The sequence below is a fragment of the Staurois parvus genome, unplaced genomic scaffold (genome assembly GCF_062004578.1).
Source record: "Staurois parvus isolate SC_StPar_1 unplaced genomic scaffold, SC_StPar_1.0 ptg000025l, whole genome shotgun sequence".
NCBI classification, from domain to species: domain Eukaryota; kingdom Metazoa; phylum Chordata; class Amphibia; order Anura; family Ranidae; genus Staurois; species Staurois parvus.
Genome location: NW_028317821.1, coordinates 4,853,345 through 4,925,433, shown reverse-complemented (window position 1 = coordinate 4,925,433; position 72,089 = coordinate 4,853,345). Strand labels below are relative to the sequence as shown.

General features: G+C 43.4%; 1 protein-coding gene across 2 annotated transcripts; it reads right to left on the bottom strand.

Annotated features, from left to right (window-relative positions):
• Positions 1-32,235: 32,235 nt before the first annotated feature.
• On the bottom strand, positions 32,236-71,717 carry LOC149471197 (C-terminal-binding protein 2). Of its 2 annotated transcripts, none has more exons than XM_089694052.1 (10): positions 71,640-71,717; positions 57,629-57,695; positions 51,401-51,555; positions 45,489-45,633; positions 45,190-45,396; positions 44,823-45,037; positions 43,390-43,520; positions 43,166-43,293; positions 42,937-43,051; positions 32,236-40,283 (listed from the first exon to the last, which is right to left on the bottom strand). In XM_089694052.1, the coding sequence occupies exons 2-10, from the start codon at positions 57,675-57,677 to the stop codon at positions 40,121-40,123; spliced, it is 1,308 nt and encodes a 435-aa protein (XP_089550178.1). In that variant the 5' UTR covers positions 57,678-57,695; positions 71,640-71,717; the 3' UTR covers positions 32,236-40,120. The 2 variants fall into 2 exon arrangements, with proteins under 2 accessions (XP_089550178.1, XP_089550173.1); XM_089694047.1 differs by having other exon boundaries at positions 57,629-57,698; positions 71,640-71,703.
• Positions 71,718-72,089: the final 372 nt, after the last annotated feature.

The following is a 72,089-nucleotide window of genomic DNA, read 5'->3' as shown; positions in this document are numbered from 1 at the left end:
CAGCCAGACTCATCCACCTTACTAACCGCTCCGTATCCGCCACCCCTCCCTGCCAATCCCTCCACTGGCTTCCGATTGCCCAACGGATGAATTTCAAAATGCTAACACTGACATACAAAGCTATCCATAATACTGCCCCAAACTACATCACCGATCTGGTATCCAAATACCACCCAAAACGTACTCTCTGCTCCTCACAAGACCTCTTACTCTTTAGTTCCCTGGTCTCCTCCTCCCATGCTCATCTCCAGGACTTCTCCAGAGCTTCCCCCATCCTCTGGAACTCACTACCCCAATCCATCAGACTATCACCTACTCTCCACTCCTATAGGCGCACCCTGAAAACCCACCTCTTCAGGGAAGCCTACCCCGCCCTCAGCTAATTGCCGATCTCCTCCACTCTTCCTACCACTCCATCCCCCACAGCTATTACTCCTGTACCACTATCCCCTCCCTCCTAGATTGTAAGCTGCAAGGAGCAGGGCCCTCGAACCCCTCGTGTATCACATTGTATTGTTATTGTACTGTCTCATGTATTGTCTCCCATTGTAATGTACAGCGCTGAGCAAACTGTTGGCGCTATATAAATACTGTATAATAATAATGCCACCAAACTGTTCAGCGGTCACATATTTCCCAGGTCTTTCCCATCCTCAGAGAAAGATCTGAGGAAGGGGTTTCTAGTACTCCGCTGATGTATGCCCTACAGCAGCAGAAGACATCTGGGCACTAATCAGTGCTGTTCCAGTCACAGGACAGAGGGTAGCGTTCAGGAGTACGTGGCGTACAGAGGGCAGAGTTAAAGCCAAGTTTCAGTCAGTTTTGCGATTATTAAAAGTCAGCAGCTACAAAAACTGTAGCTACTGACTTTTAATAAGCACACACTCACCTGTTCCAGGGTCCAGCAAAGTGCTCACCCGTGCCGTCCCTTTCTGCCTCTTCTCTACTCGGTGCCAGCATCACAACTGTGGGCACCAGGCTGTGACAGCTTGCGGCTTCACAGCAGGGTGCCCACTGCGCATGCGCAAGTCACGCTGCGCATTCTGATAGGTTCAGCAGTCTTCTGGGACCTGTGAAGGACTGTGGGAGGAAGGAGGGGGCCAAACTTCTGGCTCGCTTTGCCACAGCAAAGCAAAAGATGCCAAATATGGCAGTGGAGGGAGGAGGCAAACAAGCGGAACTTCCACTTTTGAGTGTAACTCCGCTTTAAGGAGTATGCATCTCACATGCTACTTTATAAGCAAAAATTACTCTCCCCCTCCCCACCTCAGAAGTACAGAGCTCTGTTTCCACCCACAGAGAGGCGCAGCTACAACTTACATTGTGGAAAGAATAGAGAGTGCAGGCTACTGCCGCATGACTAGAGCATCTAAGCACATCCCTCGCCTCTCTCCTCTGCTCCCATAGAGATGTACAGTGTAGGGCAGGTTCTGTGCAAGTCACTGGAGCACAGGGCCAGCCAGAGGTGGCTCATTGCAGGTCACAGCAATGGAACCAGCAATGGCAAAAGGGATTTAGCAGCAGTGGATGCAGCACTGCTGCCAAAATAGTACATATTACTACATGTGAGATGTGTATGACAGAGCAAAGTGGGGCCCCACACACACTTCCTGAGGAAGTCACGTGAACGTGACACAGAGCGTAGATGCGACGTGGTGCCGCACTTCCGGCGGAGTGTCATCTTGGTACACCAGGTTGTACAGAGTACACCCATACTTAGTGGTGTGACAGCCTGCTTTGATCTACCTAAATGTGAGTGCATAACTTGGCGTTTTTATATGTTTTTTGTCCTTTCATGGCCTTAATGTGGTACTCATTTATTGGCCTGCACTGCATTTATCCATGTATGGAAGAGTGGTATGTCACGGAAGCAAGTTACCAGTGAGGGTCTGTGGAACCAGAGGAGCCTGTGTGGCCTGGAGAGTTGTTTCCTGTGTAGGATCCAGGGTGTTCCAAAAGGCGTGTTGACCCGTTTGGGTCGCATTCAGGAGGTAAGGGGGCATGCCTGCTTTTTAAGGATATCTAATCACCATCTGCACTAGCACTGAAGCACTTTTCTGAAGATAAAAGCACCTCTTTGCATTTATTGCAATGTTTGCAATCTTCTGCATCCTTTTTGGACTCTTATGTATTTGTTTTATGTGTATTTATGATTATTCATGATAGTGTATTTTGTTTGGGCATTTAGCACCAGTCACTTTATTTGTTATATATCCCGCATTTGGGATTGGTCGTTGTCACTTTATGAGGGTCACTGAGTAGGACCAGTTTATTATATGCACTTTGTGTTATCACTGTGAAAGACACTTATCATTAGATCTTGAAGGATCGATCACTCATATATGTTTATCTGATTTATTTATTTTTCATTATTTGTTAATTTGTGTGATTTGTACATTTGTGTGATTTGTACACCATTTTTTTATTAATTACCCACACACACTTGCACCCATTATGATACACCACTGGTGCATGGGGTGATTAAGGTGTGCCTGGGCACACTCGGCACACACCTATGGTGTAGTTGGAGTTTTAAGTTGACTGACAATAGTTTTTTTTTTTTTGCTCACACTGTACAGATATCTGGAGGAGGTTCTGCCAATCGCAGGCCCTTTAGCTTGTGTCTATAGTGTGTATATGCTGGGACTAACGAGGAGGTGAAGCCTTCATAAATCACCGTCTTATATCCTGCCCCATAGTGTTTAGGAATATGAGAAGAGAGGGGGCTGTCATTTTTAACACCATGTATACGCCCACATGTGTGACTCTATAGTAATGTGGGCTGCACAGATAAGGAAAAAAAGGGGGACATGAACAGTTTAGAAGGGAACTGAAAATGGAGCATGCTCAGTATATGTGGCAACAGCTGGTCTACATAATTTCAGGCTGTAGTGGGGACACAGACAAGTAAGGAGGGATAGGGAACCAGTTTTTTTTTTGCAATCTACAGAAAAGGAATGCTCTAATGGCAAAGTGAGTATGAACATGATGTAATATAGCTGGTCATTAATGGTGTTAGCAGTAAAAAAGCCCCTATACACTCTTTGATAAGTGGTTAATTTTCCTGAAATAGAATCGGCTCTGCCTCTGGACATGCTGATTCTGGCAAAAAAGATAATGCCTTGTGCCTTAAAAAGGTGCTCAACTCATAGCGCAACACTCTCCTTATAGAAACAAATTTTACTAGATAATCTCAGCATAAAAATGAACACTAAAATAAGATCCAATACAATCAAACGCCATCAAAGGCTATAGAGCAGGTAGCCCCAAAACCATACAAAAAGTTTAATGAAAACTGCAATATATACTCACAAAAGCAATGATAATGAAAGCATGTAATGAAAGAGAAGGAAGTCCACTCAAACAGAGCACAGTCCAGGGATGGATAAAAGGATTATATCCCACAGCGTCCGGATCGCTGCGTAACTGGCTGACAGATGCAAGGCTGCGCTGTGGATCAGCTGCTACCGCTCCCACCCAACTTTCTCATTGCTGCAGACCACACTCCATGGATGGTGGTCCCCTCACAAAAACAGAGTCACAGGATAAATTTTGAGGAACATTCCCTTCTTCAGTTGACCCCCCTGGGTTACCTGGTCGCCAGCAATAACCAGCCACAAGCTCCACAAATGAAGTGGGGGCCGCAAAACTTTCTGCTGACATGCTTAGAAGAAATAAAAGTGGAACTGGAACAATACATCTGAACTAAATGTCAGGCAAAAAAATAATCCAAGCTCGCTGGAAGTGTGTGACACAAGACTATAAATGAAAAATTAAACATAGTGAAAGGACATAAAATACTAAGTATTACAAAGTAATAAGTTCAAAAGAACTGTAAAAAACCTTAAGGACGGAGGGGAAAAAAACGGAATAAATCAATCAATCAGCAAATAAACCCAATTAACATAAACATACACAAGATAAACAATGAGGAAGAGATAAATATAGGGCAGTGGTCTCCAAACTGTGGCCCGAGGGCTAGATATGGCCCTTTGCTTGCTTTTACCTAGCCCTTGGGGCACTATTTCACCAATTGACACCAAAGATGGGGCACAATTTCTCCCTCCTGAGAACATCAATGGGGCACTATTCTTCTCACTCATACCAACAACATGGCACTATTCCTCCCATTAACACAAATGATGAGGCATTTTCTATTCCCATTGACCAAAGTTCGGCCCCCCTGAAGCCTGAAGGACAGCCAATTGGCCCTTTGCTTAGAATGTTTGGAGACCCCTGATATAGGGAAAGGGAAATCAAACCATTAAAAAAAAAAAGATTTTACTAAAAAGCCCTTTTCCTGGTAATAATTTACAATTATAAAATTGTCAGAACCCAATCAAGACATGCATCAATCAGGAAAGATGAAAAACAATAAAGCTAAAATCAGAAAACATGATAATAATGTAAAAATGAAAATCATTAAAAAAAACAAAACAAAAGAATATGTATTAAAATGAAACCGACCATATGCAGAAGATAAACCGTTATGCCAGACTATACAAAAAGCCGCATAACAAAAAAACAAACATAAAAAAATGCTAAATAAAAAATATTAAATGAATGAAAAGCTAACCAAAACAGAAAAAAAATACAGCCAAGGTATGTGTAATCTATACCATGACGGATGAACCTCTTAACACATAAATATAGACTCATATTTATATATACACTATATTGCCAACAGTATTGGGACAGCCCTGCAAATCATTGGATCCATTTATTTATTTATTCCAATCACCTCCATGGCCACAGGTGTATAAAATTAAGCACCAAGACATGCAGACTGCTTCTACACCAGGGGTGGGCAAACTTTTTGACTTGAGGGCCGCAATGGGTTCATATATTGGACCCGGGGGCCGGACTAGCTGCTGGCCGGCCCAGCCACTACCATGCCATCCATAGTAAGTATAGTAATATTCCCCCATAGTAAGCATAGTAATTAATCCCCCATATAGTAATTCATCTCCCATAGTAATTCATCCCCCATATAGTAATTCATCCCCCATAGTAATTCATCCCCCATATAGTAATTCATCCCCCCTATAGTAATTCATCCCCCATAGTAATTCATCCCCCATAGTAGTTCATCCCCCATAGTAATTCATCCCCCATATAGTAATTCATCCCCCATATAGTAATTCATCCCCCCTATAGTAATTCATTCCCCATATTGTGTCAATTCACTTACCTTTGCTCCGCGCGTTCCTCTCGCCGTGTTCCCGCGCCGTTCCGGTCTTCAGGGCGGACTGTGAGAGGAGAGGAGTTCGTCACGCTGCCCCGCCTACATCCTGACAGCCAATGTTTGCCACGCTCCGCGGGCCGGATTAAAAGGTCCGCCGGGCCGTAGTTTGCCCATTGCTGTTCTACACACATTTCTGAAAGAGTTGCTCTCAGAAGCTCAGTGAATTCAAGCATGGTACCGTGATAGGTTGCCACCTGTGCAATAAGTCCATCTGTGAAATTTCCTTGCTATGAAATATTCTACAGTCAAGTGTTAGTGATATTAAAACAAAGTGGAAGCAACTGGGAACAACAGCAACTCAGCCACAAAGTGATAGGCCATGCAAAATGACAGAGCAGGGTCAGCACATGCTGAAGCACACAGTGCACAGATGTCACCAATTGTCTGCAGAGTCAATAGCTAAACACCTCCAGACTTCATATGGCCTTCAGATTAGCACAGAAACAGTGTGTAGAGAGCTTGATGGAATGGGTTTCCATGGCCGAGCAGCTTCATCCAAGCCTTACATTACCAAGTGCAATGCAAAGTGTCAAATGCAGTGGTGTAAATCAGGCCACCACTGGACTCTAGAGCAGTGGAGACATGTTCTCTGGAGTGACGAATCACGATCCCCTGTCTGGCAATCCGATGGATGTGTCTGGGTTTGGTGGTTGCCAGGAGAACGGTGCTTGCCTGACTGCATTGTACCAAGTGTGAAGCTTGGTGGAGGAGGGATTATGGTGTGGGATGTGTTTCAGGGGTTGGGCTTGGCCCCTTAGTTCCAGTGAAGGGGACTCTTAAGGCATCAGCATTCCAAGACATTTTGGATAATTTCATGTTCCCAACTTTGTGAGAACTGTTTGGGGATGACCCCTTCCTATTCCAACACGACTGCACACCAGCACACAAAGCAAGGTCCATAAAGACATGGATGAGTGAGTTTGTGCAGGCCAGTCCAGTTCCTCCACCCCAGAGTCCTGACCTCAACCAATAGAACACCTTTGGGATGAATTAGAGCGGAGACTGTGAGTCAGGCCTTCTCAACCAATATCAGTGACTGACCTCACAAATGCGCTTCTGGAAGAATGGTCAAACATTCCCATAGACACACTCTTAAACTTTGTGGACAGCCTTCCCAGAAGAGTTGAAGCTGTTATAGCTGCAAAGGATGGGCCAACTCAATATTGAACCCTACAGACTAAGACTGGGATGCCATTAAAGTTCATGTGAGTGTAAAGGCAGGTGTCCCAATACTTTTGGCAATATAATGTGTGTGTGTGTACTAAAAGGAGTTGAGCAGAGCAATATGGCAAGACTGGACAATGTCAAAAACAGAAATATATACAAAATAACAACGAAAGTCAAAATAAACAAACATAAAAGTTGTAATGATGATTGATATTAATGATAGATAAGAATCAGAATAAAAATGAAACTCATAATAACAATGACTGAATGATAATAATAATACAAAAAAAATCAACAACACAGGAAAATAAACAAAAAATAAGTGATTAAATAATTATAAAGAACCAGTAAACTAACAAAGAAAACTGAGATGAAAAATCACTGGGGGCCTTGGAAGAGGGCGCCCCTAGGGTGCTAGTGGGCCCAGCATAATAAACTGTGGCTGAATACTGACAACAGGCCACCAAATACAATGTAAAGAGAACAAGCACCCACCAGAATAACAAAAGGAAACACAAGGGTACCAGAAGGAAACTGGAAAAGGAATAGGCCCTGAATGATTGAAATATGGTGGAAACATTTAACTCTTCATTCTGGCCTCTGGTTGAAAAGGAATCAAATCTAAAGATCCAGAAGGTCTCCCTGGAACAAAGTCGTTTGAACGTCTGACCTTCAGGTAATTCCTGGGAGACCAACTTGATGGCTATCAGCTTTAGGTCCCTTGGGTTCTTGTAATGATATGTTTTAAAGTGTCTGAAGACACTATACTTGGGAGGACCTTTCTCGATACTGCTGCTATGCTCCTCAAAGTGTGTCCTCAGAGTCCTAATTGTCCTACATACATAATGTAGGCCACATGGACATGTAATATGATAAATGACAAAAGAAGGGGATCATGTGAGAAATTAATTGCTGGAGAAGGATCTGCCAGCCTGATCAATGAAAGAGGATTGACCATGAGTGATGTAGAAACAGGTAAGGCAATCTCGTTGCCAGATGCCTTTTAGGGCCAGAAAGGTGGGAATAGAGCCCACCACCTTTGGTTTAAAAGGAGGCAACCTGCTAGGTGCAATCAAACATTTTATATTTTGTGCCTTCCTGTAGACCGCCTTTGGTCGAGATTCTGTCGGTAAGCAGTGGATCACACCGCAAGATTCCCCAATGCTTGGCAAATGTATGACATATTGATTGAAATTTCACATTGAACATGATGGAAAAAATAGGACTCACAGGACTGGCTGGCTCAGACCTAAAGGACCAAAGGAGAATTCTTCTCAGTATCAGACACACAGGAAGAGTACTTCAAACAGTATTTCACAAAAGCCTCATTCACAGAATACCGCTTTCTGAAGGAATTTCTGAAAAAGGACCTGACTCTGAACAGTACTCCTCTTCCTTAGTGCAATTCCTACAGAACCGGCTGAAATGGATGTTGTGTTTCCAAACTGGATGGCGGCAGCTTCTCTGGTGTACTTAAAAATTGCCAGTCGTAAGTTTAAAATGGATCCAACAGCACATTTTTCCAGAGTTGTCATGGTACAAATGTACATCTAAAAAGGTGAGGACCTCTTTGTTGATGACCGAGGTGAAGGAAATGCCATGGGAATTCGCATTGCAATAGGAGATGAAATCCTGTATCTTGAACTCAGGGCCCTGCCATATAAGGATAATATTGTCAATGTATCATCCATAAAGGACAGCATTACACAAACTGATTATTGGCTCAAATATAGAGATCCTCCCAATATCCCATGTATATGTTGGCATAGCTAGGGGCAAAGCTTGCCTCCATAGCTGTGCCAACTTTCTGTAGCTAAAACTGATCCATAAATCGTAAGTAATTGTGGCTCAAAAGGAACTCAACTACCTTCACAATGAGGCTTGTCTGTGGTTCAGCTGGTCCTGCTTGGTCAAAAAGTATTGCTATACCTGTAGCCCCACCTGTTGGGGATGGATGTATACTGGGAGGACACATCCAACTAAACCCAAACATAGTCCTACTACCAGGTGTAGTTCTCCAAAATCTTTAAAATATCTTCAGTGTCTTTAATATAGGCAAGCAAACTGGTAGCGATAGGTTGCAAGAAATATTCAACATAGTTTGAAAGCCCACTGGTGAGGCTATCAATGGCAGCAACGATAGGTCGTCCTGGTGGAGCGACAATGCTATTGTGTACTTTCGGCAAGTAATAGAAGTACAGGGTGTAAATCTCCCAATACAGAAAAGCTCCTGCTCCTTCCTGATCAAAAGCTGGAGGGCTCTGTGTGCATGTTAAGTGTTGCACAATGTGCTAGTATGTGGTGCATACTAGCACATTATGGATTAGACCTGCGGGGGTCCCACTTTTTTTATTGGACAGCTTACTACCACTTTAAAGCAACCCTGTTACTAGATTTAAAAAAAAAGTATATCCTGTAAAGGAAATGACTTGTGCTTACCTGTCCTGGCCTCAGTCTTTGTTGTAAAGCTACAGTGGTTGAAAAATGTTGGATGGCTGATCCCCCACTGAAGAGGCGATGATCGCATATGTCTAGATCATGACTTTATGATTAGTATACAGTATGAGTATAGAAATGTAATAATGTTCTGTCACTTTGCCTAGACAGATAATGTCCTCAATGGAGTGGTAGGTAGATTGATGTGGTCATGTTGTTCTTTGGAAGCCAAATAATACCTTCTACAGTCAATAATAGAAATATCATTACCAGTTTACATGTTTTCTTACATAATATTAAATTGTGACTACAAAAGAAATCTATAATAAATACACAATACTACAGTACATTAGACATGGTGGAACAGATGTCACAGGCATTATACCAATTTTATCACAGTGGGTTTACATTTAGGCCCCTTTCACACCTACAGTATCTCACAGAAGTGAGTACACCCCTCACATTTTTGTAAATTTTTTATTCTATCTTTTCATGTGACAACACTGAAGAAATTACACTTTACTACAATGTGACGTAGTGAGTGTACAGCTTGTATAACAGTGTAAATTTGCTGTCCCCTCAAAATAACTCTACACACAGCCATTAATGTCTAAACCGCTGGCAACAAAAGTGAGTACACCCCTAAGTGAAAATGTCCAAACTGGGCCCAAAGTGTCAATATTTTGTGTGCCCGCCATTATTTTCCAGCACTGCCTTAATCCTCTTAGGCATGGAGTTCACCAGAGCTTCATAGGTTGCCACTGGAGTCCTCTTCCACTCCTCCATGACGACATCACGGATCTGGTGGATGTTAGAGACCTTGTGTTCCTCCACCTTCCATTTGAGGATGCCCACAGATGCTCAATAGGGTTTTGGTCAGTCTATCACCTTTGCCCTCAGCTTCTTTAGCAAGGCAGTGGTCGTCTTGGAGTTGTGTTTGGGGTCGTTATGTTGGAATACTGCCCTGCGGCCCAGTCTCCGAAGGGAGGGGGTCATGTTCTGCTTCAGTATGTCACAGTACATGTTGGCATTGATGGTTCCCACAATGAACTGTAGCTTCCCAGTGCCGGCAGCACTCATGCAGCCCCAGACCATGACACTGCCACCACCATACTTGACTGTAGGCAAGACACTTAAGGAGGAGTCTGCGTACTGACATCACGCCGCCGCGTCCGCATGATGGTCCGGTGGCCATCTTTGTGAGTGGTTTTATCTTGTTTGCATGCTCCACGTGGATGCTTTTCATACTGCAATAAAAATACTACACTATTAGCAGTTTCTGTTTCTGGGCTCTTTTGTGAGCTGGTTCCTTCAGGATTTTGCCATTACTCATATCGAGGATTGATTGCTGTGCTGGAGGCATCTCCTATACTGGTCTATCATAGCTTCCGTTTGTCTGTGCCTGACGAGAAAATAGCCTGACCTGTATGTGGAGGAATTTGCTATCTTTGCTGTATATGCGCATTTTACATGCGCTTCTGGTGAGTGCATTGTAAAGAAGTCACTTTCACGGATTCACTTATCACTGGAAGTCACGATCTTCATTTGGACTCATTTTGCGTTGTTTAATATTGAACTTTGAATTTGTTCCCATTCATCACATTTGTTTCACTACAGTCACTATTTTTGACACTATTGCACTGCTACACTATAATTATATATTATTAATTTATGTCACTTTAGCGCCGATCAGTGCACTTCACTGAGATTGCATTATCTGTTGCCGTATATTCACTTTCAAGTCACCTTTATTTGCATCTATTATATTTATTAATTTACACGTTCAGCTTATAATTGTTTTTCCATTTCATTTGCGTCATATTTATTCTCATTAGCGCTGCACCTTTTCTATACACTTGTCTTTGTACTCCTCACCTGGTTGCAGCCACACACGCTGGACACCATCTGAACCAAAAAAGTTTATCTTGATCTCATCAGCCCACAGGACATGGTTCCAGTAATCCATGTCCTTAGTCTGCTTGTCTTCAGCAAACTGTTTGCGGTATTTCTTGTGCATCATCTTTAGAAAAAGCTTCCTTCTGGGACGACAGCTATGCAGACCAATTTGATGCAGTGTGCGGCATATGTTCTGAGCATTGACAGGCTGACCCCCCACCCCTTCAACCTCTGCAGCAATGCTGGCAGCACTCATATGTCTATTTCCCAAAGACAACCTCTGGATATGATGCTGAGCACGGGCACTCAACTTCTTTGGTCGACCATGGTGAGGCCTGTTGTGAGTGGAACCTGTTCTGTTAAACCACTGTATGGTCTTGGCCACCATGTTGCAGCTCAGTTTCAGGGTCTTGGCAATCTTCTTATAGCCTAGGCCATCTTTATGTAGAGCAACAAATCTTTTTTTGGATCCTCAGAGTGTTCTTTGCCATGAGGTGCCATGTTGAACTTCCAGTGACCAGTATGAGAGAGTGAGAGCGATAACACCAAATTTAACACACCTGTTCCCCGTTCACACTTGAGACCATGCAACACTAAGTCACATGACACTGGGGAGGGAAAATGGCTAATTGTCCCAATTTGGACATTTTCACTTAGGGGTGTACTCACTTTTGTTGCCAGCGGTTTAGACATTAATGGCTGTGTGTTGTTATTTTGAGGGGACAGCAAATTTACACTGTTATACAAGCTGTACACTCACTACGTCACATTGTAGTAAAGTGTAATTTCTTCAGTGTTGTCACATAAAAAGATAGAATAAAATATTTACAAAAATGTGAGGGGTGTACTCACTTCTGTGAGATACTGTATGTGGCAAGCTAACCTGTAGTAAAATCCACATGTGAGGCGGATTGCAGTGTCATTTATTCCAAACAACACTCAACACATGGGTAGAGTAGGTTGCTGACATACCAGCAATGGCAGTCAATTCAAATTGATGGTCTGTGATAATGCTACTCAAGATAATGCCCCACACAGTACACAGTAAGGGCCCTTTCACACTGATGCACTTTTGTGCAGCTTAAGGGCCCTTTCACATGGATGCACTTTTTATGCATTCTCTTTGACTTACAATGGAAAGTGTCTTTTTGGTGTGCTTTTTTAATAACTGCACCAAAGATGCAGCATGCACAACTTTTCAAAGCCCAGTGCACCTGCAGTGTGAACAGTTACATTAGATGTAATGGGGGGGGGATAGTTTTCATGTGATTTTGTTGCCCTGAAAAAGCACAGCAAAAGAGCACCAGTGTGAAAGGGGCCTCAAGAAATGAAAAAACCATGAAGACTGGCATTGTCCTTTCATTCTGAAAATGCTTTAATACTTTGAGTCACCAAACCAGTAAGGATATTGATCAAGAATTCTGACTTTCCTAGGTCTTTATCTATAAGCACACTTGTTCCTCGGCAGTGATTCAAAGTATTGAAGCAATGGCAGCCCCCACACTTCTACTGCAATTTAAAGTATGCCTAAACCCAAACCCTTAAACCAAATTTGTTGTGCATATTCCTATCTCAAAAATACAATTTTTAAATAATTTTTTTTATTTGAGGTAAATCCTACCAGCAAGGTTTATCCAAAGCCACTTCTCTTTCTTAAGAGTAACAATGCTTACTTAATCCAGTTGCAGTGATGTCACCCTTTCTTGCATGCTCCCGAGTTGAGCTAGAAGCAGATTTACCAATGCAAAGTGTACTAACTATACTTTGGTCACCACAGTAAACCTGTGATGTTCAGCTACCACAGGATCATGTATATTTCCACAGGAGATTCGGAAAAATGTCTCCAGGATGTGTACATCACAGGGAGAGAACACATGAACATCTGAAGGCGGAAAAAACATACACACACGCAGTACCTTGAAAAAGTATTCATAGCCCTTGAAATTGTCCACATTTTGTAATTTTACAACCAAAACCGTAAATGTATTTTGTTGGGATTTTATGTGATAGACTAACACAAAGTGGCACATAATTGTGAAGTGGAAGGAAAATGATTAATGGTTTTCAACATTATTTTACAAATAAATATGTGAAAAGTGTGGTGTGCATTTGTATTCAGCCCCCCTGAATAATACTTTGTAGAACCACCTTTTGCTGCAATTAGACAGGGAGGTAACCAAGCACTCAATGGACACTCTGAAAGAGCTCCAGCGTTTCTCTGTGAAGACAGGAGAACCTTCCAGAACAACCATCCCTGCAGCACTCCACCAATCAAGCCTGCATGGTAGAGTGGCGAGACGAAAGCCACTCCTCAGTAAAAGGCAAATGGAAGCCTGCCTGGAGTTTGCCAAAAGGCACCTGAGGGACTTTCAAGCCATGAGAAACAAAACTCTCTGGTCTGAAGAAACAAAGATTGAACTCTTTGGCCTGAATGCCAAGCATCATGTCTGGAGAAAACCAGGCACTGCTCACCACCTGGCCAATACCATCCCTACAGTGAAGCATGGTGGTGGCAGCATCATGCTGTGGGGATGTGTTTCAGTGGCAGGAACTGGGAGACTAGTCAGGATAGAAGGAAAGATGAATGCAGCAATGTACAGAGACATCCTTGGTGAAAACCTGTTCCAGAGCGCCCTGGACCTTAGACTGGGGCGACGGTTCATCTTTCAACAGGACAACGACCCTAAGCACACAGCCCACACAACAAAGGAGTGGCTACGGGCCAACTCTGTGAGTGTCCTGGAGTGGTCCAGACTTGAACCCGAACATCTCAGGAAAGATCTGAAACCGGCTGTGCACTGACGCTCCCCATCCAACCTGATGGAGCTTGAGAGGTACTGCAAAGAAGAATGGGAGAAATTGCCTAAAAATAAGTGTGCCAAGCTTGCAGCATCATACTCAAAATGACTTGAGGCTGTAATTGGTGCTAAAGGTGCTTCAACAAAGTATTGAGCAAAGGCTGGGAATACTTACGTACATGTGGTTTTCCTCTGTTTTTTTTATTTTTAACAAATTGCAAAGATTTCAAAACAAACTTCTTTCACAATGTCATTATGGGGTATTGTTTGTAGAATGTTGAGGGAAAAAAATTAATTTAATCCATTTTGGAATAAGGCTGTAACATAACAAAATGTGGGAAAAGATAAGCGCTGTGAATACTTTCTGGATGCACCGTACGCTTTGTCCTGCTCCCGGAGCAAAACTGAGTGGGCCAAACACTGCTCACCTAGCCATTCACAGGATACTTTATATTTTCTCAATACAAGGCTTCTCTTATTGACTGAGGTGTAGAGATGAGCGAAGAAATGAAAAATTCGATTCGACTGATTCGGCGAATTCGTGGACAATATTCGATTCGAGTCGAATAAATTCGCTGTGAATTTAACTTAAAAAAGGGTGTTTCTAGGCTTCAGAGAGACTTAATATTAGTGCAGAACACTGTACCTTTAATTTAAATGCCCTTGGAGTCTGCTGGGGAAGAGAAATAATACTGTCAGTCAGTATGACATGCAGATGAGTGCCGTCGATCTTAGAATCACCGCACACTTCACTCATTTGGGCAGTCACGGGGCCAAAACCAGAGTGTGGAGCCACAGTGTGGCGGTGGAGGCAGCAGCAATGGGAGGCCATACAGCACCCTATGACAAAAATGGAAACCACCAGCAGTGTGAGGAGACCTGAAAGTGGCACATGGCAGAGTGTGGCGATAGAGACAGCAGCAATGGGAGGCCGTACAGGGACCCATGACACACTCTGGACCTGGCAGCAGCATGAGGAGGCGGTACAGGGGCCCATGACAGATTACGGGCCTGGCAGCAGCATGAGGAGTCGGTACAGGGGCCCATGGCAGATTACGGGCCTGGCAGCAGCAATGGGAGGCCGTACAGGGACCCATGACACACTCTGGACCTGGCAGCAGCATGGGGAGGCGGTACAGGGGCCCATGACAGATTACGGGCCTGGCAGCAGCATGAGGAGTCGGTACGGGGGCCCATGACACACTCTGGACCTGGCAGCAGCATGAGGAGGCGGTACAGGGGCGCATGACAGATTACGAGCCTGGCAGCAGCAACTTGGACAGGAGGACGTTCAGCTTCTGCACCGTCGGGTGCGTGCTCGCAAACTGTTGTCTCTTGGAAACGGATTCCAAGAAAGACTGCTGACGGAATCCGTGAAGAGGAGTAGCAGGAGAAGGAGCATCTGAACGAGCGGAATATGCCAACAAGCGACAACAGTGGCCCATGACAGATTACGGGCCTGGCAGCAGCATGAGGAGTCGGTACGGGGGCCCATGGCAGATTACGGGCCTGGCAGCAGCTATGGGAGGCCCGTAATCTGCCAGCACCCTATGACAAAAAATGGAACCCACCAGCAGTGTGAGGAGACCTGAAAGTGGCACATGGCAGAGTGTGGCGATGGAGACAGCAGCAATGGGAGGCCGTACAGGGACCCATGAGAGACTCTGGACCTGGCAGCAGCATGAGGAGGCGGTATAGGGGCCCATGGCAGATTAGGGGCCTGGCAGCAGCTATGGGAGGCCCGTAATCTGCCAGCACCCTATGACAAAAAATGGAACACACCAGCAGTGTGAGGAGACCTGAAAGTGGCACATGGCAGAGTGTGGCGATGGAGGCAGCAGCAATGGGAGGCCGTACAGGGACCCATGAGAGACTCTGGACTTGGCAGCAGCATGAGGAGGCGGTATAGGGGCCCATGGCAGATTAGGGGCCTGGCAGCAGCTATGGGAGGCCCGTAATCTGCCAGCACCCTATGACAAAAAATGGAACACACCAGCAGTGTGAGGAGACCTGAAAGTGGCACATGTTTGGGGCATGATTCATGGCGGATTTAGTCAGTTGTGTCAGGAACTGGTGGTTTGAAATCCAGACTAATCCACGCCTGATTCATTTTCACAAACGTCAGTCTCTCCACACTTTGGGTGGACAGTCGTGTCCTCCGCGGAGTTGCAATACCTCCTGCCGCACTAAACACGCGCTCCGATGCCACGCTACTGGCCGGGCATGACAGCCTTTCAAGGGCAAATTCAGCTAGTTGGGGCCAAAGGTCAAGTTTCGTTGCCCAGTAGTCAAGGGGATTGTCTACCTCGGTTGGCAGGGTGCTGTCCAAGTAGGCCTAAGCCTGTTGTTTGAGGTCCTGCTCCAGGTCCACCTGATGCTGCTGCTGCTGCTGCGGCTGGTTAGTAGTTTCCTCACTGCGCTGGTGAAGAAAGCTACTCATCATCGACTGCAGACTGAGGCAGCCGCTGCTGGTGGAGCTGCCACTGCTCCTACCACCCCACCCCTCCCCTGCTGCCATGGCAGCGGAACACGAGCGCACAGGGCCCACAGTGTCTGAGGATGGACGTTGGCGCAGACAGGCAGAGACCAGCTGACTACATAGGTGTTTTTTATAGTACGTTATTTTGGCCTCCCTCTCAGCAGGTGTGAAAAAGGCCACCATTTTTGAACGGTAGCGAGGGTCCAACAAGGTGGACAGCCAAAAGTCATCCCTCTGTCTGATGGTTATTATTCGGCTGTCGCTACGCAAGCAACCGAGCATGCTATGGGCCATTTGTGCCAAGGAATGCGAGGGACTCCCTGCCTCCATCTCCACAGCATACTGCCACGGTGCGTCTAGGTCCTCTGTCTCCTCTTCCTCCTCCTCTACCAGATGCTCCTGCTCCTCCACTCCTGTCCGCTGAGTGGAAAAACCACCCATTTCACTCAATAATTCCTGAGCACCAATGTCCTCCTCTACCTCCTCCTCTTCTTCCAGTCCTGCCCCCACAGGGGCCATGTGGCGTTGAGATCTGTGCGCCACGTCTACCGCACCCTGACCAGCCATTGTTAACAGCATTTGTTCCAGGACGTGCAACAGAGGAATGACGTCGTTCATCCCATAGTCCTGCCGACTCACGAATAGCGTGGCCTCCTCAAAGGGCCTGAGCAAGCGCAGGTGTCACGCATGAGCTGCCAATGGCTGACATCTAAGTTACACAGGGAGTACCTTTATCTGCTTTTAACATCAGGAAATCTGTGATGGCCTTTTGCTGTTCGTAAAGGCGGTCTAACATATGTAGGGTTGAATTCCACCTTGTTGCAACGTCACAGCATGAGGAGTCGGTATAGGGGCCCATGGCAGATTAGGGGCCTGGCAGCAGTTATGGGAGGCCCATAATCTGCCAGCACCCTATGACAAAAAATGGAACACACCAGCAGTGTGAGGAGACCTGAAAGTGGCACATGGCAGAGTGTGGCGATGGAGACAGCAGCAATGGGAGGCCGTACAGGGACCCATGAGAGACTCTGGACCTGGCAGCAGCATGAGGAGGCGGTATATAGGGGCCTACGGCAGATTAGGGGCCTGGCAGCAGCTATAGGAGGCCCGTAATCTGCCAGCACCCTATGTCAAAAAATTCAACACACCAGCAGTGTGTGAGGAGACCTGAAAGTGGCACATGGCAGAGTGTGGCGATGGAGACAGCAGCAATGGGAGGCCGTACAGGGACCCATGACAGACTCTGGACTTGGCAGCAGCATGAGGAGGCGGTATATAGGGGCTTATGGCAGATTAGGGGCCTGGCAGCAGCTATAGGAGGCCCGTAATCTGCCAGCACCCTATGTCAAAAAATTCAACACACCAGCAGTGTGAGGAGACCTGAAAGTGGCACATGGCAGAGTGTGGCGATGGAGACAGCAGCAATGGGAGGCCGTACAGGGACCCATGACAGACTCTGAACTTGGCAGCAGCATGAGGAGGCGGTATATAGGGGCCCATGGCAGATTAGGGGCCTGGCAGCAGCTATAGGAGGCCCGTAATCTGCCAGCACCCTATGTCAAAAAATTTAACACACCAGCAGTGTGAAGAGACCTGAAAGTGGCACATGGCAGCAGAGTGTGGCGATGGAGACAGCAGCAATGGGAGGCCGTACAGGGACCCATGAGAGACTCTAGACTTGGCAGCAGCATGAGGAGGCGGTATATAGGGGCCCATGGCAGATTAGGGGCCTGGCAGCAGCTATGTGAGGCCCGTAATCTGCCTGCACCCTATGTCAAAAAATTAAACACACCAGCAGTGTGAAGAGACCTGAAAGTGGCACATGGCATGAGAGACTCTGGACCTGGCAGCAGCAGGAGGAGGCGGTATAGGGGCCCATGGCTGATTAGGGGCCTGGCAGCAGCTATGTGAGGCCCGTTATCTTGCAGCACCCTATGTCAAAAAATTTAACACACCAGCAGTGTGAAGAGACCTGAAAGTGGCACATGGCAGCAGAGTGTGGCGATGGAGACAGCAGCAATGGGAGGCCGTACAGGGACCATGACAGACTCTGGACTTGGCAGCAGCATGAGGAGGCGGTATATAGGGGCCCATGGCAGATTAGGGGCCTGGCAGCAGCTATGTGAGGCCCGTTATCTTGCAGCACCCTATGTCAAAAAATTTAACACACCAGCAGTGTGAAGAGACCTGAAAGTGGCACATGGCAGCAGAGTGTGGCGATGGAGACAGCAGCAATGGGAGGCCGTACAGGGACCCATGAGAGACTCTGGACCTGGCAGCAGCAGGAGGAGGTGGTATATAGGGGCCCATGGCAGATTAGGGGCCTGGCAGCAGCTATGTGAGGCCCGTAATCTGCCTGCACCCTATGTCAAAAAATTTAACACACCAGCAGTGTGAAGAGACCTGAAAGTGGCACATGGCAGCAGAGTGTGGCGATGGAGACAGCAGCAATGGGAGGCCGTACAGGGACCCATGAGAGACTCTGGACCTGGCAGCAGCAGGAGGAGGCGGTATATAGGGGCCCATGGCAGATTAGGGGCCTGGCAGCAGCTATGTGAGGCCCGTAATCTGCCTGCACCCTATGTCAAAAAATTTAACACACCAGCAGTGTGAAGAGACCTGAAAGTGGCACATGGCAGCAGAGTGTGGCGATGGAGACAGCAGCAATGGGAGGCCGTACAGGGACCATGACAGACTCTGGACTTGGCAGCAGCATGAGGAGGCGGTATATAGGGGCCCATGGCAGATTAGGGGCCTGGCAGCAGCTATGTGAGGCCCGTTATCTTGCAGCACCCTATGTCAAAAAATTTAACACACCAGCAGTGTGAAGAGACCTGAAAGTGGCACATGGCAGCAGAGTGTGGCGATGGAGACAGCAGCAATGGGAGGCCGTACAGGGACCCATGAGAGACTCTGGACCTGGCAGCAGCAGGAGGAGGTGGTATATAGGGGCCCATGGCAGATTAGGGGCCTGGCAGCAGCTATGTGAGGCCCGTAATCTGCCTGCACCCTATGTCAAAAAATTTAACACACCAGCAGTGTGAAGAGACCTGAAAGTGGCACATGGCAGCAGAGTGTGGCGATGGAGACAGCAGCAATGGGAGGCCGTACAGGGACCCATGAGAGACTCTGGACCTGGCAGCAGCAGGAGGAGGCGGTATATAGGGGCCCATGGCAGATTAGGGGCCTGGCAGCAGCTATGTGAGGCCCGTAATCTGCCTGCACCCTATGTCAAAAAATTTAACACACCAGCAGTGTGAAGAGACCTGAAAGTGGCACATGGCAGCAGAGTGTGGCGATGGAGACAGCAGCAATGGGAGGCCGTACAGGGACCATGACAGACTCTGGACTTGGCAGCAGCATGAGGAGGCGGTATATAGGGGCCCATGGCAGATTAGGGGCCTGGCAGCAGCTATGTGAGGCCCGTAATCTGCCTGCACCCTATGTCAAAAAATTTAACACACCAGCAGTGTGAAGAGACCTGAAAGTGGCACATGGCAGCAGAGTGTGGCGATGGAGACAGCAGCAATGGGAGGCCGTACAGGGACCATGACAGACTCTGGACTTGGCAGCAGCATGAGGAGGCGGTATATAGGGGCCCATGGCAGATTAGGGGCCTGGCAGCAGCTATGTGAGGCCCGTTATCTTGCAGCACCCTATGTCAAAAAATTTAACACACCAGCAGTGTGAAGAGACCTGAAAGTGGCACATGGCAGCAGAGTGTGGCGATGGAGACAGCAGCAATGGGAGGCCGTACAGGGACCCATGAGAGACTCTAGACTTGGCAGCAGCATGAGGAGGCGGTATATAGGGGCCCATGGCAGATTAGGGGCCTGGCAGCAGCTATGTGAGGCCCGTAATCTGCCTGCACCCTATGTCAAAAAATTTAACACACCAGCAGTGTGAAGAGACCTGAAAGTGGCACATGGCAGCAGAGTGTGGCGATGGAGACAGCAGCAATGGGAGGCCGTACAGGGACCCATGAGAGACTCTAGACTTGGCAGCAGCATGAGGAGGCGGTATATAGGGGCCCATGGCAGATTAGGGGCCTGGCAGCAGCTATGTGAGGCCCGTAATCTGCCTGCACCCTATGTCAAAAAATTTAACACACCAGCAGTGTGAAGAGACCTGAAAGTGGCACATGGCAGCAGAGTGTGGCGATGGAGACAGCAGCAATGGGAGGCCGTACAGGGACCATGACAGACTCTGGACTTGGCAGCAGCATGAGGAGGCGGTATATAGGGGCCCATGGCAGATTAGGGGCCTGGCAGCAGCTATGTGAGGCCCGTTATCTTGCAGCACCCTATGTCAAAAAATTTAACACACCAGCAGTGTGAAGAGACCTGAAAGTGGCACATGGCAGCAGAGTGTGGCGATGGAGACAGCAGCAATGGGAGGCCGTACAGGGACCATGACAGACTCTGGACTTGGCAGCAGCATGAGGAGGCGGTATATAGGGGCCCATGGCAGATTAGGGGCCTGGCAGCAGCTATGTGAGGCCCGTTATCTTGCAGCACCCTATGTCAAAAAATTTAACACACCAGCAGTGTGAAGAGACCTGAAAGTGGCACATGGCAGCAGAGTGTGGCGATGGAGACAGCAGCAATGGGAGGCCGTACAGGGACCATGACAGACTCTGGACTTGGCAGCAGCATGAGGAGGCGGTATATAGGGGCCCATGGCAGATTAGGGGCCTGGCAGCAGCTATGTGAGGCCCGTTATCTTGCAGCACCCTATGTCAAAAAATTTAACACACCAGCAGTGTGAAGAGACCTGAAAGTGGCACATGGCAGCAGAGTGTGGCGATGGAGACAGCAGCAATGGGAGGCCGTACAGGGACCCATGAGAGACTCTAGACTTGGCAGCAGCATGAGGAGGCGGTATATAGGGGCCCATGGCAGATTAGGGGCCTGGCAGCAGCTATGTGAGGCCCGTAATCTGCCTGCACCCTATGTCAAAAAATTTAACACACCAGCAGTGTGAAGAGACCTGAAAGTGGCACATGGCAGCAGAGTGTGGCGATGGAGACAGCAGCAATGGGAGGCCGTACAGGGACCATGACAGACTCTGGACTTGGCAGCAGCATGAGGAGGCGGTATATAGGGGCCCATGGCAGATTAGGGGCCTGGCAGCAGCTATGTGAGGCCCGTTATCTTGCAGCACCCTATGTCAAAAAATTTAACACACCAGCAGTGTGAAGAGACCTGAAAGTGGCACATGGCAGCAGAGTGTGGCGATGGAGACAGCAGCAATGGGAGGCCGTACAGGGACCATGACAGACTCTGGACTTGGCAGCAGCATGAGGAGGCGGTATATAGGGGCCCATGGCAGATTAGGGGCCTGGCAGCAGCTATGTGAGGCCCGTAATCTGCCTGCACCCTATGTCAAAAAATTTAACACACCAGCAGTGTGAAGAGACCTGAAAGTGGCACATGGCAGCAGAGTGTGGCGATGGAGACAGCAGCAATGGGAGGCCGTACAGGGACCCATGAGAGACTCTAGACTTGGCAGCAGCATGAGGAGGCGGTATATAGGGGCCCATGGCAGATTAGGGGCCTGGCAGCAGCTATGTGAGGCCCGTAATCTGCCTGCACCCTATGTCAAAAAATTTAACACACCAGCAGTGTGAAGAGACCTGAAAGTGGCACATGGCAGCAGAGTGTGGCGATGGAGACAGCAGCAATGGGAGGCCGTACAGGGACCCATGAGAGACTCTGGACCTGGCAGCAGCAGGAGGAGGCGGTATATAGGGGCCTATGGCAGATTAGGGGCCTGGCAGCAGCTATAGGAGGCCCGTAATCTGCCAGCACCCTATGTCAAAAAATTCAACACACCAGCAGTGTGAGGAGACCTGAAAGTGGCACATGTTTGAGGCATGATTCATGGCGGATTTAGTCAGTTGTGTCAGGAACTGGTGGTTTGAAATCCAGACTAATCCACGCCTGATTCATTTTCACAAACGTGAGTCTCTCCACACTTTGGGTGGACAGTCGTGTCCTCCGCGGAGTTACAATACCTCCTGCCGCACTAAACACGCGCTCCGATGCCACGCTACTGGCCGGGCATGACAGCCTTTCAAGGGCAAATTCAGCTAGTTGGGGCCAAAGGTCAAGTTTCGTTGCCCAGTAGTCAAGGGGATTGTCTACCTCGGTTGGCAGGGTGCTGTCCAAGTAGGCCCAAGCCTGTTGTTTGAGCTCCTGCTCCAGGTCCACCTGATGCTGCTGCTGCTGCTGCGGCTGGTTAGTAGTTTCCTCACTGCGCTGGTGAAGAAAGCTACTCATCATCGACTGCAGACTGAGGCAGCCGCTGCTGGTGGAGCTGCCACTGCTCCTACCACCCCACCCCTCCCCTGCTGCCATGCCAGCGGAACGCGAGCGCACAGGGCCCACAGTGTCTGAGGATGGACGTTGGCGCACAAAGGCAGAGACCAACTGACTACATAGGTGGTTTTTATAGTACGTAATTTTGGCCTCCCTCTCAGCAGGTGTGAAAAAGGCCACCATTTTGGACCGGTAGCGAGGGTCCAACAAGGTGGACAGCCAAAAGTCATCCCTCTGTCTGATGGTTATTATTCGGCTGTCGCTACGCAAGCAACCGAGCATGCTATGGGCCATTTGTGCCAAGGAATGCGAGGGACTCCCTGCCTCCATCTCCACAGCATACTGCCACGGTGCGTCTGGGTCCTCTGTCTCCTCCTCCTCCTCCTCTACCAGATGCTCCTGCTCCTCCACTCCTGTCCGCTGAGTGGAAAAACCACCCATTTCACTCAATAATTCCTGAGCACAAATGTCCTCCTCTACCTCCTCCTCTTCTTCCTGTCCTGCCCCCACAGGGGTCATGTGGCGTTGAGATCTGTGCGCCACGTCTACCGCACCCTGACCAGCCATTGTTAACAGCATTTGTTCCAGGACGTGCAACAGAGGAATGACGTCGTTCATCCCATAGTCCTGCCGACTCACGAATAGCGTGGCCTCCTCAAAGGGCCTGAGCAAGCGGCAGGTGTCACGCATGAGCTGCCAATGGCTGACATCTAAGTTACACAGGGGAGTACCTTTATCCGCTTGTAACATCAGGAAATCGGTGATGGCCTTTCGCTGCTCGTAAAGGCGGTCTAACATGTGTAGGGTTGAATTCCACCTTGTTGCAACGTCGCAGATCAGGCGATGCTGTGGAATTCCGTTCTGCCGCTGCAGCTCAATGAGGGTGTTCTTTGCGGTGTAGGAATGGCTGAAATGCATGCACAGTTTACGTGACATTTTAAGGATGTCTTGCAGTGGGATGGTGGATTTTAGGAACCGCTTGACAACCAGATTGAACACGTGAGCCATGCATGGCGCATGGCACAACCTTCCTTGACGCAGAGCAGACACCATGTTCTTTCCGTTGTCAGTCAACATGGTTCCGATTTTTAGTTTGCGCGGAGACAGCCATCTGTCGATTTCTCTGTTCATTACACTCAGCAGTTCCTCCCCTGTGTGACTACGTTCGCCAAGGCATACCAGGTGCAGCACAGCGTGACACCGTTGCGCCCTGCACATGTGATATGCCGGTCGGGTAATGGGACTTGGCACGGGGGTGGCGGCTGAGGACACGGCGGAAAAAGAGGTGGTAGAGGCGGACATGCTTGCTGGACCAAGGACGTGCAAACGTGGAGGCAAAAGCGTCGTGACCTGTCCAAGTTGCTGGTGCGGCTGTGCCGGCACCACGTTCACCCAGTGGGCCGTAAATGACATGTACTGTCCCTGACCGTAGTTACAGCTCCACACGTCGGCGCTGCCGTGCACTTTGGCAGAGACCGACATGCTCAAAGACTGGCCCACCATCTCTTCTACATGTGAATGCAGGGCTGGCACTGCCTTTTGGGCAAAGAAATGACGGCTTGGCACTCTCCACCGCGGCGCGGCACAAGCCATCATTTCTCGGAAAGGTGCTGAGTCCACCAGTTGGAAAGGGAGGGACTGCAGCACCAGCAACTTGGACAGGAGGACGTTCAGCTTTTGCACCGTCGGGTGCGTGCTCGCAAACTGTTGTCTCTTGGATACGGATTCCAAGAAAGACTGTTGACGGAATCCGAGAAGAGGAGTAGCAGGAGAAGGAGCATCTGAACGAGCGGAAGATGCCAATGAGCGACAACTCCCCTCAGCAGAGGTGTTGGAGCCTTGACTGGCTGATAGAGGGCGATTGACGACGTCGGGTGACGGAGCAAGTAACGGAGCGGGTGATGGAGCGGGGGCTGGGGCAGGCAGAACCGCCGTATGTTTATCACGGTTTTCCCAGGCCACCGAATGGTGACGCTGCATATGCTGACGCAACGCTGTAGTCCCAACATGGGCCCCCTGGCCACGCTTGCATTTCTGGCCACATAGTCGACATACGGCTACGTTTACTTCCTCGGGCGGCTTGAGGAAAAATTGCCACACCACCGAGTAGGAAACTTTGCCCCCGCTACTCTTCACTGGCTGACTGCTACTTCCTCCGTGCGCACCGGCACCACTACTGGCCGTGGTGGTAGGCTGCAGTGGAGCTGGTGCTCTACTCCGTGGACGTTTGGCTCCACTGACACTGATGCGACCCTGCTGCTGTCTCCTGGGCAACCCACCGACTGTTTTGCTCGCTGCCAAGCTGCCACCCTCTTCTCCTGATGATGCGGAAGAAATTGCCTGATGACGACGAGGCTGCCAAGTGCGATCAACCTCCTCATCATCAAGTAGGGTCTCCGCCTCACTACTAGCCCCCTCGGCTGCGTCTGGGTCAGGAGACAGACCTGTCTCTAGACCGGCTACCGAGCCACTCTCCTCGCCAGTACTTGTTCGCTTGGCTGCTGAAAAGGCCGATGTCTCCCCCCGTTCCTGACCGCCCTCTGTTAGCTCTTCCTCACTGTACAGTGGGGCTGAGCCCACAGCATGCGATACTTCGCTTGGTGAGGGAACAGCAAAGGACAGGGGCAGGTAGAGGACACGTGATTTCAGTGGGCTTGGTCCCGGGCCATGCCAACTAACGGTTGTGTCTGACGTACCCACCGACCGTTGGCTGTAGGTGTCAGAGGTGACCTGGGAAGAGGAAGACGACCGAGCCAACCAATCAATGACGGCAGGGTTGTCGGTGGAGACACGACCGCTGGATGACACCGGGAGCACTGGCCTCTGGCTGCGAATACTGCTGCCTCGACCCCTTCCTCTGCTGCCACGTCTGCTCGCTCCTAAAACATTGCCTCCTCTGCCACTCCTCTGCATGTTGTCTGACATACTATTTAATTCAACGATTAGGTGTCCCTGAGTAACAATTCTCTGGCACTCAGTAACAATTCTGTCTGTCCCTGAGTATGAATTCTGTGGCCCTGAGTAACAATTGTGTGTCTGTGCAAGTAACAATTCTGTGTCTGTGCAAGTAACAATTTTGTGTCTGTGAGAGTAACAATTCTCTGGCACTCAGTAACAATTCTGTCTGTCCCTGAGTAACAATTCTCTGGCACTCAGTAACAATTCTGTCTGTCCCTGAGTAACAATTCTGTCTGTCCCTGAGTATGAATTCTGTGGCCCTGAGTAAGAATTCTCTGGCACTCAGTAACAATTCTGTCTGTCCCTGAGTATGAATTCTGTGGCCCTGAGTAACAATTGTGTGTCTGTGCAAGTAACAATTCTGTGTCTGTGCAAGTAACAATTTTGTGTCTGTGAGAGTAACAATTCTCTGGCACTCAGTAACAATTCTGTCTGTCCCTGAGTAACAATTCTCTGGCACTCAGTAACAATTCTGTCTGTCCCTGAGTATGAATTCTGTGGCCCTGAGTAACAATTCTGTCTCTGTGCGAGTAACAATTCTGTGTCTGTGCAAGTAACAATTTTGTGTCTGTGAGAGTAACAATTCTCTGGCACTCAGTAACAATTCTGTCTGTCCCTGAGTAACAATTCTCTGGCACTCAGTAACAATTCTGTCTGTCCCTGAGTAACAATTCTCTGGCACTCAGTAACAATTCTGTCTGTCCCTGATTAACAATTCTCTGGCACTCAGTAACAATTGTGTGTCTGTGCAAGTAACAATTCTGTGTCTGTGCAAGTAACAATTTTGTGTCTGTGAGAGTAACAATTCTCTGGCACTCAGTAACAATTCTGTCTGTCCCTGAGTAACAATTCTCTGGCACTCAGTAACAATTCTGTCTGTCCCTGAGTATGAATTCTGTGGCCCTGAGTAACAATTCTGTCTCTGTGCGAGTAACAATTCTGTGTCTGTGCAAGTAACAATTTTGTGTCTGTGAGAGTAACAATTCTCTGGCACTCAGTAACAATTCTGTCTGTCCCTGAGTAACAATTCTATGGCACTCAGTAACAATTCTGTCTTCCCTGAGTAACAATTCTCTGGCACTCAGTAACAATTCTGTCTGTCCCTGAGTATGAATTCTGTGGCCCTGAGTAACAATTCTGTCTCTGTGCGAGTAACAATTCTGTGTCTGTGCAAGTAACAATTTTGTGTCTGTGAGAGTAACAATTCTCTGGCACTCAGTAACAATTCTGTCTGTCCCTGAGTAACAATTCTCTGGCACTCAGTAACAATTCTGTCTGTCCCTGAGTATGAATTCTGTGGCCCTGAGTAACAATTGTGTGTCTGTGCAAGTAACAATTCTGTGTCTGTGCAAGTAACAATTTTGTGTCTGTGAGAGTAACAATTCTCTGGCACTCAGTAACAATTCTGTCTGTCCCTGAGTAACAATTCTCTGGCACTCAGTAACAATTCTGTCTGTCCCTGAGTATGAATTCTGTGGCCCTGAGTAACAATTCTGTCTCTGTGCGAGTAACAATTCTGTGTCTGTGCAAGTAACAATTTTGTGTCTGTGAGAGTAACAATTCTCTGGCACTCAGTAACAATTCTGTCTGTCCCTGAGTAACAATTCTCTGGCACTCAGTAACAATTCTGTCTGTCCCTGAGTAACAATTCTCTGGCACTCAGTAACAATTCTGTCTGTCCCTGAGTATGAATTCTGTGGCCCTGAGTAACAATTGTGTGTCTGTGCAAGTAACAATTCTGTGTCTGTGCAAGTAACAATTTTGTGTCTGTGAGAGTAACAATTCTCTGGCACTCAGTAACAATTCTGTCTGTCCCTGAGTAACAATTCTCTGGCACTCAGTAACAATTCTGTCTGTCCCTGAGTATGAATTCTGTGGCCCTGAGTAACAATTCTGTCTCTGTGCGAGTAACAATTCTGTGTCTGTGCAAGTAACAATTTTGTGTCTGTGAGAGTAACAATTCTCTGGCACTCAGTAACAATTCTGTCTGTCCCTGAGTAACAATTCTCTGGCACTCAGTAACAATTCTGTCTGTCCCTGAGTAACAATTCTCTGGCACTCAGTAACAATTCTGTCTGTCCCTGAGTAACAATTCTCTGGCACTCAGTAACAATTGTGTGTCTGTGCAAGTAACAATTCTGTGTCTGTGCAAGTAACAATTTTGTGTCTGTGAGAGTAACAATTCTCTGGCACTCAGTAACAATTCTGTCTGTCCCTGAGTAACAATTCTCTGGCACTCAGTAACAATTCTGTCTGTCCCTGAGTATGAATTCTGTGGCCCTGAGTAACAATTCTGTCTCTGTGCGAGTAACAATTCTGTGTCTGTGCAAGTAACAATTTTGTGTCTGTGAGAGTAACAATTCTCTGGCACTCAGTAACAATTCTGTCTGTCCCTGAGTAACAATTCTCTGGCACTCAGTAACAATTCTGTCTGTCCCTGAGTAACAATTCTCTGGCACTCAGTAACAATTCTGTCTGTCCCTGAGTAACAATTCTCTGGCACTCAGTAACAATTGTGTGTCTGTGCAAGTAACAATTCTGTGTCTGTGCAAGTAACAATTTTGTGTCTGTGAGAGTAACAATTCTCTGGCACTCAGTAACAATTCTGTCTGTCCCTGAGTAACAATTCTCTGGCACTCAGTAACAATTCTGTCTGTCCCTGAGTATGAATTCTGTGGCCCTGAGTAACAATTCTGTCTCTGTGCGAGTAACAATTCTGTGTCTGTGCAAGTAACAATTTTGTGTCTGTGAGAGTAACAATTCTCTGGCACTCAGTAACAATTCTGTCTGTCCCTGAGTAACAATTCTATGGCACTCAGTAACAATTCTGTCTTCCCTGAGTAACAATTCTCTGGCACTCAGTAACAATTCTGTCTGTCCCTGAGTATGAATTCTGTGGCCCTGAGTAACAATTCTGTCTCTGTGCGAGTAACAATTCTGTGTCTGTGCAAGTAACAATTTTGTGTCTGTGAGAGTAACAATTCTCTGGCACTCAGTAACAATTCTGTCTGTCCCTGAGTAACAATTCTCTGGCACTCAGTAACAATTCTGTCTGTCCCTGAGTATGAATTCTGTGGCCCTGAGTAACAATTGTGTGTCTGTGCAAGTAACAATTCTGTGTCTGTGCAAGTAACAATTTTGTGTCTGTGAGAGTAACAATTCTCTGGCACTCAGTAACAATTCTGTCTGTCCCTGAGTAACAATTCTCTGGCACTCAGTAACAATTCTGTCTGTCCCTGAGTAACAATTCTGTCTGTCCCTGAGTATGAATTCTGTGGCCCTGAGTAAGAATTCTCTGGCACTCAGTAACAATTCTGTCTGTCCCTGAGTATGAATTCTGTGGCCCTGAGTAACAATTGTGTGTCTGTGCAAGTAACAATTCTGTGTCTGTGCAAGTAACAATTTTGTGTCTGTGAGAGTAACAATTCTCTGGCACTCAGTAACAATTCTGTCTGTCCCTGAGTAACAATTCTCTGGCACTCAGTAACAATTCTGTCTGTCCCTGAGTAACAATTCTCTGGCACTCAGTAACAATTCTGTCTGTCCCTGAGTAACAATTCTGTCTGTCCCTGAGAATGAATTCTGTGGCCCTGAGTAAGAATTCTCTGGCACTCAGTAACAATTCTGTCTGTCCCTGAGTAACAATTCTCTGGCACTCAGTAACAATTCTGTCTGTCCCTGAGTAAAAATTCTGTGGCCCTAATAACGTTTCTGTGGCCCTAAGTAACAATTCTCTGGCACTGAGTAACAATTCTGTCTGTCCCTGAGTATGAATTCTGTGGCCCTAACTAGCGTTTCTTTGTCCCTAAATAACGATTCTGTGGCCCTCATTAACAAGTCTGTGTCCCTGAGTAATGGTTCTCTGTCCCTAAGTAACTTCTCTCTGTCCCCAATTCTCGTTTCTGTGGCCCTAACTCTGTCCCTGTCCCTAGTACAGAGCGGTCTGCCTCTGTTCAATGACTGCAGGCAAATGAAGATTTCCAAAATGGCCGCTATATATACCTCGACCATTACACAGTGCTGGCTGGCTGGCTGCTGATTGGCTGATGCGATCACATGTCGTTGAGGAATGCATTATGGGGCAGCGCGCCTTGTCTGCGCGCCTTCCCCGACATCCCCGCTCCGTCGCCGCACATGTCAGCCGCCATTTTCGGAAAAATTTCGATTCGCGCGTCCGAATTAGGCTGTTTTTCGGATTCGGCACGAATCGAAATTTTTCCGAAATTCGACTCGAATTCCACTTCGGATACTTCGATTCGCTCATCTCTACTGAGGTGAACAGATGACTTCAGCTCTGCTACAGCCAATTGGAGGAAGCTTTTTTTTTTTAATTTGTAAAATACAAATACAAGTTTCCTGTGAACAGCTGAGCAGTGCTCAGCCCAACTTGTTTTTACACCGTGAGCACGATGAGAATTTCCCACCGTGCTGCACAAAACACAACACTGTATACTGTGTGTAGCTGAGACTACATACAGTTTACATAGCAATGACAGCCACTGCATGTTAGTGAAGAAATTAGTGATGCACAGATATTTTTTTTTCCTTTTTTTAAATTGGCAAGTACCGATACTTTGCGGTACGATTTGCATCCATACAAAATGAAACGGCGCAAATCACACTGCAAAGAATAGCATGGAATCTGAACAGGAATGCGATGCAATGACTGTCCAAATCTCATGCGGTTTCCCCACCGCTCTTGTGTGAACCCACACAGTCGGAGCTCACACAGTAGTGGTGCGGGAAACCGATCCCAAGCTGTCACACAAAAGAAACTTCACAGGTCTAGGGATTTGAAATTCCTGTTGCTTTCTCTCCTCTCCTCGCAGGGATGACAGTACGGGCTAGACAGCTTCTGACTGATCAGCACCATTGCAAAAAGAGGAGTGAAAGTCACAGACCTGTGAAGCAGCTTTTCGTTTTGTGACAGCATGCAATTGGCACAGGGAGGTTTCCCACATTGTTCCTGTGCGAATTCAGGCCATGACAAGCCAGGGTTCACATAGGAGCTGTGGGGAAACAGCATGCGATTTGGACAGGAATCGAACCGCATTCCTGTTCAAATTGCATGCTGTTCTTTGCAGTGCAATTTGTGTCCATTCGATTTGTATGGACGCAAATTGCACTACAAAATATTGGTTTCAGATATTTGGAGCATTTTCAGGAATAGAGTACTCATGAAAATACTCTGTATCGGCAACGATACCAATACCAATGCATCCCTAAAGGAAATAGTTTGTTTGAACCATCTTAGTCCAAACAAACTATTTAAAGTTCACGAAAACCTGGAGTTAGGCTTTAATGAAACACCAAAGTGAGAAAGTATGCAGCAAATGACTGAAAAGTCTAAACTCTAGTACTGAATGCTTGTTCCAAGTCAGTTACAACAAACCCAGGATTAACAGATGCTGGAGCCCAGGGCTTTGAAAACCCAGTTAGCTACAGCAGCTCCCACACAGTATCTCAGAAGTGAGTACACCCCTCACATTTTTGTAAATATTTTATTATATATCTTTTCATGTGACAACGCTGAAGAAATGACACTTTGCTACAATGTAATGTAGTGAGTGTACAGCTTGTATAACAGTGTAAATTTGCTGTCCCCTCAAAATAACTCAACACACAGCCATTAATGTCTAAACCACTGGCAACAAAAGTGAGTACACCCCTAAGTGAAAATGTGCAAATTGGGCCCAAAGTGTCAATATTTAGTGTGGCCACCATTATTTTCCAGCACTGCCTTAACCCTCTTGGGCATGGAGTTCACCAGAGCTTCACAGGTTGCCACTGGAGCCCTCTTCCACTCCTCCATGACGATATCTCGAAGCTAGTGGATGCTAGAGATCTTGCTCTCCTCCACCTTCCGTTTGAGGATGCCCCACAGATGCTCAATAGGGTTTAGGTCTGGAGACATGCATGGCCAGTTCATCACCTTTACCCTCATCTTCTTTAGCAAGGCAGTAGTCGTCTTGGAGGTGTGTTTGGGGTCGTTATGTTGGAATACTGCCCTGCGGCCCAGTCTCCAAAGGGAGGGGATCATGTTCTGCTTCAGTATGTCACACTACATGTTGGCATTCATGGTTTCCTCAATGAACTGTAGCTCCCCAGTGCCGACAACACTCATGCAGCCCAAGACCACTTGTCTTTGTACTCCTTACCCCAAACGGAAGGTGGAGGAGCGCAAGGTCTCTATCATCCACCAGCTTTGAGATGTCATCATGGAGGAGTGGAAGAGGACTCCAGTGGCAGCCTGTGAAGCTCTGGTGAACTCCATGCCCAAGAGGGTTAAGGCAGTGCTGGAAAATAATGGTGGCCACACTAAATATTGACACTTTGGGCCCAATTAGGACATTTTTACTTAGGGGTGTACTCACTTTTGTTGCCAGCGGTTTAGACATTAATGGCTGTGTGTTGAGTTATTTTGAGGGGACAGCAAATTTACAATGTTACACAAGCTGTACACTCACTACTTTACATTGGAGCAAAGTGTTATTTCTTCAGTGTTGTCACATGAAAAGTTACGCGACCCCCAGCACTTTTAGGCGATCTCTGAAAACTTCTCTCTTCAGGGAAGCCTATCCTGCCCTCTGCTAATAATGGAATCTTCTACTCTTCCAACCAGTCCATCCCCCACAGTTACTACCTTTTGTACCACTAGCCCCTCCCTCCTAGATTGTAAGGATTCCAAGGAGCAGGGCCCTCCTATCCCTCTTGTATTGAACTGTATTGTTGCTGTATTGTCTCTCCTTATATTGTAAAGCACTGAGCAAACTGTTGGCGCTATATAAATCCTGTATAATAATAATAAGATAAAACCACATATTTACAAAAATGTGAGGGGTGAACTCACTTCTGTGATATACTGTATGTCTAACCTAAGATGTCCCCTTTATTACAGTGTCAAGTTTTTGCAAGAATCATTGTACAGACAAATCATTGGTTGTAGGACTTTATTAAAATATTATAGAGAAATGATTAGGAGACAAAACTATCCTCTAACAAATCATTTTCTAAGTACTATAAGTGAAAAATTAAAGTATTTGCAGTCAGACAAATTAAAATAAAAAAGGGAAAAAAAAACAATGAAAATACAGAACACTTGTTTACAGACAGCTTTTCAATGTTTCACAGTTTTAGCTATCCAGCTGAAAAAGGCATATTGTTCATCGTCTACAAAAATATATTTCTGACACTCCGAGTAATTTATAAAAAGCTGGTCAGCTGTGCATAACCTGTAACAAACCAACACAAGATTGACCACAAAACACTGCACCTTTAGGACACAGGGTCACATCTCAGCTCAGTCCATGCGGGGTTAATACAAGATCACCCATTGCAGATGTAGGGCCACTGTACAGGGAGACATACGTTCTAATATCCTCTACATGCAGATTGGGACATCACCTATACAGGAAAATGAAACTAGTCAAGGCTCCAGGAAGGAGGAGGAGACTTTTTGAGGGGCTTTTTTTCACCCTCATAATCAATCCCATATCAGATGTGAAGTTCTGGGGAAAATAATGAAAAATAACAGAATCCCACATAAATAGGGAGAAACAAACCAATCAATTACTATAATGCAAGGAATTAAAGCTATTAGCCAAATATTAAATGCATGGCCTGTATTCACAGATTATCATGAGGGCCCTCTGCTTATCTACACAAGCTTTTTTTGCGGTAACCAGAATTTATGAACCCCTAGTCATCCACAAAAACCTTGAATGGGAGAAAAAGAAACCTGCTATGTGCATGTCATACTGAGACGCGCAAAGTCTTGCATTGAGCTGATTTATGAAGCTGGTTTTAAAACAGTATAAAAAAAGGCTCCTTTTAAAGGAGAGCGGATAAAATACATGTTATATCACAGGATTCACGAGGAGATTATTTTCTGTGTGCTGGGAGGCTGTCAGAAAAAACAAAAGAAAAAAAAAACCTTAAGACTTTGGTGAGTTGCTTCCCAGACATCCCAGTTAGAAATGATTACATCCGCACTACCAAACTGCACCAACCTTTTCCTCTAACTTGTACATATTGTGCTCTGCATTGTTTTAAGGGCCCAACTCTTCACTAATGAGTGAGATAGGGAATATAGAAGATTCCGGCTGCATACTAGTTTACTTTGCTTATAAGAGCTAAATGCTCATTTAGATTGAGCACACCTGCAAACACTTTAATGGACATCAGAAAATCTAAACATGATGACATCAGACTAACAAAATTTACATGTAGCTTGCTGAAATGTTTCAACCAAAAAGGAATGAAAAAAAAAAATAATAATAATAATGAACACACAGGAAACTGCCAGGCTAAAATCTGCAATCACCTTTCCTTCCTCCCACTTTTGCTAACACAGCTGGGTGGACATAAACCAAACCAATGAGATACAATGGTGTCAATGAAGAACAAGTGGATTTTATGATTACACTATACAATCACACTACAAGCCTAAATTATTTCAGGTGAAATTTGGAATAACAATTCCTAGTCCCAGTGAAGCCTTAGTCCCAGTAGTCCTATATGATAGGATCTGTGGTAAAAAAAAAAATAGAGCTTCTTTTTAAAGCCCAATTAAACTTTCAAATTAAAAACAGCTAAAATACATTCTAGATGCATCAAAACAAAGTATAACAATTTGTTTTCATTAGAAAGCAGCCACAGCCTGAGTAGAAAAGCCAGGCATCTGCGAGCATACTGAAAAGGAGGACCTTTGCTCGCTATATGGAAGCAGTGCTCTTTTGCCAAGGTCCCATATGCCCCCTACTGGGTCATATATTTAGATCTGCAAGCAACAAAGCTCGTGCTTCCATCTGATCGGGAGCTCTAGCTTTGATGCAGCAGGGGGGTATCAGACCACTGCACAGAGTCCACTGCTTCCACACCGACAGCAAGTGTCCTTTGCAGCATGCCGACAGGGGACAGGGCTTTTTAAAATAAGGATGTAGCTGCTTTCCAAAGACAACCAAGAATGCACTTTTTGTTTTAATGCGCCTAGAATGTATTTAAAGGATAAGTTCACCTTGTGTAACATGTTACGATCAGACCGGCCCCCACTCTGACAGCTAGCAGGGGATCTCCTCCACCACTAGCTGTCAATTTTAAAAATAAATAACTGTGTGGAGATCCGCCCACCTGGCCACATCACTCATTCACAGTACTCTGTAAATGACAGACTAAAAGTCCCAACAGTCTTAGCGGCTGTGTCAGCTTGTAGTCCTCAATGAACTTCCGCGGCGCTGTGGTAGTTCATTCATTCTTCCTGTCAAGAAGATATACTGACAGATCTGTAGGAGACCTGCATGGCACTTGTGATCTTCTGATCACTGGTGCAATGCTTTACAGGCTCCTGCAGACAAAAATAATAAAATGCACTTTTTTTTACATGCAAAAAATATGTGCATTTATTATTTTCTACTAAAAGGTGAACTTATCCTTTAAACTGAATGTTCAATTAGGCTTTAACAAAATGTGAATGTATATCTCAGGTTTAGGTCATCTACTAAGGGCCACTAGTATGAAAAGATAACTTATGGCAAACTATTATTTCTATTTGTCCAACATATGTACATATTTATGCAAAAAATGCCAATACAATCTTCTGAGTGGATAACTTAGGGAAAGCTTAGATTTTGTGTGAAAAATGAAAACAATGTGTGATAAATAGGAGAATATTCATATACTGGGCTGTCAATGAATGTATTACACAGTTAACGTTTTTTTTTCTACCTTTTTATAAAATAGTATGAAATTTAATATCAGATGGTCTAGAAGGCATCACTTACAATGATTAATTTTTTTTTTACCCTCATGCATATTACCATCAGAGTATCAGGTCAGGTATAGTTCTAAGATTACCAAGCTGCCAAGGCTTGACAGTTCCCATTACACTGATCATAACATATTGAAAGGCAAGCTTTTTTTTAATAAAAAAATCCAGAAAATACTGGAGGCACACAAGCAATTTTGTTTTTTCAATTATCTGGAAAATATAGACTGTGTACTAAGTACATAGGAACACAATTGACAATGTTTATTCAACACACAAATGTGTCTTCCATACAGGTTAATAATTTACAAAAAAAACAAACAAAAAATAAAAACACGTTTTATTTGAGTACTTGAATAGGAAAATCACTAAATATAATTTGATTGTTTTCTCATATATAACGTAAAAGGGATACCCACTGTCCTTGTTAAGTAAAAGGAACCACTACAGCTACCAATAATCAGGATTGACCCCACACACAGGCTCATTTTAAAATGCCAACGAAGAACAATAAGAATTATCTAAGTACATGCAGATGAGCAGAACAGTATATAAATCCATTAAAAAAAAATAATTAGAAAAAGGGGTGGGTTTTATAATTTTATGCTAGTTTTCTATCAATAAATACAACAAAACATACTGCAGTAAAATAGATTTAACAGCTTGCATCCAACTGCATAATAAATAAATTGGTCAGCATCTATAAGTCTGTAAAAGAATGGGGAATTTTACATATATGTGCATGATTCACAAAGCTTTTTTTATATAGAAGTTTTTTTTTTACAAATAAAATGTCTTGGTTCTGCAGCCTATCCCCATAGACCCACTGCACTGGTGCTGGCTTACAGTTCTTGGGTATAAATTGATAGAAACGTTGAACGGAAATAGTAGCAGGTTTCCAAAAAAAATTGTTCAGATGTTACTATGTAATATTAAAATTTGCATTGTAAATTATTTGCAATGGTGGCATGAGGTTAAAAAAAGGAAAAGTACTTTCTACAGAGCATTTCAGTTGGCTGAAATAATGTGACAGATAGTAAATCACCTGAAATTGCTAAATTGTTTACAGCAAATTAAATATAGTACATGATACAGATACTGAAAATCTTTGGCCCTAGTGGTCAACTAAGCCACAGAAAAGGGGATTCTGTGTTGTGGTACCTAGCATAACTCCAAAAATGCCTCTCCATATCTTGACTGCAGAAAAGAGGGCAAGGTGCAAGTGAGGTCTTCAAAAGCTATAACATATAAGATTATGGGACACACGGCAGCTGGGCCATTGGAAAGGCTTGTGTTTATAGGATGTTGTAAACATCATGCGCTTCTTATGATTTGAATCACAGCGAATGCAAAAGCAGCTAGGAGGTAAAAAGCAGGTCAAATGCACCTGTCAATGAACTCGAAATGATCTTACAAGATATCTAAAACTGAGCTCAAATGCAAGTGGAATACACCTGAAAGCACACTGCATTTGCCCATCAACAGAAGCCCTTATATCCAATTCTAAAAAGATACTGTACATTCTTACAGTTAGTCATTTCTGTAATTATTTCATGCCACTTTAGATCTGTAATAGTACTTGTTCTGTACTTTGAATTAAAGTGGAACATTAGCCAAATTTTTTTTCTTTTAAGCAGAGTGAGCAACAGAAAGAAACTGACAGTTTTTCATGTGCCCCCACTGGAACACACACAAACAAAAATCCTGTAATTCTACTGTATAACCTAACCCTATTTTTTTTGCAAAGAAGAATTTTAGATGAAGGCCATTATGAACCATCTATCTTGCACGAAGATAGTGTTAAAAGATTTGTACATCCACTAGGTAGAATGAGAAGCAGGCAGCTCAGTGACTGGCAATGCAGGAATGCTATAGGTGGGATGTAGTGATTATGAAATGATATACCAATGTCTTTGTTTTTCATTTACCTGTCAAAATAAAACTTTAGGCGTTTACACATTAGAGGTATTCTTTGGTGGTTTTCACAGCTTTACCTTACAGATTACCCAGATGTGTATTGATGAAATATGACTATCTGCAAGTACAAAAGCTCCATAACACACAAAGTGGATAGAAGTCTGCTGGAGAAACAAGCAAAGCACCTAGAAATCTACAGAATGAAGCTAGCACGACACAATTTTCTTCCAAATCATGGCCAAATCTAAGTCAAAAACAGACCCTCCCTTCTGTGGTCTCTGAAAAACAATGACAAGCACACTGTATGCAGATTTCATGGCAGATCAAAAGGTGCCATATCTATGTAACCAAGATTTCTGTTCAGTACGGTGAACGTTAAAACCTTAACAGGCGCTTATACATTTAAACAAACTATCAACATTTCATTAATTCCCCAGATTCCATAGGGTGGCAGGATAAACCATTTAAACACAGTTTTATAACTGATAGTTTATGTTCCAAACCACATTTCAACTTTATATGTGCTGGCAAGTTTAACACCAGTTCTGTTTTGTAAAAGTAGTTTAATATTTTAATTTAATTACATAAATCTGATAACACCTGCTTGCCTTCATGCTTTTGAAGTGTACATTGCTGGATAGGTTCAGACTAGTATTTTGGAAAGACTGAGGAGCCATTTGTGGCCCATGGACCAATGACTGGGGAACACCAATTTCGGTCACAACTTGCACATCTTTAAACACACACTTACAAATATACATGGAAAAATGTCACAGTTAATAAAAACTTAAAATAAATACATCTTATCTCTACCATTGAACCAAAAAAGAAAATTTCTATTTCATGGTCTTCCCTGCAGAAATGTTCACACACAAAAATCCTACTCACCAGGATCCATTCACGCTAGTCAGGTTTGTTGCATAAACACACAAGTTCATCTCAGGAACATGTTACATGTACCACCTGTATTTAGCGTGGAAAATGTAACAGGTTCCAGCTTCCTCCTCCTCTCCCCCCGATCCTCCCTCCCTATGATAGTGGGCAGTGGATCCTTTCCCTACGCCTGCTTTCAGAATTGGAAAAAAAAAAAACCAACACCGTGGCCATGCAGGGCGCCGCATACACGGCCATGTCATTTGTGAATGAACTTCAAGTACCATTGGCTGCCACAGCTGACAGCTTCAAGGGTGCTGGTGAGCGCTCTCATAGTTCTTTGATTTTTCCTGCCATTCAGTAACTGCCTGCCTAGATGAGGTACGTTCATACAGCTGTACTGAGTGTTAGCAGGATCCTGGCATTGCACCCATAATCTGCTGATTGCGGATGCAATGCCTTACAGGCTGCAAAGTTAAAATAATAAATAAATGCATATATTTTTTTACCTGCAAAAAGATGTGCATTTATTATTATTTTAGAAAAGATGAACTTAACCTTTAAGGCAGCCCAATGGTAAACAAGGGCCCTAAGGCTAGGGCTACAATGGAAATAAAGCTCTTTATTGTCAGTTACCTCATTGGCATTACATTGATTTCAGTGTGCTACAAATTAAAAGGAACTACTAACAAGCTTATTTAAAACCAAGAACAAATATAATATATTCTAGCTAGTTCTTAAAATATGGGGGCTGTATTGTTTTTCTTCATTCAGGCATTTTTTTTTGTCACCTGGCAACCCTACCATTAACACACTTCCAGGGCCTGAGGTGACAGCACTATAATGTATCTATGGTGGAACAGCATCATCACCCTAGGTCAGAAAGTCTGTTAGAACAACAAACATCCTCCCCTCTTCATATTATAGGGGGGAAGTGATATGTGGTCCTAACATATTTCCTTGGGACATGATCAACAGGTCTTTTTTGCAATTATCAAACAGATAAATCACTTTCAGCTGTATATTTACAAAACCCAAAAGAAGTAAAAGATGGGAATTCAATGTTAATGTTTAAATATACTTTTAATTTTTAGTTTGTCTGTGTAACCCAAGCCTAACAAAAGTCCTAAGTCATAGTACTGACAGTGGCACAGTTTGTTTCTCCAGCAGAACTCCCATCCCCACCTCTACAAAGCTAGATGAGTATGGACTAGAGGAAAAAGCTGCTACAACATCCATATAGCCAGTTATACAAAATAAAATAAATGCTTTGCACATTAACTCATTATTATCCTGCGACCAATGAAAATTTTAAGATGTACAATTAAAACAAAAAACCCTACATACACTGATGACATGCCATCTTCAGTGATGATTTTCTTAAAAAAAACAAAAAAAAAAAAATGCTTCTGCAGCTGTGAAATCATACCTCTACACAAAATATCCAGCATGAAAAATCCTGAACCAATGCTGTTGAACTCTCAGTACATCAAAAATATTTAATGGTGAAGAATAACTGAATGAATGCCCATGCTCAGCATTTTAAAAAAATCATAAGACTTTCAGCTGGTGTGCAATTAAAACACCAATTGCTATCCAGTTACTGTTTTCTTCTACACAGAGATGGTAACAAGGACTATTGGAACCCAATGTAGAAACTTAGCAAATCATTCAACTAATTTCACATAATTCCTTTTGCTGAAGAATAACCCTCTCATAAAAGATGATATAAACACTCTCCTGCCTTAGTCAACCCTTGAATAAAGGAGGAGAGCAAGACTATAAAAACTCATTACAGATCCTCCAGCACTGAGGGGGTTAACATGCAGACACCTACTACTAATAAAAAAATTTGGTGATGCCTCAGCTCCCTGAGACAACCGGGCATGTCTTGTACTAGAGGAAGCAGAAGAGATCAGCATACCCCAGCACACAGAAGCACAACCCACCCGTATCATATTTCACTTAAAACTTAATCAGTTAAAAAATAGATCTGTTGAAAGGCATTATCTAAAGGTTTCCAGACATTGGTAAGAACATTCTCCTTTCCGGTGTGAGGAGAGATGATACACCTCAGGGCTTGCAGCCTGATTCCATCAACCGGGTAAAGCTGCTGAAAAAACCTGGATTCCTGCCCTTGACCCCCATACTACACTGAGGGGGAAACAGAGCACAAATATGGGAGTGGTGGTTTAAAAAAAAAAAAAACAAAGAAAAACAAAAAGCATAACAAACAAAATAAAGGAGACCAAACTAGGCGCAGTATTGCTACTGGTCAGTAGGAATCTCTCTGTCTGGGTCAGGTTTGGTGGTCTGTCCAGGTGACGGAGTGTGAGAAACAGTGGGGATTAACGGGTGTGAGGCAGCCACCAGCCCTTCCACTGCAGCTGGGTGTCCTGGGGCAGCTACGCCAACAACTCCTGGGGGAAACCTGCAATGAAAATAGCAACAAAATATGATTCCCATGGATAAGAAAGAAGCTGCAACTATGCCAGTAGGAAATGCACACAAAACTAATTCTCAAAAATAGTCAATAGTAATGCCTTAGACTCATATCACACTAGCAACAACTTGCCAGTTTCAGGGTCATTAAGAGACCACAAATTTTCCTGTGATGTTGCTTCTTTGCTGGCTGGTCCAGGGAGATGTTTTGACACAGCCCCCTCACAAACAAGCAAGGGATCCACCAAGATGCCAGACCAGACACTGAATCTCAGTGCATTGCTGAGAGCTAAAGCTAGCCACTCCTGGCTCTTGTCCAGTCCAGTGAGCACTGGCGGGGCAGAGTAGAGATGACTGACCGGGAACTGAGCGATCAGCATTCATTTGACTGCCCAGTTCTCAGTGTTTCAAGTCGGTGGGGGATAGCTGCAGCATCAGACAGATGCTGCAGCATGGAGGTATGTACAACGGGTAAAATAAGTATTGAACACGTCACTATTTTTCTAGGTAAATATACTTCTAAAAGGTGCTATCGACATGAAAGTTTCACCACGTCGGTAACAACCCCTGCAATCCATACATACAAAGAAACCAGAACAAATAAGTTCAGAAATTAAGTTATGTGTAATAAAATGGAATGACACATGGAAAAAGGATTGCACACGCTACTGAAATTTATTAGTTCGTACAAAATCCTTTGTTAGTAATAACAGCTTCAAGATGCCTCCTGTATGGAGAAACTAGTCACATGCATTGCTCAGGTGGGATTTTGGCCCATTCTTCCACACAAAGAAATCGTCAAATCTTGAAGGTTCTGTGGGCCTCTTCTATGAACTCTGATCTTTAGTTCTTTCCATAGATTTTCTATTGGATTCAAGTAAGGCAATTGGCTGCGCCATTCTAGCAGCTTTATTTTCTTTGAAGCCAATTGAGTGTTTCCTTGGCTTTGTGTTTGGGATCATTGTCTTGCTGAAATGCCCACCCTCGTTTCATCTTCATCATCCTGGTAGATGGCTGCAGATTTTTATCAAGAATGTCTCGATACATTTTTCGATTCATCCGGACCTCAACAGGATAACGTTTTCCAGTACCGTATGCTGATAAACAGCCCCACACCATGATGTTCCCACCTCCAAACTTCACTGTTGGTATGGTGTTTTTGGAGTGATGTACATGCCATTTGACCTCCAAACATGGTGTGTATTATGGCATCCAAAGAGTTCAATCTGACCAAACTATATTCTTCCAGTATTCAGCATTTCTTGTCTAAATGTTGTGCAGCAAACGTTAAACAAGCTTCAACATGCTTTTCCTTCAGCAATGGAGTCTTGCGTGGTCAACATGCATACAGGCCATGGCGGTTGAATGCATTACTTATTTTCTTTGAAACAACTGTACCTGCCAATTCCAGGTCTTTCTGAAGCTCTCCACAAGTGGTCACTGGCTCTTAGACAACTCTTCTGATAAAGCTTTTCGTTCCTCTGTTGGAAATCTTGCTCACTGGATCATTCAGAATTTAGAAATCCTTCTGTAACCAATGCTATTAGTATGTTTTGCAGCAATAAGGTTGCGAAGGTCTTGCGAGAGCTCTTTGCTTTTACCCACCATGAGATGTTTCTTGTGTGACACCTTGGTAATGAGACATTTTAATAGGCCATCAGTTGTTACTAAACCAGCTGATATTAATTTGCACTGGCAAGGGGAAGGATTGCATTCTAATTACCGATAGATTCAGCTGGTGTCTTGGCTTTCCATGCCTTTTTGCACCTCCCTTTCTTCATGTGTTCAATACTTTTGTGTCATTACATTTTACATAACCTAATTTCTGAACTTGTTTTGGTTTCTTTGTATGTATGGATGGCATAGGTTGTTACCGACATGTGGTGAAAATGTCATTTCAAAAGCACCTTTAGAAACATATTTACCTAGAAAAATGGTGATGACACTGGCACATGCACTCTGAAGGGACAGCATATCATGCCAGACCTTCATGCCGTAGCTGAATGCTCCCGCGAGTATGGGTGAGAGTGACGTCATCACGGCACCCGGCCCATTCATACAGCTGGATCCCTCGAACGCAGAAGGAAGACCAGGTAAAGATGGCAGCGCCGGGGATCTGTGACAATGCTGCGCTGGAGAGCTCCGTGTAAAGGTAAGTCTGTCATAACGTACTGCATACTAGTACATTATAACCTAAACGTGCAGAGGCACTTTTTTTTGTCTCGCAGATTACTACCACTTTTAAGCAAAATTATTATTATTGTTGCTCACACAACGTTCAATTGACCCAGTTTCTTAAATTCATCATATGCCGGTAACCTGAAGAAAACTTCATATAAAAACTATAGCTCACCACACAGTCTGAATGTACAATCTGCTTTAGATCTACCATCAACTAAGTAGTTCTTTAAGAAAGCCATTATACTAAATAGTTTTGGTAAATCTAAAGTTGATTGCACAGAGATTATACAGTCAGATTGTAACAAATGGTGACCCTAAGATATGTATATAAAATTGGTTTAAGAAAAATGAATCCATAATAACATATGCACAATTGAAACTTGCATGTTTTATTTATTATTAAAACACAGAGATAGCGACTGTCATGAATATTTCTATACAACTACTTGAACTCCACTTACCTATATCCTGCAGCCCCATTAAGCTCTGGATGAACAGTCTCCATTCCTGACCACTGTGCAGCTGCCAACAAATACTCCTTATTTACACAATTTCTCAAGCAATCTGGAATTGGACCTGTAAAAAAAGAAAACCAAAGCCCATATTCAAGTTCAAGGGCAATACAGCACAAGAAGTATTAAACAATGATGCCTACTTTATAACACAAATATGTTTTCTTTTTATACATACCTGCAATGGCTCTACGAACTTCTTTAGCTGCCTCTTCTCTTGCTTCAATTGAAGCATGCTCACTGTACCAAGCAGTATGTGGGGTACAAATCAAATTTGGGGCATCTTTCAACGGTCCCTGAGAAAAGCTAAAGGTGGATGTTGAGTTAGAATAGTAATGCTTTGCCACTGTTTATCAGAGTGAAACATTAAACATATCAGCTTAGAAAACAAAAAATGCACACCTGAAAGGTTCAGACTCATGGACATCCAAAGCAGCACCACGGATCCGGCCATCTTTTAAAGCCTGGGCTAGCGCTTTCTCATCCACAAGTCCTCCACGAGCTGTGTTTACCAAGAAGCAACCCTGCCTAATCTGCATAAAAATGTACAAAAAAAGCAAATGTAAGAAAAAAAAAAACCGCAACAAAATGATTGAGCTGTGTTTACCAAGAAGCAACCCTGCCTAATCTGCATAAAAATGTACAAAAAAAGCAAATGTAAGAAAAAAAAAAAAAAAAACGCAACAAAATGATTGAGCAAGCAGAGAAATCCATATGAATTTTTATTGTGAGGACCTTAAAATAGCATTAAAATATTAAAAAGATTCAAGGGAATATTTTGCAAACATTAAATTATATCAGTATATCTATAACCAAACACTTTGAAAACAACTGCCGAACTAAAATACTAAAGTACTGTGATGGCCTTTAAAATTAATGCAGTGTAAAGGGTTAACCTCCATTGTCTACACTGGCCACCAAGAGTGATCAAAAACGGTCTTCTGAATGAATGAACATTTAAAAGTTTTTGTGTGCGTGCGAGTAGTACTTCAAAAAGGGATTTTAGATTAGAAAGGATTTATATTCCGTAATTTCACCAACAAAAAAAGGGGCTTCTCGCAGAAAGCAAAGCTTGAACAAGATGTCAAGATTACCAGACTAAACCACTAGGACAAAAACACAGTAACTGAGAACAGCAAATACGATTTAGTCTTCCACTGTTCTTACTTGGGTTATTTTGAAAAATGAATGGTTGCAATGAGTTAGTGCACTTTTACTTTGTAATGTGTAACTGCCCAAGACTTCATGTCTTGCCGTAATCCCCATAATACACTGAAAAGACAATTCTGTACTGCGGTTTTCACTGAAAACAAGCCTCAAGGAATATACTTGTATTATATCATAACACAGACAAAAAAAGTAACAAGTTGGCTCCTGTTCAACTGAAATTTGCTCTTAACCGTTTTCCTTACTGCCTTTATTTTATTATATTACTCCTATTTGATATACTTATGTCTACAGGTTGCACCATAAAATTTCTCCATTTTAAGATAATGTAGGGTTTCATTAGATGATGATAATTCATGGGCGATTCTGAACTTGGTAATTGCTTCAATGGTTTACAAAATGTAGACGTTAACGGCAGGACGTCCAGTAGCCATGGGATAAATACGACTGTAAAAAAAGAAACTGTTTAAATCTGACATGTTTTGCAGCTTTTCTATTCAAGAGAAACCACTGCACCAGTTTTGTAATTCTGAAATCTCCATAATCTTGCAAGATTGTTTGCAAATTATGCTAATCTCTTAAATGTCACATATTTCAAAAAGTGTTCATTTCTCAAGCATAAACAAAAACCTTAAAAAGATGCTCTGAAAACAAAAAAGGTAGCATACCTGTTTTATGGTGAAATCATTAATGAGGTGATGGTTGTGCTCATTCAGACTGCAGTGAAGTGTAATGCAGTCACTGTGCATTAGCAGTTCCTGAAGAGTTCCCATTCTCTGCAGGCCTAGAGAACGCTCAACTCCATCCGGAAGATAGGGATCATAAAATATGACAGTAAATCCAAATGCTTTTGCCCGCAGAGCAACAGCTTGTCCAACCCGACCTACAAACCAATAGGCCATAAAAAGTCATTATTTATAACAAATGTCCCACTTTACAAATCGAAATAATAGAACATTTAAATACTAATGATTATACTAATCAATTAGATGGTTATTAATGTTTAGTCTATGTTTGTATTATGCTGAGGTTTACCAAGTCCAATGATGCCTAAAGTCTCCCCACGAATTCTGGCAGCCCCACCAGCAACCTCTCTAATTTGTTCCACACTGGCTGCTCGGTTCCCCTCCCTCATAGCTTGGTGCAGCCATGTGACCCTTCGGTATAGGTTCAGAATGTGGCAGAGTGTTGAATCAGCTGTCTCTTCTACTGAGGATGAGGGAACATTGCAAACTGCAATCCCTAATATAAGGGGAAAAAAAAAAAAATGACATAATCAGTATCATTAGTCTTCTACAACTATACAAGAAAAAACCCAAATACTTCCAATTTACCTAATTCAGCTGCAGATTTTATATCAATATTATCATAACCGCTGCCAATCCTTATGATGATACGAAGCGCCTTGAATTTCTCCAAGTCTTCTCGAGATAGGGAAATTGTGTGATACATAAGGGCTCCCACAGCTTCACTTAATACCTATAGCAAAATAATGTGTGGCGGAGAAAACACTGGTTACAGAAAACAAAACTTCAAAGCATGGATAATTACATTAGTGTTATTACCCTAGTGGCGAGTCTCATTTAGCCAGCATAAATAGTTATTGCGACGTGGGCTACGATTTAAATGCTCTGTAGTAAAGAACAGTAAAACTACTGAAGTCACAGTAGATACAGCCTACTAGCTGGTAACACAAGTAAAGCTGGTAATACAACTTTGTTCAAGAGAATTTTTCCATTCTGCTCCTTCAAATTGTTCATCACTATGGTCAAAAACAAACAAAATTCTAAGTGTGAATGTGGTTCTCTTGGGGAGAATTGTTATTAAAGTGCTATAAATGGTTAGGGCAAGATATTGTAAATGTACTGCACACAGAAAGTCCTAGAAAAAAAAACATTTGGACTGGATTTAAAAACACAGGTCTAAATTCGTCACTCCTCTGTAGAGCGATCTGCTTTTGGAGGCAACTGACAGGCAGTGAGGAGGTATTGTGATGCCTCCTCACTGCCTGTTTTAACTCCGATTTTGACAAATAAAAAATGCACCCCAATTGCATGCTTTGCACGCAGTTGAGGGGCATTTGCGGTACTTCCCTGTTCGGCAGGCTTCTCAACCGCCGGTCACTTGTTGGATAGATTTTGCCACAGACGCAAAGCATATGTAAACACCTTACTTTGGTCAGCTGCCATTTACAGGCTAACGGAGCTTAACCCCTTCACGCCGATGTAACACAAATATGCGGCCTCACAGAACTAGGCTTTTTTCAGTGAGGCTGCATATTTGCATACCTGTCTTTGTGCTCCCTCTATGAATGAAGATACAATGTATCTCTCTCCTTGCAAAGAGGGGGGAAAAAAAACCTGTTAAAAAAAAAAAAATTATATATATATTAAAAAATAAAATAAAAATAAAGAAAAAATACCTAGATCAAGGTTTGATCTAGTTCAGTGCCAGGGTAAGTGTTTGGGTCAAGGTCAGAATTTTTTTTTTTTTTTTAATTGGTGTCAGTGTGTTTTAGGTGAAAGAAAAAAAAAAATGCGCACTATTGTTTCTGGGCTGTATTGTGGGTACAAACAACAAACATACACATATATGGCATCACTGCGATTGTCAAGAGCTGGAAAATTTATATTGGGTTGTTCTTTGGTGGTATCTTATGGTAAAAACAAGAAACACAACTAAATTAAAAAAAAAAAACATATATATATATATATATATATATATATATATATATATATATATATATATTTTTTTTTTTTTTTTTTTACTATTTTGGGTCAGTTTTCATTTGATAATGAAAAGAAAAGAAATAAATAAAAAAATCAGGGAGATATCCATTACCATTTACCACCAGATGAAAGCCCAATTTGTCCTGAAAAAAAAAACGCGGTATAATCCACCTGGATGTACAAAGTAGTTGTGATGATATGTATGGTTTTACTAACACATGTCAATGTTGCAAAATTGTGCTTAGCCGTTAAGATTTGTTTTATCCTTAGGCGTGAAGGGGTTAACCATGCATTTTATATTTCAATATATTTATTAAGAATTTTTAGAAACATTATACAGAAAGACAGGAAATGCAACACACCAACATGATGAGTTGTAGAACATCAAGCAATGAAGCAGTATATTCAAGTACAATGTGTGGCAACACTTCAACAAAATCGACCAATAATGCATAATGAGAGGAATACACTGGTAGCACATTCAGATTTTGATCGATTATGAGCAAATTGCACCATAAACAAAGTGGTACACATATCATTAAAATAGTAGACAAAGAGAGAACGAAAAGTGAGGAAAGAACTGAGGAAGAAAAGTAAAGAATAAAACCCTGAAAAGAAATAGAGAGGGCCAGCCAAGAGTCTGTTAAGTAACAGAAATATACCGAATCCATGGGTCCCAAGTGCTCTCAAATTTAGAAGTATTGTTATTAAGTATACTAGTAAGTTTATCATTAATCATAATCTAATTAAGTTTCTGTTTGACTAAGTCCAGCGAGATTGCTGACCGTTTCCAATGTTTGTCTATCGTAACTCTCGCCACCAACAGGATATAAAGTATCAATTTAACCGATTTATTAGGAATATCAGTTTGCAATAAATGAAATAGAGCTATTTCAGGGGATCTACGAATATTAACCCCTATTACAGAGTAAAGGAAATTAAATAAACAGATCCAAAACCTAGTCACCACAGGGCATTTCCACCATATGTGGAGCATAGTACCCTCCTGTCCACAATCTCAAAAACAGATGGGTGACACAGAAGGGTAAATTTTAGCAAGACGTGTAGGGACCAAATACCACCGAAGAAGCGTTTTGTAGTTAGATTCAATGATTGTAGTGTTAATTGAGATTTTAGATAAAGCATCAGCCGTATTCCGTATTCTCCGGAGTGTCTAACTCCGGAGAAATATTTAAATCCATTTCCCAGTGCATCATATAAGAGAGCTTAATATTTGGATCAACAAGGGAAGCATATATATTAGATAGACTACCTTTCACCATCCCCGTAGCCCCACAGAAGACCTCGAGAGAGGTGAGCGTACAGGGTTCCGTCAGTAATTTAAGCTTGCTAGTGATAAAAAACATGATTTGATTATAGTGAAACAATTCTCTAGAAGGCAGGTGGCATTTTGCCTGAAAATATTGGAAAGAATATGGAAGATGTCCTTCTAAATAATCCCCGATACGCAAAAAGCCCTTATTGATCCACCAGTGAAACACAGATGGTATTAAACCAGGATTACAAAAGACTGGGGCCAGAGGGGTATGTAGGGAAAATTTAGATTGTAAGCTCCACGAGCAGGGCCCTCCTATTCCTTCTGTACTGAAATGTATTGTAATTGTACTGTCTCCCTTATATTGTAAAGCACTGCGCAAACTGTTGGTGCTATATAAATCCTGTATAATAATAATAATAACAACAAAGGCTTGCAGGCCTGCCATCTTTCCCAGATCGTTAAAGAATATGATAATGTAGGGCAGAGGATAAGAAGACGCAACCGACTGGAAAGCCACATAAGGGAGCCAACAGCATACGGATAACAAGATAGGGCCTCAATGCCACCCCATTGAGGTACATAGCCCCTAGCTGTAGTGTAAGAGAGCTGCGCTGAGCCGCATGAAAATAAGTCATAAGATTGGGAAGTCCCATACCGCCATGCTTTTTATGAGAAAATAAATTTGAATTATTGATCTGAGGACATTTGCCTCCCATATAAATCTAGACAGAGCAGATTGTAAGAGTAAGATTTCCCGTCTGGGGACCGCAACCGGCAAATTCCGACAATAATATAGCAGTCTTGGCAGAAACGTCATTTTAACGGAATTGATTCTACCAAACCAGGATAAAAGGGAGATCTGCAAAATTATGTAAATCGGTCTTGAGTCGTTTAAAAAGAGGATAGTTAGCACGATATAGCGTTGAAATAGAGCTCGTGAGATGGATCCCCAAATAGGGAAGAGAGCGAGGGGCCCACTGAAAACTGAAGTTGTCCTGAAGATATTGAACTTCCTATGTGGGTAAAGAAATATTTAAAGCAGTTGTTTTAGAGGAATTCAAAGTAAGACCTGAGGCCATAGAAAATCGGTGAAGTAAATTGAGCAGACTAGGTAAAGACACTCAAGGAGCAAACACATATATAAAAGGACATCATCAGCAAATAAGGCACATTTATGATCTTGTTGGCCACAGTAGATACCAGAGATAGCAGGGTCAAAACGAATAGCTATAGCAAGTGGTTCCATTGCGAATGCAAAAAGTAAAGGGGAAAGGGGGCAACCCTGTCTAGTACCTCTCCCAATAGACAGAGGAGCTGATTTATATCCACGAATAGAGACCTGGGCTTAGGGATTACAATACAGAGCCCGCAATAGAGTCAAAAAGGAAGAGCCGAACCCAAATGCACCTAACAACTGAAATAGTTAGCCATGCATTTTAACTGCCCCCCAACCACACGTCTAAACTTAGCCTTATTGGACTTATTCATGAAGCAGTACCTACAGCTTTAAAATCGGTGGTAAAATACAGAATATCGGTTTTCAAAATAATTTTTTGTAATTCACTAACAAATGCTCGTAAAATAAGGAATGGCATACTTCATCAAGATCTGAGGCATTTATCTCATGAAACCAATCTGTATTTTATTGCATGACATCATGTCCACTGGGATGGATACAGCAGAGGAGGGTTGGAACACCTGTCAGTTCTTATTGATGTCTGTGCTCCTGTTAAAAAGAGTCACTCTTTTCTATTTCTGTTTCTCATCATTGAAAGTGAAAGGTAAAAAAAATCCCACATTTTGGGTTGACACTGGAATACTAACGGAGGGAAAATTTTCCCCATGAGAAACAGATTACAAAAAACAAAAAAACAAAAACGGATAGGAGGTTCTAACCCTCCCTTACTCTATCCAAAATGGAAAAAAAAAAAGTTTTTCCTTTAGTTACAATTTAAAATAGTTTATGCTGTGATATTTGGCAAATTCATTACTATATCTTTGGTCTGTTTTGTCTTGCTAAAGTATAGCCACTGGGGGAGATTTACGAAAACTGGAGTCAGAGAGAATCTGGTGAAGCTGTTCCTAGTAACCAGCTTCTAAATTCAGCTAGTTCAATGAAACTTTGACAATAACACCTAGTAGCTGGTTACTATGCACAGCTGCACCAGATTCTCTGTACTTCAGTTTTAAGTTGCACCCAATGATTGGCAATGGAACCACTCTAATTGGTGCAACTTTGATGAAGCCAGAGTTGCATAGATTTGAAAAGTAGTTCCTGCACAATATTTGGCAATTTCAGGTGCGCCTTGCATAGACAGCTGTGCATGAAGTCACACAGATGTCTTATAAGTCACACCTGAAGTCGCAGACATCTGACTTTGAAATGCGACTTCAAGTGAAGTAGCACAATTTCAAAGTCCTATTCAATGTGAACCCAGGCTTAGTAAATCTCCCCTAATGTCATTCTCTGATGTTCTTCAAAGTCTCACTCTGGTACCCATCTGCCAAACCTTCAAATTGATAACACCCCTCTCCTAACAGATCAAGTTCCACACCTTTGTAAGAATACTTGTCTATTCCTAATCCGACTCAGTCTTGCGAAAATTCTCACCAAAGAGATCTCTAAAGAGATTTGTGAAAAATTAAAGTAATCCCACTACATATGTTCTAACAAGGGATTCGACCATTTTGATGTGCATGTACATTGTGTTATATCTAAAGTGATTGGGAGGCTTATGCAGCAAATTATGTATATGCTTGTATATACACAAAAAAATCTGAAAATCTGGTGAAATGACAGAAGAAAAGAAATATATTTCACTAAATATAACATTTCTGTGTTTTTATCCATATTTTGACTTCTATGTATTACTGTTGAGACTACTACTCCAAAATTATATTCCTTCAATATTGCATACCTGGACCACTACTTATTTAACGTGCATATATTTATTTCCTTTAGAGAACTGACTTTAATGCTGTCTTATGCAGTATTTACAAAGCGTTTATGTTTTTCAAGGTAACTACTGCATCAGCATCGCATGTGAGATTTGGTGAAAATGTGTCATATCATCTAAATGCGGTATTTAGGTGATATGACAATATGCTTTGGTGAATGAAGCCCAATGTGTCCTAATTTTAACAGCAAGGCACAAAAACCAGTGAAACCAGAAAAGTTTTTATTTCATCAGTAAAAAAAAAAAAAAAAACCTGAAATAAAGAAGGAAAAAACCATTACCTTCTCATGAATTTCTTGTGTAGATTGAGCATCACAGAATGCCACTGTAGCAACATCCTTTAATATAGGCATTTCAACTGTGCAGTCTCTTCCATCCAAAAGAGCCACTAAAGGACGGACTGGCATAGGACCATTAAGGATTGGTGGTCGGATACCTACAAAAGGCAATAGTGAACATTAAAAATATGTTGACAAGGTCTTGATTTTTTTCAATCAACTTAGTTAGTATATACCTTGTTCAAAATATTGTTTGGTCTAATTAACAAAAAGGTTGTTAAGTTACCATAAAATCCTTTTCAGTACATAAAGAAAAACTATAGATACCAGGGTATAGTCTCTTTCCCTAAGTGGCAGAGAAAAAAAAAAAATGGATGACCCCTCCATTATAGAGGCAATGGCTGCTCTTCAAATACACTTGCAAAGACAGGAGAAAATGATGGAAGAGCTTGAAGAGTAAGTCTACTTTTGCTGACAAGAAAACATTCCCCTCAGGGTGATCTATGTACATTGCAAGGATTTTAACAAACTTTGTTGCAGATTCCTACCTTTTGTTATTCTGAACATTTAGCCGTTTTTCTGTGTCCATGTGCAGAGTGAATCTGTATTGGAGTGGCTTAATAATAATCAATCAGCTGCTGCACCTGCAGGGCTCTAATGAGGAAAACCACAGGGTCTGCATCCTGTAAGATGCGATTTCACTTTGGGAGTATCTCACTTAAAATGACATTTTTGCTGCAGGGGATGACAAAAATCTGACTTGTATCTTAGTGTGGACTTCTGGGAAATCAGTAAGCCAATCACACAAGCAGGAAATTACATTTCTGGAGGTTCTGTACAGCATCTGCGTTCAAAATGCCTCCAGGTAGCCATATTACATTGCATTTTAGAGAAAATTACAGAGCTGCAGATTGAAAAGGAAAGGTCATTTTTAATAATATTCAATTACAATACAACTTGTGCTGCAATTGTATAAACTATATTTTTTCCCTTACAAGTGGAGTTACCCTTTAAGCATTTTTAAGATGCATCCAGTAGTGGGAAAAAAAAAAGAAAAAAAAAGAAGGGATAATCAAAATATACCAGAAAACCCTTGGAAAGTGACAGCTAAAGGAGACCAAGAAATAGAAGCCTGCAGTACACCACTATTGGTGAGGCTAATTAAAATTATAAGTGTGGGGGAAAAAAAAAAAAAAAATGAATACTCACCTACATGACAGCAGCATCCATCTCAGCTGCAGATGTTCCCCGCTGGCTCTACACTGAGAACTGAGTGATCAAAGACCTCTGATTGCTCAGTTCTTGGGTCTGTTCTGAGCAAAAAGCAGTGGCTGACAGTCACCACTGTCGGCTCAATCTGGGTCATAGGCTTGCAAAACTAAGTGCAGTCCTGTGACCCACAGGAGAATAATAGCCAAATAAAACAGGCCAATAGGTTTTAGTGAAACTGAAAACATGTCTGGGTGTCTGCACTGCAGATTTGAAAGGTACCATAACATTCCAGGAACCAGCAAGTGTTTAGGCACAAATACATGGGGAGTACCAAAGTGTACGCCTGTGGAAGGCCATGTTTAGTCACATGAGGATATATACTATAGGTGGCCTGTGCATCCCTGTGCAGGCATTTCCATTTATGTTAACTGGGATACAGGGGCTGCCGGACACAGCCACTGCTCTCAATTTGACATCTGTAATGGTACACGTCCCTGAACTCACATTGTCTGTATTCAGGGCCATGCAGCCACTGTGCCACAAATGAGACTGCCTGCATGGAGAGGCATGGAACACTGGAACACCTGTGTATGCCAGCCCTTCACAGACATACCCTTTAGTACCTATGCCCCATGTAAACAATTCCTTAGTAAGAATTTAGCCGCAATTTTGTAAGTTATGTTGTGTTTATGCGTGCTCAATGATTTTAGTGTATTTTTACCAAAAATATAATTTTGACAAACATTTCAGCAAATATTACAAGACCTAAAATATCAGTAGCACCTTCTTTTATTCTACTGGTACTATACTTTCAAATAATATATGGTTTGAAAGGTTTTTTTTTTACAAACTCTGAAAGCTGCAAGTGAAAAATGATAATCTCCAGATTGTTAGAGTAAATTGCATATTTACAGTTTTGCGTACCTTCAATTCTCACCATTTCACAAAAAACGCAATGTAAAACTTACAAAACAATTGTTATTTATTAGCTCTATGCAGGAAGATAATTTCTAATTTTCCTTTATTGCTTTCCCATAGAAATAAAGCAGATTAGACTTTATTCCTTTACAGGCCTAGAACCTCTAATCCTGGCTTTATATGTGTCCACCTTCCTATTCAAGTAGAATTATAGGCAAATTTTTTTTTTGGATACATCTGTAAGGTTTATTTTCACCATTTTTGAGAATTCAGGATATTTACCACCACTTACTGTCCCATAGCCAAAACAGGAAGTGTGAGGAAATCCCTGCAAATTAAGAGAATATCTTGGGTGCCCCCAGAACTAGTGCCCCATTGGAAGATTTCCCCTCTATTATTTTTCTTGGGACAACCCAAAATTTTGGTTTGCCTTTACATTCACGTTCAATGATATGATGGTAAGTAGGACAAACAAGAGAGGGTGAATCTCACTAACGGGAACAGACAGCAATAAAAAACCGACAAGTGTTCTAATCCCTCTCCACTCTATCCAAAACTAAAAAACAAAAAAAAAAAAAAACAGGTTTTGCCTTTAGTTATACCTTAAAGTGGAGTTCCACTCAAAAGCGGAAGCTCCCCTTATTTGCCTCCCTCCCCACCACATTTGGCACCTTTTGGGGGGGAGCGAATACCTGTTTTTGACGGATACCTGCTCCCACTTCCGACTCAGTTCGCCGCTGACCAGTGAGCCGGAAATTCGGCCACTCTTTCCCTACAGGCACTTTCACAGGTCCCAGAACACTGCCGGACCAATTACGAGGCGCAGCGCGACTCGTGCATGCGCAATGGGCACCAGGCTATGAAGCTGCAAGCTGTCACAGCCTGGTGCACACAGTAGAGGTACTGGCACCGTGGAGGAGAGAAGGGGAGAAGGAATGGTGCGGATGAGTACATTGCTGGACCCTGGGACAGGTAAGTGTGTGTTTATTAAAAGTCAGCAGCTACAATTCTTGTAGCTGCTGACTTAATAAACACAAACACAGCTGGAGCTTCGCTTTAACTTTTTTCCTATTTAAAAGCATGATTTTCTTTGGTAGGAACAAAGGGGCCGTCAAGTTTTTAGTTTTTTTTTTACTTTTAAGGAGAACCTGCCATACCAGCAATATAGTGTTACTTATTCTATAAATACCAGGAACTTACTTTACATTCAGAATAACTGAACCAATACAAGTACTCATATGATGAACATAAAAAAAGCATATTTGTTCTAGATTTCAAAGTATTAAAGCCACTGGTTAGGATGGATAGAAATGAAACTAGTATTTTATCAAGGAAAGGCCATAAAAGGCATCCTAAATTGACAAACAGTTTTTGTTCCATAGAGTTTTATTTAAAAAATTTTGCTCTGTCCCAACTGGGAATAATTTTCCTCATTCCTATGCCATTGACAGGGATTGAGAATAACAGGAAACAATGGAAATCTTATTAACCAATTGCTGCACAAGGAAATTCTGACATTTTTTACATGCATGAGAAAACCAAAATTATTTGCTAGAATGTTACTTAGAACCCCAAACATTATATATTGCTGAATATCAAACAAAAAAGCAAAGGCCATGGAGAATGAAATGGTTGTGGTTGCAATTATTTTGTCACACGATATTTGCGCAGTGGTTTATTGGCTAGCAAACAAACAACTGAAATATGAAGTGATGAAATGCCTATTGCTTCCAGGTTCATACAAGAAGTTTGGGGAATGGGGGGGATGGGAGAGTCCGAGAACAACGGCAGAAAGGAGGGGGATTGAATCACTTTTACAAAAAAAAAAAAAAAAAACCTCCTGGCAGAAAATTGGTGGTATACCCACTTAAACCCAAGGACATACAGGTACGTCCTTTTATGGAACATAGTTAATGGGGGACAAAGATAGCAACATTTCTTTCTTTAGAATATAACAAAGGTAGAACCTATTTGAGACTTATTTTGTTGGCTTTGTCTTTCTGGTGTAACGGATTTAAAAAAAAAGATGATCTATCCAACAGGCTCACTGGCAGTGATAATCTGACAGAAGTTCTAACCTATTCCCTCTCTATTCAAAACAAAAACATTTAGGCTAGATTTGAACTTAAAGTGGTTGTAAAGGCTGAAGGTTTTTTTACCTTCATGAAAAAAAGAAAAAACCTTCAGTATGCAGCTTTCCCCCAACCCCCCTAAACACATACCTCAGCCCGATCAATATCCAGCGATGTGCATTACAGCTGCTGCTGTCCTAGCTCTCTGCCTCCTCATTGACTCAGACACAGCAGCGGGAGCCATTGGTCAATCAGAACCAGTGAGGAGGAACTGGTGGGTGGGGCTGAGCCATGTTCTGTGTGTCTTTATGAAAACACAGAACCAGGGATGTTCAATTTATATCGCCCGATGCCCGCGACATGTAGTTCCGGGCGCTGGGCAGGTAGTTTTTTTTAACCTTTAGCCCTGCTGCGGGTAAGCAGCAGGGCTCATCTGTCAGGTGGAAGCATTTGAGCGGCTGCTTCCACACAGCCCACTATGGTGCCAGCCTCCACTCCCCCGTCCCCTATGTCTCGCGGGCTCCACTTTCCCATCTGTGGGCCCGGGACCAATTCAGTGGGTACCAGTGGGTATAGGGGAGGGAGGAAAGTTGGCACATCCACTCCCCTCCCCTTCTTGTCCTGACCCGGAAGTGCTGTGACGTCACTTATGGGTCCCCGTTGACAGATTTCCTGGCCATCGAGGCCAGGAAAGAATGCAATGCAGTGCGATGTGCACTGCATTACATCCAGCAGAGTACAGGGGAGACATCCTGGATGTCTAAATAAAGAGAACCTGTCACCAAAAAAAAAAAAAAATCAACACATAGATGACTTTTTGTCCATGTGATAAAAATTTTTTTTTTAAAAAATTAAAGTTACACGAAAGCTCATAACCCCCCCCCCCCACATATATGTATGCACATACAAAAATGACACACTAGGGCGCCTACACATGAAAGCGACAATTGCGATACACGTTACATATCGCTGAACATGCCAGAATGAGAGCAATAATTCTAGCACCAGACCTCCTCTGTAATGCTAAAAGGATGACCTATTAGGGGCTTTAAAAGCTTCACCTATAGAAAATATAGGGTACTAAAGTTTGTTGCCATTTCATGAGCACACGCAAATTTTGACATGTTGGATATCTATTTACTTGATGTAACCTCACCTTTACAAAAAAATTGGATAATTTATTGCTTTTTTGTGCCATAAAATTAACTTAAGTGAATTTTTAACTGAAATTTTGCAGTAATATCGTGCGACATAAAAAACTGGAACTACCACTATTTTATTCTCTAGGTTCACTGATTTCAGAACATAAATAATGTTTGGGGGTTATGAGTAATCTTCAGGCCTTACAAGATTTTTTAAACATGCAGAAACAGCTCTGGCAGCGAAAGGAATAAAGGATAAGCCCGACACTCCCTTTTCCTTATGAGCACCCAATCGGTGCTCATTATACTGCAAGGTTTCTAGACACCGGGTGCGGTGCTGGAGACAGGCAGGGAGGTAAGGAGAGGATAAACAGCGCAATGCTAAAAATATTAAACATTTAAGTTGCCATAAAGCCCCTTTTGTTTTTGAAAGCCCCAGACATTCTAAAAAGCATCTCAGATTTAAATAAGGTTTTGGTTAAAATGTATTTATTTTTAATCAAGACAAGTAGATTGTCATGAGATACAAGTAGATTCGGAAACCGATATAGTCCCTGGACAAGTAGTTTTTTTAAAAAAAAAAAATTTCCACACCCCTGAGAGCGCAGCTTGGCAGCAAGCAGGTACAAGTGCCCAAAGCAAGTGGCTTGCTATGGGGGCACTCGGCAGGGGGGGGGAGGCCCAGAAGTGCCAGCAGGGGACCAAAGAGGAGAAGGATCTGGGCTGCTCTGTGCAAAACCAGTGCACAGAGCAGGTAAGGATAACATGTTTGTGATTCAAAAAACAGAAAAAAAAATTGGAGCATTTAGTATTACTTTAAAGAGTGAAATATGATACTACACAATAGAACAATATTAAAGACAACAAATTATAAATCATTTTCTAACCATCACAGATTCGGTCCAGACGTTGTCTCTTCACTTTGTGTTTGTCCATGGTTCTGATCTTAGAAACCTACTAGAAACAGATGAAGAATCATTAATTTCACTATCAAGTACAAGAAGTTAATTACAAACAAGAAAAACAAACAAATTTAAGCTATGGCAAATACCAGAATCCAGTGGAAATTTCCTGTACTGAATTTCTTAAAGCAGTCCAAAAAAAAAAAAAAAAAGTCCCCCTGCAAGTTAATGTCATAATGTGTTCGTATGCATTGCATACTAGCACATTATGAAAGACTTACCTGTGAAATGGATCCCTTCAGCAGCACACTGTCACCACTGACAGGGCTTCCATCTTTACATGGTCTTCATTCTGAGTTCGGGGGCTCCGGCCGCTTTAATGGCTGAGCCACGATGTCATTCCCACGCACGAGCATCCTATCCATTCAGAGTGTAGTCCAATCGACATGCACCAGTGACATCACCAGCTGCTACTGATGTGAATATCTCCTAAATGGTGCATGTTTAGGAGATATTCACTATACCTACAGGTAAGCTTACTTGTAGGTACAACTGAAAAAGCAGATATTGCTACAGCTTTTAAAAGAGCCACCTAGATTGAACTGAATTATAAATTTAACTGACCACCCACGGTTAACAAATAAGGTCAATGATAGATGCTAAAAGAAATGTATTCAATTGAAATGAATGATATAAGCCACAAATATTAAAGATGACTTACTGCAGGAAACCGCATTAACAAGTATTCAGAAATCCAGCAGGCAGCTGCTGAACTACAGATATTCATATCCCCAAAGCTATTTCTACCCCAAGGGATTGGAATTTTGCACACCTGGCTTAATTGATGGGTATGCTCAGAATAACAATCATGTCGTCCAGCAGCTTGCAATGCCCTTTGGGACCTTTATCCACAAAACTGTCTGTTGCTTTCATTCACAAATAAATAACATACCCTCACCGGCCAGTTTATTAGGCACACCTGTTCAATTGCTTGGTAACACAAATTGCTAATCAGTCAATTACACGGCAGCAATTCAATGCATTTAGGAATCTAAACATGGTGAAGACGACATGCTAAAGTTCATACCGAGCATCAGAATAGAGAAGAAAGATTTAAGTGACTTTGAACGTGACATGGTTATTGGTGCCAGACGGGCTGGTCTGAGTAGTTCAAAAACTGCTGATCTACTGGGATTTTCACACACAAACATCTCTAAGGTTTACAGAGAATGGTCCGAAAAAGAGAAAATATTCAGTGAGCGGCAGTTGTGTGGCCGAAAATGCCTTGTTGATGTTAGAGAAACATGGATAGACCGGTTGCTGTGACAGTCAGATGGGTCAGAATTTGGCATAAACATGACAGCATGGATCCATCCTGCGTTGTATCAACGGTTCAGGCTGGTGGTGGTAGTGTAATGGTGTGGGGGATATTTTCTTGGCAGTAGCATGGTGTACCTAATATAGTGGCTGGTGAGTGTATATTCTTTACTGATAAGACATTTTTAATATTGTTTAATATGGACAGTTCCTATCATTTAAAGCTGGCCACACACTGACCAGGTTAGGAGTCTCAACTTTTGGCAACACCTTTAGGACTCATTTAGACTAGCAGTTGGAGGGCAGCAAAATTGTGCTGTTGAGCCACGTTTTTGCCGCCCACCAACTGCCATTTCTTAAGCTGTAATAGGCAGCAGACAGAGATGTTTTCACTCTACAGCCGCAATGCTTTGCAAGCGGCAGTGTTGACCCAATGCTACACATGCAAGTCAATGGGGAAGCGCCACAAACAGTTGCAGTGTGATTGTCAGCTGAAATGGGGTTAAAAAAAGGTGGTGAGGAGGTGTTGCATTGTTTCCTCACCACCTGTCAGTAGCCTCTGGAGCACGATCCTAACGCAGATCAGGCTACAGAGGCAAAGGAGATTTCGTTGCACATCTAAATCTACCCTTACAGATTTGGCCATGTATGAATGCTTCTGCACAGGGAAAATTCCACACAGAAGGATATTAGATATTTCTAATCAACTTCTGAATACTATGAAAAAATAAAAAAAAGATGCATGAGGGCCACACACAGGCACATGTATGGTTATTCGTAAATGGATTTTTTTTTTACTTGCCTAGTCAATATCCGAGAGAAAAAAGATCAAACAAAACAGCAAATTAATTACAGCAAACACAAAGATTAGTGAACATATGTACATACATTGCATTTACAGTACTCACTAGCAAAATCAATGGTGCTGCAATGAACCATGTTTGCACATTACTGTGAGCTGCGGTAAAGTCCATTACTGCGTGTTAGTGTTAATGCATATTAGGATGTATGCACAACAGACTGCACGGATCCAAATCCAGCCAAATTACAAGAATATGTTTCCCTCGGATTAATCTAGGAAAATCAGCTTTCTAGAGGTAGAAAAATTCATAATTCTGCTTAACAATTATTTTTCTTTTGTAAGGGATGAATGATAAGGTATGATAGGCAAAGTATTTTCTACAGTTTCATTGAACTAAAAAGAATGATGCACTGGAGCATTAAAGCAAGTACAACAATAGATCTTGTCAGTGTAATTTGCCGGATATCGTTATTATAGTTAAATGTTTTTGTTGTGGAAGAACACAGAGAGAATTAGAAGTCTGAAAAACATTGGCTTATTGTAATCTTATACTCACAGACAATAGTGGGCACATCTGTCATGTCCTAATTAACTTAAAGGGACATTTTACTGAAAGCGAACATTTTATTTTTTAGTAAATACTTACCTAAATAGGTATCCATGGCAGCAAGTCCCCTTACAAGTCGCCTGTCCCACCAGGGCCAGTCAGGGCTCTCTGGTGGGCGTTAATGAGCTGAAAGCTGTAAGTCACTGAACACCCCCCACTTTAAGAATAAGGAGTTTAATTCTTTCCTGGAGAAACTCCCTAAGGAAACAGATAAGAAAACTACCTTTTCTTGGAATAAATATCAATGTTCTTTGTTTACATCGAACACCGCACAACACTCTAGTCCAGCACACTATTGCTAAATGGACTACACCAAAATGACCAATCTTAACCCATTCTGAGACCAATGACCACCAAAGGGCCAAACTATATGCAATTCTTCATTTACAATTACCTTATTTGCATTTCTGATTTTTGTACAAACAGTAATATAGAGGTTACTATTACTACTTCTCATTCTGTAATTCCAGGTGCCTGTTTGTCATGCTGACCATCTTGTTTCAATACTTTGTATTAATTACCTGGAACACATACACAAATAAGGACATCAGACCAGGGGCGTAGATAAGGGGGAGTTAGGGGGGTCCAAAAAAGTAGCGTTTTGCTCCCATCCATAACTGTCCAAACTGGAGCAAGTGCCAGTACAAACGTCCCTGCTTCTGGTTAAAACACACTGCACATGTGCAGCCTCCGAGACAGATGATTCTGAACTCGGACACCTGTGATGTCTGAGTAGCATGGCGCGGGTGGCCTATTCAAAGTCTCCCCTTGCCTGTTGTGAATCATTAACCAATGCGCTGCTGCTGCTGCTGCTGCTGCTATGTAGCCTGCCATGGTGGAGGAGCTGCTGCTGTCTCAGTGCTGCTTCTGAGACTGGGAGACATGCGGGGAAGATCGTGCTGCACAGGTACATCCTATTTTTTGGTAGGCACAGCTCTGTTTTTGGTGGATGGGGGCTTTTACATTAAAGAGTGGGGACAGTGAAAGAATAGCATTTGCACAATCATTTTCTTATATACACTGTAAGCCTTACGATAAGAAATTCTGTGCAAATTCTTATGGAACCTTTTAGACCTGTGCATTGTGGTTATGCACTGGAACATCTTTAGCATGTTTTGAGGGAGAGTAGCAGTGCAATTTATTTTAAATGGTACCCCAACGCACTAAAGCACAGTACTGTGTTGTGGTGTGTTGTATTAAAACCTAAGTTCAGCTTTTGGTCAGTTTAAATTAGTTTGTTTGGAGCAAGCTGGTCCAAATGAGCTATACCCTTCACTTCTATTAAAGTCTATGGGCACAAGTCGGATAGATGTCACCTTGAAGTAGTACATGAACCTTTTCTAAAGTCAGAGCGACTTCAGTAGTGCTAATTAAGACAGCTCTCATTGACTAACATGGGATTTCCCATGTCATGCAACTTGGGGTCTCACAAGTAGGATCCCAAGTTGCAGCAGTGTAAACTGAGCCTTAGAGCTGCCCAACCATCCACAGGAAGCTATTTTATAAATGAATACAAGGCTTTCTCGGACTGGCTGAGGTGGAGAACAGGATGTCATTGGCCTGCCTCTCCACCATTATCAGTGGATCGTGGGTGTAAAGTCAGGCTGCTTCAGACACTTACTCCAGCTTTCCTGCCTGTACCTCTGTATGGGCTGTTAGAAAGCTAGAGGAAATGTCAATGAAATACGACGGTGCTCAGAAAAGTAGAAGCCAGCTGCTGCTGTGTAGTTTATCTATTCACAGATTGCTTAGAATGAATGATGCCACTGAGCCCCAGTTTGAAATGACAACGGGTGCAGGGGAGAACGACCCCTACCCGCTGTCAAGGGGATGGGGGAATTGGGGGTCAGGTACTGGAGCATATTACACATTACTTTCTAAATATGGCCTTAGGCTTTAATTATAGCTAAAAATGGCAATAACCAAAATGAAGACTGCATGCCAACATTATGGTCTTTTGTGAAAGCAAAATGCTAGGCAAACTAATATACAGTTGTAACATTTATGTTTACTGCTTTATCTGCCAAAAGATTTGCAAATTCTGTACTGACATTCTTCTGATTTCCACTCTGCACTGGCAGATAGGTGATACATAAAACTCCTGATTAACCATTTGTCTACCGGGCACTTTCACCCCCTTCCTGCCCAGGCCAATTTTCAATGCTGTCACACTTTGAATGACAAATTGCGCGGTCATGCAACATTGTACCCATATGACATTTTTATGATTTTTTTTAGACAGAGCTTTCTTTTGGTGGTATTTAATCACCTATGGGCTTTTTATTTTTTGCTAAACAAACAAAAAACAACTGAAAATTTTGAAAAAAAAACTTAGTTTCTGTTATAAGAGTTTATAAATGAGTAATTTTTCTCCTTCACTGATGTGTGCTAATGAGTCTGCAGTGATGGGCACTGATAAGCAGCATTGGTGAGGAGGCACTGACAGGCATCACCGGTGGGCATTGGCAGACATCACTGATGGGCACTGAAAGACAGTACTCATATATGGCACTGACTGGCAGCACTGACTGGCACTGTTAGGCAGCACTGACTGGCACTGATGGCACTGAAAGGCAGCTCAGATGGGCACTGATATGTGGCACTGATGTGCAATGCTAGGCACGGATATGTGGCATTGCTGTGAACTGATGGGCACTGACAGGTGGCAATTGATGGGCACTGACAGGTGGCACTGATGGGGCCACACTGATCATCGGGGCACAGACCATCAGTGCCCCGATGATCAGTGTAGATGTCCCCTCTGAGGAATGCCAATTACCAGCTCTCCTCACGAGCTGTCAGCCGTCACCTCCCAGAACCAGCGAACCACCACCTGTCCACCATTTCCTTACTTGGCGGGCGGGAGGCGGTTAAGCAACTCAGCTTCCTATGATACATCTCCACATCCAGCTTCCTCGGCACTATCAACACCATCCAGGAACTAATGCAGGCCATAGACTGTTTTAGACGTCCGAAAAACTAAACATTGTTTGTTCTGTAAACCAATGATTTTGAAAATCGGCCATTTTTCACAAATTTTCCAGCATGAGCGATAAACGAATTGAGGAGGAACTGCGAAAATCAGCTGATGCCATTGCCCTACTAACAGTGCGAAAATCGGACGATTATTCTTTCGGACGAAAAATCGGCCGATAAACAAACAGTCCATGGCCTGCATAAGCTGACCCAGGAAGCAGAAATACTAAACTAGGAAGCATCAGAGTGATTACAAAAAATTAGAATTCTTTTGGCACGCAACAGTAAATGTGCACATAAACTGCATTTAGCCATTTGCCTGGAGCTCCACTTTAAAGTGGAAGTTTAGTCAGAAAATGAAGTCCTGCTAGATCACTTTGTGCTGGCCCCTTGTGCAGTTATAGCTATGTAAAACATTAAAAATAAGTGCCTCTGCTGTTTAAAGTCCAGTAATGCGCTGTCCAACCCTGCTCTGCACAAGCTCAGTTGCTCTCAATTGTAAGCACTTTTAGGCACTGCAGAAGCTGATCTGCTGGCGGTCTTAAAGCAGAATTAAACCCTCCTATCCTTTAGGGCTCATTCACTCCATGGTGCAGAGATGTCAGTTTTTATGCACGAGGACCTACAGCCAAGGAAGCTGCTTCTGTTAGATCTGCAACTGCCATGGTGCTGCACATGTGATCAGTTATGACTCCAGCCATTTGCTGGTTTAACAGTGTGGTAGAGGACACAAACAAAGGTGACAGTAATCCCAGAATTCCAGGAATGTAACTTTTTTTTAAAACAGTTAAATCAATGGATTTAGTTCTGCTTTGATTTACTGCTGTTCAGGGGCTGTGGGCTTCAGCAAAATGGCAGCCTCCAGCAAGAAAAAAAAAAACAAGAAATGCTGGAGGCAATTTACAGCACACACTAATTTTGGTAGCATAATTATGAATGTGAAATGAAATGAATGTTCCTTGCTAAAGAACATTATTTTTTATCAAGTTGTTATGGGTTAAGTTCCTCTTTAAGAGGTTCCAAATGCTGGGAGGCAGAGGAGGGCATTCTGATCACGTGACCACTGTGATTGGCAGACACATGATTGGACAGCTTCTGATTGCAAGTATGCATCGCAAGCTTTCCGGTACCAGCCGGTTATTGTGCTGGGAATGCGCAAGGAGCATGCTTTTAGCACAGTAATGTGTTTAAATAGGGACGCATATATGCGGCCACTTGGTGTTAAAGACTACCCGCTGAGAGTCTGCATATATGTGTACCTCAGGCGGGAAGTGGTTAACAAAAAAAAAAAGCAAAGAGCAGTAGCCCATACTGAGCAAGGAGAAATAACACCTGACCCCCAGCCACTTTGTAATAAAGTATAACTAAAAGCAAAAGTTTTTTTTAGTTTTGGACAGAGTGGAGATGGATTAGAACACCTATTAGGTTTGTAATACTGTCTGTGCCCCCATGAGGGAGATTCACCCTTTCCATTTGTCCTGTTTACCATGATCACTAAAAGTAAAAATAAAAGAAAATCCAAGATGTTAGGTTGTCCCAGGAAATAAAGTAATACAGGGGAAATCTTTCATTGGGGACACTAGTCCTGGTCCCCAAGGGATTTCCTCTCACCCTGTTTTGGCCATGGGACAGAAAGCAAGGGTAAATCTCCCTACTGGGACAAAGATGGCAAAATATATATTAAAAAAGTTAGCAGTTATAACCTTCCTTTTCTGCAAAATGGAAAAAAAAAAAAAAAAAAAAAAAAAAAAAAAAAGAAGCATTATATGCAGTAAGGTAAAAACCTGCTGCATGCAGCTCCCCCGCAGCCCCCAATAAATACCTAAATGAGCCCAATCTGCACGAGAGGCGAGGCTGTCTCGACTCATTTGCGCCTCACTGGCTCAGATAGAGTAGCAGGAGCCCTTGCTTCTCGCTACCAATCAGAGACAGTGTTGAGGGAGCAGGGGGTGGGACAAAGCCCAGCTCTGTGTGTTTTATGGACAGAGCACAGCTTGGTAGAGAGCACACAACTGCCTCAATAGCAAACGGCTTGCTATGCGGGTACACGGGTTGAGCCGGGAGCACCAGTGAGGAGCACGAAAAGAGGAGGATCAGGGCTGCTCTGTGCAAAACCATTGCACAGAGCAGGTAAGTATGACATGTTTGTTATTTTAATAAAATAAACTCTTACAATCACTTTTAGTTCTACTTTAAGCACTGATTATATGTAAACAACTACTATAACTGTTATTTCTATCTAAAGTGTGGTCTGTAAAACACAGATGGTCACCAAACAAATTCTGTCAGTTCAGAGACTGCCAGCTTGATACAAATTTTATATACAGTCAAGGCTCACTTTAAAAGGTAAACCTTGCTAGTACCAGGTTGGACCCCCTTTTGCCTTCAGTACTGCTTTAATTCTTCATGGCATAGATTTAACAAGGTGTTGGAAGCATTCCTCAGAGATTTTGGTCCATATTGACATGACACCATCACGCAGTTGCTGCAGATTTGTCGGCTGCACATTCATGATGCAAATCTCCCATTCCACCACATCCCAAAGGTGCCCTATTGGATTAAGATCTGGTGACTATGGAGGCCACTGGAATACAGTGAACTCATTGTCATGTTCAAGAAACCAGTTTGAGATGATTTGAGCTTTGTGACATGGTGCATTATCCTGCTGGAAGTAGCCATCAGAAGATGGGCACACTGTAGTCATAAAGGGATGGACTTGGTCAGCAACAGTACTCAGGTAGGACGTGGCATTTAAACAATGCTCAATTAATACTAAGGGGCCCAAAGTGTGCCAAGAAAATATTCCCCACACCATTACACCACCCTGAACCATTGATACAAGGCAGGATGGATCCATGCTTTCATGTTTACACCACATTCTGACCCTACCATCTGAATGTTGCAGCTGAAATAGAGACGTATCACACAGGCAGCGTTTTTCCAGTCTTCTGTTGTCCAATTCTGGTGAGCCTGTGCAAGTTGTAGCCTCAGTTTCCCGCTCTTAGCTGACAGGAGTGGCACCCGGAGTGGTCTGCTGCTGCTGTAGCCCATCTGCTTCAAGGTTCGACGTGTTGTGCGTTCAGAGAAGGTATTCTGCATATCTTGGTTGTAACGAGAGATTATTTGAGTTACTGTTGCCTATCATCTTGAACCAGTCTGTCCATGCTTCTCTGACATCAACAAGGCATTTTTGTCCACACAACTACCGCTCACACAATATTTTCTATTTTTCCGACCATTCTCTGTAAACCCTAGAGATGGTTGTGCGTGAAAATCCCAGTACATCAACAGTTTTTTTAAATACTCAGACCAGCCCATCTGGCACCAACAACCATGCCAAGGTAAAGGTCAGTTAAATCCCCTTTCTTCCCCATTCCGATGCTTGGTTTGAACTTCAGCAAGTCATCTTCACATCTAGATGCACTGAGTTGTTGCCATGTAATTGGCTGATTAGCAATTTGTGTTACCAAGCAATTAAACAGGTGCACTTGATAAAGAGGCCGGTGAATATATAAATACCAAATCAAATAAAAAAGGGGATAATCACGTGCACTGTTGCCCAAACATAAAACATGATGTTCTGAAGTACTCTGAACTGACAAGTCTGCATGACAACAACAATGTTTCAGGCAGCATAGTAGCAATAGGAACTTTAATTGCTCATATTTATAGTTCAACTACAGCACCCTCATCCCCCCGTGCAAATAGGTCCCACATGCATATGTAAACGACAACCGCACCACATGTGATGCATCGCCACAAATGTGAGAGAGAGAGCAATAATTCTAATGCCAGACCTCCCGTTTAGCTCGAAACTCGTAACCTGTAAAAGCTTTTTAAATGTTGTCTATGGATGATATTTTATTGTACCATAGTTTGTTGCCATTCCACGGGTTTGTGTAAATTTAAAGTGCAACACGTTTGGTATATATTTACTCAGGGTAACATCATCTTTAATATTTTCCCAAAAATTTGTATAATATGGTGTCTGTGTGCACTAAAACTTATTAAAATGTAGTTTTTCCTGATAAAATTTATTAAAGTGTATTTTTTCCTGATAATTTGCATTTAGAAAACGGTTGTGCAAATACTGTGTGGCATAAAAAAAAAAAAAAAAAAAAAAAAAAAAAAAATCGCAACCACCATTTTATTTTTCAGGGCCTTCACTTTCAGAAACTATATAACGTGGCGGGTTCTAAATAACATTCTAGCCGAAAAAAAAGAGATATTTTTACATGTGAGAAATGTCAAAATTGCCTCGGAAGGCAAACGGTTAAAGGGGAATGCCATACAGCTGGTGTCAGATTCTTATTGCAGCCTGCCTTCCTTCATGGAGGGAGTACAAATCTCCCCCAAAGAAGGAAAAAACTAATCTTCTGACAGCTTTTATCAAAACAGGCTGTATGATCTACCCACACCTTCTGTTCGGAGACAGAGGTAAAATTCTGGAATTGCTCTGTTAGGGTGGCAATGGTTTACAGAAACTGTCCCCAGTGAGGTCATACCAATAAAAACCCAACAAGTTCTACCCCACTCCACTCTGTTTAAAGGCTAAGTTCACCTTTTGTAAAAATAAAAAAAAGTAAGAATAAAATATTAAATGCATGTAAAAAAAATAAAAAAAAAGTACATTTACTATTTTCTACTCTGCAGTCTGTAAAGCATTGTACCCACAATCGTGTGCAATGCCAGGCTCCGGCAAACTCTCAGTCAGCTGTCTGCCCGCACCTCCAGTACAAGCAGACAGTTGTTGAAGTCCAGGAAGAATCAATGAACTATGAGAGTGCTCACCAGTGCCATCACAGTTCACTGAGAACTACAAGCTGTCTGCCATTCACAGAACTCCGGTTGTGTGGACAAAGCTCCGCACGGCCACACTGTATTTGAATTGACAGCGGGTGTGGGGAGAAAATCCCCCACCCAATGACACAATGGGGGATCATGTCAGGGTGCTGGCAGATGCTTTAGTAACATGAATACGAATGTAACATGTTACTAAGGTGAACGTTTGACATGCATCACTGTTCCATGTGCTTCTTGCTGCGAAGACCAGTTATAGGTTGGGGCAGTTGCCATTTGTTTGTACCATTGGTACTTGGTGAGGGGGGTGCATTGGACACCTATGCTGCCATTTTGCTATTTGCTGGGTGTCCAGTGCGTCCCTATGCCTTTAAAAGGATAAGTTCGCCTTTATACAAATGATGATAAATACACATTTTTTTTGCAGGTAAAAAAATTTGCATATTTTATATTTGTCTGCAGGAGCCTGTAAACCATTACACCAACAATCAGCAGATCACTGGTGCCATGCAGGTCTCCTGCAGATCTGTAAGTATATCTGCTTGTCTGTAAGAGATGTACTGACAGGAAGACTCCATAAACTACCATGTCACTCTATATGAGATCTTCAAGCCGTCAGCTGCTAAGGCTTTCGGGTCTTGTAATTTCTCATTCATAGAACACAGTGAAAAGGCTGGGCAGGCGCAGCCCCACTCAGCCACGTTGTTTTTTTAATTTGGCAATTAGCAAGGGGGAAGAAAACCCCCTGCTAGCTGTCAAAGCAGGGGCCGGTCTGATCATAACATCTTACACCCCAAATATGGGTGTAACATGTTTAGAAAAAGGTGAACTTATCCTTTAAGGAGGGGGGCTCCCTCCAGGCATACCTGCCCTCAATATATCCATTATTATTCATGTGCTCCTACTAGGGAGGATCTCAAAATTCATAGTTAGGACTAGAGATGCACCGATACTGGTGCCTATACTAAGTATTTGCATGAGTACTCGTGAAAATACTGCCGATACCTGAAACCGATACTTTGTGATGCGATTTGAGTCAATGGACGCAAATTGCACCACAAAGAATGGCATGCGATTTGAACAGGAATGCGATATGATTCCTGTCCAAATTGCATGCGTTTTCCCCACTGCTCCTGTGTGAACCCAGGCTTGTCATAGAGTTCAAACAGGAGAAGTACGGGAAGCCTGTCACAGATCCATGCTGTCACAGAACAGACATGGTGATCAGCACAGGAGGCTGCATCCTCCTCTCCATGTATTCTCCGGTGGACATCTGTTTGTGAAGGGGGCTGGAACACAAGCCTGCAGTCTCCTCTCTGAGTGTCATCCCTGCAAGGAGAGGTCTGTGCTCTCTCTCCTCTCAGTGCAGGGATGACAATATGGGCTAGATGGCATCTGATTAGTCAGTCACGGTACTAACCAATCAGAAGCCGTCTAGCCTGTACTGTCATCCCTGCAAGGAGACGAGAGAAAGCGCAGGGATTTCATATTCCCAGACCTCTCCTTGCAGGGATGACACTCAAAGTACACTGCAGGCTCGTGTTCCAGCCCCCCGCTACCCCCTTCACAAAAGAGTCCACCGGAGAATACATGGAGGAGAGGATGCAGCCTCTTGTGCTGATTTCTGTGTCTGTGCTGCAGGAAGGAGCTCCAGCGACAGGTGACAGCTCCAGCTAGGTGCCAACCTCCTCACTGGCTACAAGGGACACAATGTGGTGGCACAGCCAGGCCATGCCGGCCGGCCAAATCCAGTACCTGCACTCCAACAACTTGATGCTTCTACTGGGTGAGTGAGATAACCTCATCTCCTCCATACACCACCCCATCTTCTCTAGGGACAGGGGTCCCATCTTTAGACCATGCTGGCTGGCAGTCCTTGTGCCTAGGGTACCAGGATGGGGGGGGGGGGGGGGGTTGGAGGAGTCTGGGAAGTGTGTAAAATCCGAAGCCACAGGGAGGTTTCCCACACTGCTCCTGTGTGTACTCGGGCTTTGACAAGCCTGGGTGGTTCACACAGGAGTGTAGGGAAACCGCATGCAATTTGGACAGGAATTGTAAAGCATTCCTGTTCAGATCGCATTCCATTCTTTGCAGTGCAATTTGCATCCATACATTTCGTATAGACACAAATTGCACTGGAAAGTGTCAGTAATTGGTATCGGCAAGTATTTGACCAAAAGTATTGCCGATCAAAAAAGCGGTATTGGTGAATCCCTAGTTAGGACTGCAGATAACACAGGGGTGCCACGTTGTATACTTTGCAGCTTACGCATGTGTTTGCAAATGTGCGCATACTAAACATATTTTTTTTTTTATGTGAACTGTCAGGACAATTTGCTTTGTTGCAGGCTGGCCGGTAAGTCAAGCTTTGGATTTTTCTTTGTTGTGGCTGTTTGACATGTGTCACTGTTTGACATGTGTCGCCCTTCCATGTGCTCCTTGCTGCAAAGGCCAGTTACAGATTGGGGCACTTGTTTGTTTGTACTACAGGTAAACTTATCCTTTAAGGCCTCATTCCCACGATACCTGCAGAAAAACTGATGGGCAGATTTCACTTGCAGAGATCGCGCTCCAATTAGTTTTATAAACGTTGCAGATGAACAGAAAAATTCTGCACACGACACCAGTGTTGTGGTGTGAACAGGGCACATAGGAGAACAATTGATTTTGCTGTGCCGGTGCAGAAAAACGGCCGGTTCTGCACCATAGTGTGAAAGAGCCCTCAAACTAGAAAACAATGTTTGGCTGGAGTTCCACCTTAACATAAGCGCATCTAAGGCTGTGATTGGCTGCAGAATCCTTTGTGGGCGGACTGATGGGGTTTGAGGATGGCTGTAAAGTGCTAGAGAACACACTGGTGTGACATGAAAGGACATAGAATCCAATCAAAGCGTCTGGGGAAGAAAGGCTGCCTTGTAATTACACATAATGAACACACTTAGAGATCAGTGGTGTCCCACCTTCCAGGGTAGCACTGCTCCCCAGCCCTACAATATACATGTTTACTAACAAGCCTTTGTGTCTGTCATACCAGATCATGGATGGCACAGCTCTACCTTTATGAGCAGCACCCTCGGACTGTAGAAGGAAAGCTCTGATGACTCTTCATAGGAGACAGGAGCAGAAGGCTGCAAGTGTTCCCCTGAGCAGGATGAACACACCCCATCAGCCCCCGGGGTACGGCTGCCCTGCTGAGGACACTGCGTACTAGAGAGCTCTGCTGCCCGGCCACCACAGTGCAATGGGGGCAGTGCGGAGCTCACAAACAATGATATATGGATGCAGGGCTGGGGGCGGCAGATGTGCCCGGAGCCCAGCACTGCTCCTCCACCACTCCGGGATTGTCACTACAATGAGAAGAGACCACAAGCGCACAGCACCGACTGTACAAGAGGGCACTGTCCATTCTAGAGCCTTACAACGAAGGCGCGCCCTTATACCCGCCCCGCCGCCACCTCTCCGGTCCCTCCGCCCCCTGTCCCTCGCCTCCTCACCTTCTCCTCCCCACCGGACCCGTCGCGCTCTCAGCAGCTGCTCACACAGGAAACAGGAAGTGCCTGCTGGGAGTACCATGGAGCTTACTAATGCTACGAGCGGCTCTGAGCCGGTCTGTGAACGCACAGCGCCATCTACACCCCAGAATCGAGAAATACAGCACACCTACTACTAGCACCGCCAAGAGGCCAGAGATTGTATTGGACCCCAGTCATTTTTATACATGAAATAACTCCACAGTCATTTTTATACATGAAACAACTCCCCAGTCATTTTTATACATAAAATAACTCCCCAGTCATTTTTATACATGAAATAACTCCCCAGTCATTCTTAGATATGAAATAATAACTCCCCAGTCATTTTTATACATGAAACAACTCCCCAGTCATTTTTATACATAAAATAACTCCCCAGTCATTTTTATACATGAAATAACTCCCCAGTCA

Bases quoted from the DNA above. Each gene is read 5' to 3' on its own strand.
- LOC149471197 (XM_089694052.1), bottom strand. From the start codon at position 57,677: ATGGACAAACACAAAGTGAAGAGACAACGTCTGGACCGAATCTGTGAT. The intron at 45,634-51,400 runs GTAATGGTTTTT...ATTTTGCTATAG, and splicing joins CACAAGAAATTCATGAGAAG to GTATTAAGTGAAGCTGTGGG. The intron at 45,397-45,488 runs GTAAATTGGAAG...CCCTTATATTAG, and splicing joins AAAATCTGCAGCTGAATTAG to GGATTGCAGTTTGCAATGTT.